Genomic DNA, 72089 nt, shown 5'->3' on the forward strand with positions numbered 1-72089 from the left:
CAATATATAGGGATTGCCTAATGTATGCCAGCCCTGAAATGCACACACATTCACATGAACAAATTTCATTAGTTCTTTTGAGGTGAATTATTATTCTTTATACACAGAGAGCTTATGTAACTACCCACCCACACTCATAGTAAATAATTGATTTGAAGTATGACAGTTTCTTGAGCTCCTTCTTTGACCACCGTATCGTTTGGTTCTCCCTGTCAGTCTAAGACAAGAGAGAGGAGGAGTGCTTATTCGGTTATAATTCTAGGAAAACATATCATTTCCCTTCAAGGATCCTCTCCTTTATGTGTCTACTGCCATGTCATCGGGAGGGAAAGAATGCGTTACTAGTATAAAAAGACCCTCACTTTAATGTCAAAGTCTGACATCGATAACCAATTCTACACACTCCTCCTTCAAAATTACCACAAAGATAGCAAAATATGGGTTACATCCTGTTTCTTTTTCCCCCCAGTTTTTATTAAGAAACAACGGACACATCACCATATAAGGTTAAAGCATACAGCATGATGGTTCTCTTTACATATATTATGGAATGATCACCACAGTATGTCAGCTAACATCCATTTTCTCAGACAGATACAATAAAAAGAAGAGAGAAAAGGCGGGGGAATCCTTCTTGTGTTGAGAACTCTTAGGATTTATTCTCTTAACTTTCCTGTATATTATTACAGCGCTGTTAGCAATGTCATCAGGTTGTACATTTCGTCCCTACCACTTATTTATCTTATAATTGGAAGTTTGTACCTTTTGACCGCCTTCTTCTGGTTCCCCCCTTCCTCACCTCCACTCTGGCAACCACAAGTCTGATCTTTTTTTTTCTATGAGTTTGGAACACCCTGATTCTTGAACCAAATGATTTGTTCTGGACTTACAACTTGCAAGCTATGCAGTCCTAGGGAACTAAGAAACGACACTGATAGAAGCACGAAAACTCTTTGTAAATTGTGCAGCTTGATTCAAATCTAAAATAGTTATTATCATGATTATCACCAGACTGCTACTGTTTTGTCTTGGTTTTATTAGTTACGATGGTACTGATTGGTCTTTTACAGGATCAGTACTAAAATGTAAATTATTTTAGCTTAAATGGATTTTTAAATGTTGTCACAGAAAATCAGGGCTGGAAGGGATGATAGGAATTATAGAGTTCAGAGGCTTATTTTGTAGATGCTGAAACGAAAGCCCAGCAACATGAAGTGTCTTTCCAAAGGCCACCCAGCTGCTTAATGATTGCTGGACCAGGGTTCATTCCCTCATCTAAATTATCTTTGATTTCTTGCTGAGAAGGGAGTCCATTGTTACACTTGTCAAAGTTATTCTCCATCAAACAAACTAACAAAAATCAAACAGAACACAATAGACATGTCTCTATTCTTGGGCCTCACCTTTTGGAATTGGAAATTTAGCCATAAAATAAATCTAGTTCCAGCCTAATTGCCTTTGTTTTAACTTGACATTGTCTTCAGAGACTTGTGACTTGTTAAAGCATCTTGTGAAGCTCAAATCACACAGATTGAGTAATTTGCTTTCTACAAAATGATTGGTTTCTAATTTCCAGTAGAAATAAGGTTCGTTCTTTTATTTGAGGGCATTTGGAAGCCAAGTATTTGAAATTATATTATGTGATATTACACCTTTGTACAAAAATAAGATATGGAAAATTACCTAAATGCCAAAAATGATTAAAAAATAAGATGTTAGTTTAACGCAGGCTTATTTCAGTAACATGTCTGCACTTCTAGGTGAAGCTGAGACAAAGGTGTAGGAACCTCATTTTGAGCCCTAATTGCTTACTTTTGCCTCACCTCATCTTTCCTATCATTTTTGAGAATCAAGGTGACACCAATGTTTCCTGCAATATTGAATTGTGTCAACGGAAGGGCCTCTTTCCCCAGAAAACTTTAATTAGGAAAACTCTTCAGGGAAACAAAAAAATAGTTCTGCACAAATTAGTTTAAAATACTCAAACTGAGAATGAAACGACTAGTATACACTAGTACCTTGTGTACTATTGAGCATTTTCCTCAGGCTTTGGTAATGTCTTGAAGTGATTTTTTCCTGTCATACACAGAACAAAACAATACAGATTGGAGAGAGAAAAAGAAGCTTCTTGACAGTTTATGACTTAAGTGTGAATGCCCTTCTAATACTCAACAGAGAGACAAGAATTGAAACGCTAATGGCTCTTTGAAAAGAATCGGGGCATTTTTTTAAAGAAAAAAAAACCTAAAAGAACCATCACTAGTTATGTTTTGGCCTCTTCAATGGGCAAATGTTCTTTAAATTTCTCAAAACCACTCTTTTCTGTGCTTCTGGAAGGACAGACTTCTACATATAAATCTAACAAAGGCCTTGTGGCTCTTCATCGCCCTTGGTAAATTGTTTCAGAATATTTCTGTCTTATTCATTTCCACACTCTTTCTTATAATCCTCTCATCAGAATGTGTGGTTTCATTATTTGTTATATTAGTTTTAGTTAATTTGGGATCTTTAAAGTATTATATTTGAGAACACTTGGGAGTCTGGATTGCTGAGAAATTATGACCTAGAATATTAAAGTTAAGAACCATACCACCCACTTTGAAACAAAACAAACAAAACACAGTCAAAGCCTTGAGACATTGTACCACTCATTGATATGGTGCTTTTCAAGCATTAGGAAGTCAAGAAAATTTTCTAATGAGAAAGTTACTGGTCTCCCATAACAGTAAGAGGAAAGTACCAATAAAAATCAATAAAATAGCTATGGATTGCATTTGTGGTGGGTTTTAAATTGTTTATTTCTGTTTATTTTATTAGGATTTCTGAGGAAGGGGATTTTTTTTTTTTCTTGAAATTCCCAGAGTTCCAAATCTTCTTGTAGAAGATTCAGGCACTTTGTAAATCAGTGGAGGTAGATGATTAATTAGGGAAAGGATGTTGCTAATGGACACTTTTTGGGGAATCTTGGAAGTCCCAAGTCTTCCCCAGATGAAATAAACAGTTACCACAATAGAAAAAGGGCAAATGATTTGAGCAAAGAGTTAGCAAAAGATGTTATTCAAATGGCCAATAAACATAGGTGAAGGTGCTCAATTTCATTAGGCCCTAGGGACATGAAAATTAAAACCACAATTTGAAGCCACTATATACCCACAATTATATTTTATAAATGAAAAATAATAATACAAAATCTTGGTGAGGATGTAGAGTAGGTGAAATTCTCATAAACTCTTAAGGGGAGTATATAATAGGCATAACAAATTTGGAAACTGGGATCTTTGGTATACAAAACCTGGTTTTGAGCAAGTTACTTAATTAACCTGATGAGTCCCTGCTTCTTACATATAAATGGGGATAATAATAGTACATCATAGAGTTGCAGTAAGAATTAAACAAGATGTGGGCAAAATCAGGGGGGAAGGCAGTTTTTGTGGATCCAGGTATAGGTAGGAGATGGATGTAGTAATGGGAATTATAAATAGAAATATACTTAACAAGATTTTATCCTATGGCAACTTATGCAAATGTTATATTTTCTGGGAAATGTTAAAATTTCTGAGAAAAGTTAGTCTTGTATATTATTCAAAGTGTTTTAATAGTTTTTTTTGGAAGGAAATAACCAGTAACTGATTGCAAGTCACGCTGAAAATGCCAAAGGTTTTATAGTGAAACGTTTTTCAAGAATTTTAATTTTTATGTGTAAGGATGCTAAAGGATCTTTCCACTTAGAAAACCCAGAAAATATCCCATAAAAAGGTGATAATTCAATAGACTGTAGTCTTCACATTGAATACAAAGTTCGGTTCCGAGAAAAATAATATTTTCTACAGATGTTTTAGTGAGAAATACAAAGTAACTCATTAGGTTTATATAAAGAATTCTCCTTCAGGTTATTTTATTTATTATATTTGCTAACAAAAATAAAATAATACACACATACACACACACTTAACATATCTCTATACCATCATGTGCTGATCCAGCTTCCTCTCCAGAGATAATAACTTTAAAAGATTTTGTGTATATTCATCTGGTCATTTATCTGTGTGCTTGCCCCAGATATGTATATGGTGTATGTAATTGCACCTATAGAAATATGGAGTTTTTTGTATACGTGTTTTCTTTAAAAACAAGAACTTATATCTTAAATAGTATTCTTCAACTAATTTGTTAAGTTGGTGATATGTCTTGGAAATCTTCCTATGTGAATCTACATATAACCACTTATTCTTTTTAACCGATATTTTGGTATTTCAGAGTATAGAAATAGCACATTTTGTTTTAAACGTTCTTCTTTTGGATGTCACTTAGACTGTGCCCATGTTTTCTTGTTAACAATGCTGTAGCAGCCTCATGCAACAAATCTTATGTAACTCTCCTTAGGCATGCGTGCAAGGGTTTCCCTGGATACACATCGAGGCATGCAATAGCTTGGTCATAGGGGGTACCCATTGTTAATCTAATTAGCTAATGCCAGAATGCTCTTCAAAAATGAATGAACGAATGCTCTTCACTTCCATCAGTGATACAAATGAAAGTTTCAGTTTCCCTGTAGCTTTACCAATATTTAATATCATTCTCTTAAATTTTGTCAGTGATGGTAAGCAGTAATATTTCAGTGTTGCTGTTAATACTACTGAGGCTGAGCATTTTGGCATATATTGCTCTTCTGACTTCCTGACTACCATTGCCTACATTATTGCTTCTGACTTTTGTGTCCCTTTTAGTAGGCTCTTCATGGTAGCCTAAGTCTATAGGAGCTTTTGAGTTAGCAGTTCAAGCCTGAGAATAAGTCTCCGTACCAGGAGAATAAGCTTCCCTTTCTTGTTGTCCTAGATTTCCTTTCATGAAGCAAGGGAGCAGGGCTGTTTGGTCTCAAACTTTGGTGTGCACAGGAATCACTTGGGGATCTTGTTAAAATGCAAATCCTAATCAGCAGATATTGCATGCATTTCTAACTAGCTCACTGGTGGTCCTAAAGCTGCTGGTCCATGTAACGGGGAATTACACAACTACTCCATAGATAGCGTTTAATTTATTTACATAGAATGACCAAGTTATCTGGAGATGTTGCACATCAGGTGGTACCTAGGGCATTCCCCAAAGTGCAGGCTCAGTGTACTTTCTTTTATTTACAAACTCAAGACAACCCCCCTGATACCTCGCTCTGCATTAGACACTCATTCACTGTTTATCTCAGCTATGATAATATTATAATTATGGTAACAAAGAGTAGGAAATGAATCATTTAATCTTTGTGACTATCTTTGGCTCAACTGGCCCAGATAGAACACTGACTACTTCTGTGGTCAAAGTACTGAATTTATTCTGTAGCCCCTTTTCTTCCTTATTTTTCTGAATAAAGAATTTCCATGAAGTGTGTACTTCTGTGCACAGGATTGCCTCCTTACTCTTGACAAAACCTCTTGCCAAAGTTAAAAGTAATCTGTCTTCTATCCATCCATCCAACCATCCATCCATCCATCCACCCATATTTTACTATTCTTTATTATATTCTTTATTCTATCATTTTAATGCATTGAATAGATTTTATTCTTTTTCATCAGATCATTTTAATTTAATTTGATCTTTGCATTTAATATCTTTTAATATTCCAAGGAAGTAGGTGGTGGTCAATTTTTCAGGTAATGCAAATGGGATCACTTTCCTGCCAGCTGATGGCAAAAATAGCATGTAGAAGTGGATGTGTTTGGATCAAGTGCCCAGGTTCTTCTCATCATGTTATGTTAGGCAATGTATTCATCTCTCTCGCTCTCCCCTGTCTCTCTGAGAGACACACACACACCATATAATTTATGACTATTTTAAACAATAAAGTCTTATCTACTACCTCCTTGATTACTAACACTGACCCAGTGATTTAATGTACTCCTCTTACTGTTTTTTAATCAACTTATTGAAGCATAATTTAAATAAGCTAAATGCCCTCATTTTGAGTGTATGGTTTGATGAGTTTTTGCATATATTTATACCCATGTAACCAATTAAGATATAGAATATTTTTATCTTTCCAAATGTTTCCTCATGTCCCCTTGAGGCTAATCCCTCACTCTTGACCCAGGTAGCCAGTGATCTGTTTTCTGCCACTCTATTGCCTATTCTATTTCATTTAAAGGGAATTACAATGATATGTTGCATTTTTTCCATGTTTCTTTGTCTAAGAGTAAGGTTTTTGATATTCATCCATGTTAGTAGATCATTCTCTTCTTTATTATAGAGTAATATTCCATTGTATGAATATACCACAACTTATTTATCTGTGGATCTCTTGTTCCACAAATAAAGCTGCTATAAACATTCTTTTGACAGTCTTTTTGTGAATATATTATTTTATTACTCTTGAGTAGCAGTAGAACTACTGGGATATAGAGCAAGTATATTTTACCATTCACTTCAATAAATTCCCATACCTCTTATAATCTGAATTCTCCAATATTGCATAGGACTGTATATTGTCTTACATTCTCTAACTTCACATTTATTTTAAGTCCTGACTCCCTGCTAGGTCATAAACTCTCAGATGATAGGAGTCAGAAACTATCATTTATTTATATTTTAACTTAAAAAAAAAAAACCTTAACACTGGCCCATGGGCATTTCATAACTGCTTGTTGGATTATTATTATGTATTCTATTAATAATACTCCACTAAACACAATGATCCTATATTTTGGTCCTCTTTGAGATGAATTTGTAAAGTTAAGTTTTATTGGGTGTGTTTCAGGTAGACATAAATAGTAATAGACTCCCTCTTTTCCTTCTGGGTAGATGTGTGACCTACTGGGACCACCTGCTTTATCCCGAGACTCTTGCTGGAACCATCAGGAATAAGTTCTATTGTGCCATTGGGGTTGCTAAGCTAAGAGAAGCAAGGATAGGTCTGCTATTTCTGTCTTTGCCACTTAGAGAGATTTGACCTGAAACTAAAGCCATCACAAACAATCCTGTATTGTGTACCTACAAGTTGCTAAAACAGTGAATTTTACAAGGTCTTATCACACACACCTAAGATGGGTAATTTTATGAGGTTGCAGATGTGTTAACTAATCTTATTGTGGTGATTACTTAGCCATATATACATATATCAAATTGTCACATTGTATACCTTTAAACTTATACATTGTTATATATCAATTACATCTAAAAATGGGGAAAAATAAAGTCAAGTCATCACAGAGGAAGGAAAGAAATTTGTGTTGACATGTTGAAGCATGGCTCAAAACATGTCATTAGCATCCAGCAGTACCTACCTCTAAACTTTTCATGGTGTATGCCGGTTTGAAATGAATTTTATAACTTGTTAGTGCAATAAACCTGTTTAATACATTTCACCTTCGTAATAGCAGCTACAAACCAGGCATCCACTATATTAACAGTGAGACAGAATCGAAAGATACTTTCCTTTGAACATATTGCTTTGGCCTCAACATTAAGGATAATATCTCACCAATTTTCTTTAGACTCCCCTAGAAGTTTAAAAATATATAAATGATAAGGACACTAGACTTCCATCTTTGTATACCTAAAAATCATCCTTAAAACTGCATTTCAAGTGAATACTCAATGTTGGAAACTATCAGAAAGTGAGTATTCTCATAAATACCTGAAGTTAAGATGGGTGGGGAAAAATGTTTAAGCATTGTTGCTACAGGAACATATAATTACAGTTATCTTACTTGAGAGCACCATTAGTGTTGAACAGTGTTATTACTCTAGTATGCTTTTTGGTTTGAATTTGCCAAATAATTGCCTCAATTATCTGCTTCACGTTGGTCATGGAATCTTGGCCAAGACAATTATTCCTGTTTCCTGCTGGATCACAGCTTAGTGATCTCATAGACAAAACTTCATCTCAATGTCAAAGTGTTGGTAGGACTCACATAATTACCTTTCATCATTATTGTGGTTGAGACATAATTCTTCCGTCAGTCTATGCTGAGCAATCCTGTTGAAAATGAATGGTTTTGAAGTGGCATAATTGTATTGTATCGGTAGAGAGAGGCATTCTCATTTGGGGCAGTTATAATTACATGTTGCCATAGTGACAATGGATGGACAGAGATTTTTCCAGGTGCTTTTTGCTTTCCTGGAAAATTCCCATTGGAGCTTGTGGTTATCAATGCCAAGCATCATCCCCAGGCTGAAGGAAAACCTGTAAGATTATCAGTTATCATGTTCTGACAGAAGGAGAGCACAGCCCCTTTTATTTGCAGTAGTAATCTCAGGAACATATCAGCAAATCTGAGTAAAGGTAACAAAATTAGAAGTAGCTCATCCAATGGGAGATGACATTTTACCCCCTCACTCCTAGTACCTGGGAGAGAAAGATGGAAATTTTAGGCCCCAAATGCCCTCAGTTGATTTTCAGATTTAAAAGCATGGAAACATATACTTTTCCATATATCTCATTTACATTTCAACACAATTCTGTGAGAAATACTCACACATGCAACAACATGCATGGATCTCAGAACCATTATGTTGAGTGAAGGGTGTCAGAGTCAAAGGCGACAAATGGATTAATTCCATCTATATAAAGTTTAACGGAGAAAACAATAATTTATGGTGAGGAAAGTCCCATGTATATACCCTTCCACATTACACCTTAACTTACAGAAAAGGATACTGTGAAAGATTTGCTGTCCTAGAATCAATTTTCAGCTCTGCCACCTGCTAGCTCTAAGACCTTAGGTAAGTTTCAGTTCCTTTGAGTCTAAAATAGTCTCCTTCCAGTTCTAACTTCCTGAATATCATCTTGAAAACTCCTCACTATCCATCCATTCTAGAAGGTAAGATTGACTGAAAGGGAGCTAAGGGAACTTTGTGGGTGGTGAACATGTTCCATATTTTAATTGGTGTGGTAGTTACACAGGTATATATGTTTGTAAAAACTCATCATGTTGTGCATCAAAATCTGTACATCTTACCAACTACAAATGTGCAAAAAATATAAAAAGAAAAAACTTTATGAGTTATGAGCCATATTTTGCTCAGGAGACACCTGGGACTCAAGAAGTGAAGTGACAGTTTGCCCAAGTTCATTGTGGGAGTTTGGAAATCTATAGTGTCCAGTGAGAACTGCAATTTTATCTTTTGAAAAGTGGGAAGATTTTCATCATAATATTAATTATGAGCCTAATGCCTTTGTACTTAGTACATTAGAAGAAAGCAAAACAAAAATGAAAAAATATGTTTCCTACTTTCTGCTCTGTTTATGTGCACACTTACATTTTAAAGAGTTAACGGGCAAAGAGTTACTGCTTTTTCACTGGCAAAAGCAGAAAGAAAGCCTGCCCAGCAGGGGAAGTCGCAATGATGTCACTCAATCAGCAGTGTTCTGAGACATCTGCTATGCAGAGAATCCTGATAGGTGTTTTCCTTTGGAGAAGTGAAAAATTTGACATAACAGCTTTCACAGTCTGTGAAGTAGTTCCTGGATAAGCACTCCCTACACAAATCACCGAGCATCTTGTTAAAAACACATATCCTGATTCAGTGGGTCTGAAGTGAAAGCCCATCCATTTGCAATTTTAATAAATTCCCAGGTGATGATGATATTGCTGTTCTTTGGACCATACTTTGAGTGGCAAAGAAGAGGTTACCAAAGCTGAAGTGGGATCTGCAGTTCACTTAAGGACTCAAACTCAAATAGCAAGCTGAAACCAGAACCCATGATTGTAAGTCTCTATATACTGCCCCTGCACCCCACTAATATATGAAACAAAATGACAGGTGATATAAATATAAATATAAACATTTGGGACTAGGGAGAAAATTCGTTGTTAGCCATGTATTCAAACTGGTTGTTTAGCATTATTGAATGTAAGCAACTTGTCCCATTTTTATTGCTGTGTTTCTACATACAAAGCTTTAGGTCAGTATCTTCCTAAATTCCATCCTAGAAATTACTCTTCTAAACAAGGATACATTTGTAATCTTGGAAATTATAGAGTGAAATGGTGACCCACAGAAGTGTTTGATGACCACAACCCACATGCACATAGAAGTTAGTTTTTGATGTGGTACCCATTCTCCAAGATGGCCTTCAGTAAACCTTGCCCCCTGGTATTCCTGCTATTGTGTAATTTCCTTCCACGTTAAGTGGCACTGCCCTGTAGAACCAGTGGGATGATGGCATGTGACTTCCAAAGACAGATCATAAAAGACATTCTATCTTTTGTTTTGTTTATTCTTGGATTGTTCATTCTGACAGAAGCCCACACCATGTTGTGAGGATCTTCAGGCTTACCACTTGCAAATAATGGAGTCCTTCTGTCACCAGCCATGTAAGGCAGTGGGTGATCTTGGAAGTGGATGCTCCCAACGCCAGGATTTTGAAGCACTAGATAACTAAAACTGTTCTTGAAAAGAGGGAGAAACTCTGTATTAGGTAGATATAAGACTTTTGATTTAGAAAGGTAAATTTTGTGGTAGGCCCCACAAAATGTTATCTATTTGAACTAACACTAAGAGTTCTTCATGATCACCAGATCCCAATCCCAAATAAATAGATCTTTAGTGGAGGAAACAAGACAAAAATGTAAATAAAAAATTGGAGCATTTATATTACATTAATGAGTAAAACCAATAAGTTATGTGATCTATTATTAGGTTATAGTCTATGCTCATGCATGCCTTAGTGAAGCCTTAGGTTGGGACACTGGCAAAGGAAATAAGGAAGGATAGAAATGGATCATTTTGAATAACCGATAGGACTTCATGAAATAATTTGATTTGGTATATAAAGGAGAAGGGAGACACCCTTCTCCCTTCTCCCTTAAAAATATGTGCCTATTAGATTGAAGAATAATGATACACCATTGAATGAACTGGATTGGTTGGGACAATGAGTCAGGATTTTAGAGATGGGGAAGAGGACAAAAGCCTCTATCTTGAGATATACTGAATTTCACTTAAGAAAACCTGGGAGAAAGTGCTTTCTTTCTTTCTTTCTTTCTTTCTTTTTTTTTTTTTTTTACTGTTCCCTTTCACTACATAACAGTGATTTTTTCCCCCTCATTCCCAAACCCCATCCCTGAAAAATAGAGATAGCCAATGCAGTTATTTATTTATTTATTTTCTTAGAGTCAGGGATAGTCTAAAATCCAGCTTTCTCCCAAACCAAGCTATGGTTCTTTCCTGCTGGAGCATACTGTGGTCACTGCACAGCTTTCTTCTTTGTGTTGGCTGTTGGCCCAGTCCCTTGATGGCTAGAATTTGTCATTGTTTTGAAATGGGAAAGTGTTTGACTAGATATTTCTGATAGGGTTCTAACGAGTGCCTGTCCTTTGGTGGATACCTGGTTGGGTTTAACTTTGAACAACTAGAAATTCAAAGCTATAAATTCACCTAGGACTTGTAAAAGTTTTAGGAAATCTACCAATACAGCCAAAGTCACAAGGAGATTGATTTATAAAACTGAATGCCAAGTGTTAATTGACAAATGGGCATTCATAGCTTTAATAACTGGAACATTTAGGTTTCCTTTACTATGTTCCACCTCTGGAAGTGAGTTTTGCAATTAGAAAGTTCCTTGATGAGTATAAAGTTGGAAGAGACTCTTTCTAGCTCTATAGGATATATCATATACCTAATGCTGGCATTTTCAGAATATTTCTGCTCTGCTACAGAACATCTATTTGTAGCAACTAAAATATTTATGCTTTTAATATCCATTGTGTTCTCTTGTAGAGAGCTACTCTGAACAGTGAGTTATGCAGCAAATGTTTATTAAGGATCTACCATGTGCCAGACACTCTTTTAGGGGTTGAAGATACAGTGGTAAATAAGAGGCAAGTTTTTACCCTCAAGGAACTTATATTTTAGTGGACACCTGGATCTTGTTAGTTTCTAGGTCTCCTTCTGTGTTCACATTACTTCTCTTAATGATTTTCATAGTCATAGCTTGTTTTTAATTATCTTTTTTAGGTGTATTCCTGATGACATTTTAGGAAGATAAATTAGTGTGATAGATAACATATTTGCAAATAATACTTTTGAGCTAAGTTGCTTTGTTGAAGAATGACATTTTTGGCATTTATTCCTCTATTTCTCTATTTTATCCTCTATTGATGATAGCTTCTTATTTTTCTTTTTAGTGTATAGATTGTTATTCAGTTTTAACAAGAAAGGGACCTAAATTAAAAAAATATATATATATGGCTAAACAAACAGCTGAATTACAATTACTCTATAGTATTAGGAATAAATATATAGTAGATCCTTAACAAATCAGAGGAATTTTAATTTGACAGTAAACGTCAAACAATTCACTTCACAGACATTTGAGGCTAACAGACTAATTATATGTTGCCCGAGGCAGGAAGTATTTCCTTCAGCTGACTTATTGATTTGTTGCCTTTTAACAGAAAACTATGCTGATCTAATTACAAAGAAGAGTTAAAAAGCTAATAACTTTAAACCCGAGGTTGTCCATAATGAAGCACAATAATTAATGGTCTAACAGAAGCAACCAACCATGAATCTTTAGCCAAAGACTTGAAATACCATTTTGATAATGAAGGAGCTTGAAGTACTCTGATCAATTTTTCTTTCTATATAAAAGTAATGTTAACATATCTAAATGGTACTGTAATTGGACACATGGTGTAGTGATCACTTATGACTGAGTCTCCAAATGTAGTTTGCTTGTAGTCTTCTGGATTATTACTTTTTTTTCATTAATTTTGTGAATTTATTTATTTTTTTATTATTATGCTATGTTAATCAGGGAAATTCAAATCAAAACCTCAATGAGATACCACCTCACACCAGTCAGAATGGCTAAAATTAACAAGTCAGGAAACGACAGATGTTGGCAGGGATGCGGAGAAAGGGGAACCTTCCTACACTGTTGGTGGGAATGCAAGCCGGTGCAGCCACTCTGGATTATTACTTTTTTAAAAAAACAAACTTCCTGTTATGCTAATGTACTCATCAGTGAGGTCCTATGCTACAACCTTCTCCAAAAACCAACTTGTTTAAGTCAATTTGAGGGGCACCTGGGTGGCTCGGTTGGTTGAGCATCTGCCTTCAGCTCAGGTCATGATCCCAGGACCCTGGGCTCCCAGCTCAGCAGGGAGTCTGCTTCTCCCTCTCCCTCTGCTGCTTCCCTGCTCATGCTTTCTCTCTCTCTCTCTCTGTCTCAAATGAATAAATAAAAAATCTTTAAAATTTTTCAATTTGAGGTTGTGAAAGGAACGTAATCAATGGATTGACATCAGGGATCCTGGCTAGTCAAGGTAGATCACCAGGTATCCATATACATACCTCTCCTCAACCCTGTCAATGTAGAATTATAAAAGGAATACGGGGGCTTATAATTGGGACGATGTAAATTGGTGTTAAGACCTTTGAGAGGGAAGGTGATATAGCGTGGGTACCATTTTGAGACATGAAACCAGAGCAAGTGGGTGAAGCCTATTGGCGTTACCATTATTTACAATATTTTCTAAATCTAGTTTTAGCCTCAAATGGCTGCCATACTCCAAATCAGATTTCTTTACCCTGGGAAGAAAGAGCTGTGATTGTAGGTTGAGCTGGGGAAGCTGTGGAGTGGTATTGGAGCCCAGGGTTGGGAGAGCTTATCAACAGCACCAGTGATTCTATTAACCGTACCGAGGCTGGAGTTGCACCATTAGCTCTTGGTGACCATGGGTGTGGCTTGTAGCAGAGGACCAGCAATTTGAGAAAGCTGTAAAGGGCAGCTTGATTATCCCCTGGAAATTGTGAGTAGGACTAAGTAGAGCTTGAGACCTAAACATCTTCTTTGGAGGAAGAGAGTGGTATTTTGATTATCTTGTTTCTACTAAGAAAAAAATAAATATCGCCTACAATTCCACCACCTCTTCCCCAGAGAGAATGATAGCTAACCCCAAAGTGTACATGTTCTCAAAAGCATTTCTTTCTTGTTCCCTTGCTTATTTACTTTCCCCCTTCTATCCACCCTGTTAGGTTTTTAAAATGAAAGTTATATCATTAACTTCCTTCTAGATCCTTACTTATTCTTCCATAATATAAATTTTAGTGGCTGCTTAACATTTAGCTGTAAGATTTCACTATACTTAGTAATTAAGGTCATTGCCAAAAATACTTTTATTGTAATCTAAATCATTGCTTTATTTTCTGTGGATGAAAATGATGCCCCAAATACCCTCAACTCCTGAGTTCAGTGGCCTTTTCCTTCTTGTTTTCTACTGTCTGTTGTGTAGGCTGGGGGTGACCTTGAGGTCTTCCTTCCTTTTCTCTTAGCTTCTTCCAGGCCTATACTCCACTTAGTTTAGAGAGCTGGCCTCAGGGCTTTAACCAGAGGACTGATACTAGAGGCAATTTCTGTCTTTGTGGCAACTGGAAGGGGAATTGGGGTAAGAGTGATGGGAATGGCCTGGTCCTCTTCAGTTTCTTGCTCTTCCAGGAGTGATTCACGGACCAGCCACATTGGCATCCTGTGGAAGCTGGTCAGAAATATGGACTCTCAAGCCCCATCCCAGACCTGCTAAATCAGAATCTGCATTTAGGATGATACTCTAGTGATTCATAAGCAGGCAAAAGTCTGAGAAGCACTGCTTTAGTTGATGGCCAATATTTATCCTTTGATTACCTCTACACCAGTGGTTCTCAAATTTGTCTTCATATGGCGTCACCAGGGATGCTTCCAAAAATGCTAATGTTTCATCCCATTCCTAGAGATTGTGATCTTTAAAAAAAAATTTTTTAGATCTATTTATTTATTTGAAAGAGAGCAGGAGCACACAGAGGGAGAGGGAGAGGGAGAGGGAGAAACAGACTCCCCACTGAGCAGGAAGCCCGATGTGCGGCTCGATCCCAGGACTCTGGGATCATGACCTGAACTGAAGGCAGATGCTTAACCTACTGAGCCACCCAGGCTCCCTGAGATTGTGATTTAATTTGTCCGGGATGTGTCTTGGGCACTGGCAGCTTTGAAAGATGTTCAGATTTGAATATGCAGCCAAGTTTAGGAACCACTACCCTATACTTTGCTTACTGGTACTACCCTGTTTGAAAAGTTTTTTTAGGGCCCCATCCTATCCTATTTTGGGTTGTAGTTTTCCCTGTCAATTCTATTCCATATGCTTCCCATTTTGCAGAAATTCATAATGATTCTGTCCCATTAACAGTATGAGTTCCCTTTATTGTCTAATACTGTTATATATTTAAATTTTGTGCTTTAACTCTTTCCAAAGGAAAATATAATCCAGGTTGTGTAGCTGTATGTTGGTTATAGATTGGTATATCTTTTACTGCATTTTTCTCTTTCACTGTCCTTTTGTTTTCCTGGCATGACCAGATTCCTAAAAATCCAACGTGGCTACACCAGTTTTCAACCCTTGTTCTCAGTTCTTAGTCTGTCTTTTTGATTCCTCATTGGCATTCCTTGAGGACTCCTCTTGTAGCAGGGTTTCCTCAGCAATGGCACTACTGACATTTTGGGCCAGAGAATTCTTTGATGTAGATGGCTGTCAGATGTTTAGCAGCATACCTGACCCTTACCCACTAGATGCTAGGAGCAGTCCTCAACCTCCCCCCAACCCCAGCCAGTTTGTGGCAAACATATTTCAAGGATTTCCAGATGTTCCATAGCAGGCAAAATTCCCTCCAGGTTGATGACTACTGAGCTATATAGGATTGTCAAACATTCACAATGGCAGCAAGTACATTAAAAAAAATATATTATTTCACAAGTGAGACAGTCTTTACTATGTTCATGAGTACTTTTTTTTTTTTAATCAATTGCATTTCATATGCTGATGTCCTGGGATTGTCCTGAGTTCGTGAAAGTTTATTCTTCACTGTTAAGATGGTTTACCTCATACAAAATGAAATAACAAGTTAGTGAAACTTTTCATAAGAAGAAATTCACACAGAGAGAGAGAGGGAGAGATCATAGCCCAGAGGACCCAATATTAGAATAAGAAAAAAATGATTACTCCATAAATGGTCACTGTTTGGACTGAATTGTGGCTAAAATTACCTGATCTTAGAAAACAAGAATTTACCCAACAGGCTGATCCCTCACTTCCATTCCCAAGGTTAAATATGTTAAGGTTCCATCTTTATTATAGTCCCTTCGAGAGGAAGAAAGGTACATTAACTGTGTCTGCATGAGTAGACTATATTTCTTTTATTTCCTATAAGGGAACCTCTCTTAGCCACTGCTTTTTAAAATACTCACAGCTCTAATAAACCAGAGAGCCCACTGGTACACAATATGAAAACAGATGATAGAAGGGTAAACAGAAGCATGCATCCTGAGCTTCCTACTTCCTCTCTTACTGATAAAATTAGCTGAAGGTAAGATAGATTGTAGGTCTATCAGCCACAGGTCACATACAATGGTACTCATGGAACTGAAAATTCAGTGTTTCCAAAGGGAAATTTCATCTCAGGTACACAATTGTATTTCCTTCATGCTATATTTGACACGATTTGTTCACACTTTTGAAATTTTAGTCAAAGCAAATAGTCTTCCACTCGGGTGAAGAAGGTTACAGATTGGCAGTGAGTACCTGAAGCAGAGATTTGCAACTAGAAACTGAATTGTCACCCAGATGCAGGAGGCTTTTGCTCAGTGTAAATTAAAGAAATGTTTTCTGTCATGCTTTGCATTTCCAAAGCCAACATTTGAACACCAGCTTTTTTCTTGAGCACTGTGGGGAAGAGGAGCTTTCATCTTTCCACCCCTGACCTGGCTCACTGCCTGGGGCCTGGCCCTTCCTGTGCCTCACATGGTTACCCTGGGTTCTGTGGGCTTTTCAGCGGGGTGCTGCTGAGTGCTTGCCAGAAGGGTAGCTGACTGATTTGTCCTCACTGTGATGGAGACACTAAAAATTTGCTTTGAACAAATACACGTAGGGCAAATTGAAAGGGGAAAGTTTGTGTCAGAACTTACTTTATTTTAGGAAGTAGTTTTTGTTACTCTGGGGTTCAAAGGCCATGGATCCTTTATTTTAGTTCAGTTCACCTCCTTCAGCTCTTCTCTCCCATTCACTAAACTGTCGTGAACAATTTTGGACACTCTAACAGTAAATGGACTTGCCCTTGTCATTTGGCTTGAAGTTCTGCATATGACAAATGTGTCTTCTCCTGTGCATTACATTCTCTTTAACAACCTGAAAACTTCACTTAGGCCATCTTTGCTTTGGCCCTGAAATAGCCAAAAATAGCCAAACAATTGTCAATGGTATAGTTGGATGCTGAAGTCTCCAGAAAATGCCTCTGGCCTTCATTTCCTTTTTTGTTTCTTAGGTTGCATTACCCGATGCTTCATGCAGTGGCATGGGCTTTTGGAATAAATGGATGCCTACTAGCTGTCCTTAAAGAAAGGACAGATTTAGAATAATAATAGCCCGATACGTTCTATCTGCTAGAACAAATGCTTTTCTACATATTACATTTTTATCTTCACAACAACCCTTTATTCTAAGGCCATGTTAGTGCCAACCTTTGTCTACCACCTTTTCAGATCCACTTCTGGAAACCATGACAAGTGATGTGGATCTTAAGGCAGTCTTAAAAGGGACAGAATGAGCTTTAAGCTGATATCACCAGCCAACATTATGCAAACACTCCCTAGATGTCTCTCCCTCTCTGTGAATTTCCTTCCGCAGCAGATACCGACAACCACCCTGGCTTCACCGACACACTCCTCTGCTCTCCCAGAGCCCCTCATGACTCTGCCATTCCCCCTTTTCTTGGCGCCATTTTCCTTCCTTCACCTGCATGCCACCCCCCTGGGGGAGCACAATTTGCCTTAGGTTAGCATCTTCACCAGCATTCTGGTGAAAAATTCTGCCCTTTGTTTCATGTCTATGAAGAAATAGAAGCAAGGAAACTAATTTGCTCAAGATCCCTCAGGTCACAACAGCAGATCTGGATTTGAACCGGGGTCTTTCTGACTCTGATGACTGTGTTCTTTCCTTCTAATTAGCTTTCTTTGCATTTCCATCATCTATAGATGATCCTGTTTATGTCAAGTCTTAATGTTGGATTTTATAAATTTCTAATCAACATTATTTGAGCAGAGTGATTACTTGGAACCAGAGATGACAAGTCCAAGTGTGCCCAGAGGAGTTTAAATGGGTTGGAAAAACTTGTTAACTGGGTTGTTTATTTAAAAAGGAAACAAAAGTCCCTCAGGTTATGAAGTTGGAGGCAACATAATTAAACAGGTATTCCTAGGTGCATTCTTTAAAAAGACTTTCTAGACTAACAGATTTCTTCTCCATCCACCCACAGTACCCACACAACCATTACTACTCTGACTGATCTTCCTGTAGGGAAATCAGTATAATTGCTCAACAACTCCACATCTACAGATGTCACCAGCCCCAGGCCTTAGCTTTTGTTTTGTCCCTACTGAGTGAGCAACAGTGAATCGATGAGACTTTGTAATTGTTGTTGTTATTGTTTTTCATATAATGGAAACTACATGGCAGACTCCTGCAGTTCCACAGCACAGGCATCCACGTGGTCTGATGGGGATTTGGTGTCCTTTCTTGTTTCTTTAGCTTGGTCCTTCCAAAAACACAGCTCAGGCTCCACATCCCTACTAGACAATGGTTGTCCACCCCGGCTGCATGTTGTTATTCCCCCAGGAGACTTTCATGAAGTATGGATGGCTAACCCCACTGCTGATCAATAAATCAGAATCCCAGGGGGTGGGGAAGAATCCATTGTGCTACCCCTAGGCTACATGACTGTTATGTTAAACTAAACTACTCAATTCCCACTGGTATACGAATACAGGAGATAGCTCAAAAGCCTGCTATAGAGGTTGTACTTTGCAGTTTCAGTAAGAAATTTAGCAATTGCTTGTGATGTTCTGGCTGAAAATGGAGGGTTTATCAATCAGATTGGCCATGATGATATTCAGTGACAGACTACTCCCAAACTCAGTGGTTTTCATCAAGGAACATTTATTTCTTATTCATGGGGCTGTAGATAAGCATGCTTTGGCTGGTCCAAGCTGGACTCTGATGGGTAGTTTTGCATCAGGATTTAGGTTAAGCTGTATTTTACTCCAGGTGAGGGTATGGTTCAGATCTTCCATCTTCCTTGGACCACTGACTGCATGGGGCCATGTGCTTCTCATGGCAGAACCTAAAAGACTTCTGCTTGGGTTGTGTCCACTAATGTGCCTTTGGACATAGTCATTCATACAGCCCAGCCCAACACTAGTGGGCTGGAAACCAAACTCCTCTGCCCCACAGTATGGGGGGAAGAGGATAAATTTATTGACAGAAGTCCACACTTGCACAAGAAAAAATATACATTTGTTGACAGTTTCTTAAAAGATAAGTAACGAAAGAAGGTCTGGACTTTCAACTTTCTGTAGACATAAAATTATTCCAATATTTTAAAAATTTCATTTAAAAGGTAACAAAAGGCTGGGCTAACAGAGGAGGTGGGGATGTAGTTCTAGTCACCGAAGTGTTGAAGCAGAGTATAGATCATCCTTTGGTAGGAAACGTGTGCGAAGGACTCTAGCATTAGCTGATTATTGAGTGTACTGGTTTGGTTAGATTTGTAGTTGATTTACCACAGGGAGAGAAAGAAAGAATAGGACATGAAGATTCCACATTCAAATGATCATGATAAGCCACAACAAGAAGAAATGTCAAAGTGATAAAAAAAAGTCACACATATGGTTTACAATTCCATTGTTTATATATTTTAAATAAAAATCTGTACATAAGAAACTCGTGTATGGTTTATATTTTATTGACTGATTAAATAGAACATTAATTAGAATTCCTAAATTATCTTGGGAATCACCTGTGAGGATTAGTCTGGAAGACTGATTAATGCTATATTTATTTTGAAGTGCCAAGTACAGCTAAGTGCTTTACATGGATAATTTCAGCTTTGTGAGGTAGGTACTAATGACAACTCCATTTTACAGATGAAAAACTGAGGCCTAATGACATAAAGTAATCTGCCCAAAGTCCCACAATTTATGACTGGTGTTGTTGAAAGTTCAAGGCAGGGCATCTGGTCCTATAAAGTGTGGTGTAGTCATAATACTTTATTGGCTACCCATTCGGACTGACATGCCATGACAAGTCCTAGCACTTTCCCCAGTAGCCTGCTCTGCTGTGTGACAAACAACCACCATGACACTTGGCTGCTTTGGCACAGTTCTGGAATTATCTTGAGATGCTGCTGCATCTACTTTGCAAAGGTCTTCTCTCTGAGAGTGCTTCACACCTTTCTGGAAATCATGTGTTTCCAAAGCCGCCATGAATCAGGATTCCTTCCCCAAAGACAAGGGACCACCCTCATCACAGCCTCAATTCATTGGAGACTCATTCTCTGTTGTTCGAGCTGCCGCCCACGTTGCTATTGATTATTTCTAACTTGCGAGAGGGAGCTGACAGCCAAATGGAAGGCTGGGATTTCCCAATCAATAGTCATTAGAACCACATTTATTATACATGGAATACCCTTCGGGGCTGGGGTACACCCTTAACAGTAAAAGGAAAAAAAAACCCAAGAGCTTATTTTTGGAACACAAACAGCTCTCTTCAGGGAACAGCTAGAATCAGCCAAAGAAATGCATTCACAGGGGTCTTTTTCTCTCAGACATCATTCCTACCTCACATGTAAGTACTTCTCAGGGAATTTAAGTTCCAGGATGTCTTGTAAGAGGGATGTGGCCATGGACAGGCTCTCTGAATGTGTGTGTGTGTGTGTGTGTGTGTGTGTGTGTGTGTGTGTGTTTTGAACTGAAGGAAGACATTCAAATCACCACTTTGATTCATCAAACTTGAATGTGAAAAGAGAGCAGGGAAAAATAAAAGACCTGACTTGGTAATAAATCTGAAAAAAAGTACAGACTATTCTTTTAGTGAAAGTGAATGGATAGGGGGACAGAAAGGTAGAAGAACAAGTCAGAATGGGAATAAGAATCAACACATGGTGCTTAGTAATTTGTTGTGATAAGCAAGATGTCCCTAAGCAAGTATAGTCCAGCAGGGTATCCTGAAACAGTAAGAAAAGGAGAACAGAACACATTTTATGGAACCAAATGATTGTGATTCATGAGGCAGTGCTGGTATATTCTCATGTCTACTTTATTCCCTTTTTCTATTATCAACAATTGCTCAATCTTCCAGAGTTACCTTTTAGACTGTAGTAGGGAGCAGGCTATTCCAAGTTTGTTTGGTTAATACATTTCCTGAGATAAAATAGATAAAATGCCTTTACACAGAGAGAAAAGGCCCCTGGTTTTCTGATCTTTTAGGTCTTGCTGAATTAGCCTTGTACTTCTTATCCCCCTCCAACTTATTGGCTTCACATCCTGGGTTTTTAAAACCATTTCATATTCAGTCTAATTTACTTTTCACCCCCTTTTTTGTGGCTTTTGGGAAGTGGGACCTTGGGAAAGACCTCTACCTTACAGTTCTCCAATTATTCCCTTCTTGTTCTCAAGAAAGAATCTGGAGCCAGTCATACCAGTCTTGCTTGAAATAGGGTCGAGAAATCCAGTCATTTGTCCCCATTATGGTCTGCAAACATTGCTTTCATTGAGCATGGGCCATACCTCCAAATGGGATTGGCTTCTAGGTTAATCAGACTAATTCTAGAAAGAGCAGAAGGAGGAAATGCTGAGAGTAAACACAGACCTTGGGAGAAAGGGTGCCTCAAACTAATAGCCCAAGACCTGAGCCTGCCAGTTATAAACTGTGAACTTTTTGGTTCTTCCAACACTTGAAGCATCATCTGCAGATGGAGAGAGATTCTGTCTGTACTTAGGCCGTCAATTAGAGTAGGCAAAATACGGTGATACAGCTAAAATGCTTTGACCCCTTGAGAGGCAGATAATATTTATAAATGAGGTATCTTTATTATCGTGTATTTTTGCACAAAGCTGCTTCTTTATATCACATTTTTACATTCCATTTTACCAGGCCATTAAAAAAAAAACACACATATACAAAGGTAAAAGGGCAGAGAGGTAACTAGATACACAGGTACATAGACAAATGAGTGAAGTAAAATTCCTTAAGTGGTAGTTTTCACGTATAAATCATGATAAGTTGATGCCTTTAACTCAGAACAGAATTTAGCTTCAGAAAAATGGGTAGTAAGATGGAATTAGGAGATCGTATCAGGATGAACTAAAATTAGGGATTTGTGATTTAAGAAGTTACACATTAAGTTAGGGATTGGTGGGTGATAGATGGCCCTGACATTTAAGGCAAAAGAAAGAAAGAAACCTCTATTTAGTACAGGCAGTAGGGAGAGAGAGAGAGGCTGGGGACATAGTGACAACAATAAATCTGGGAATAAAACTAAACAAGTAGATAGTAGCTCCTTGAGGCAGAGCCTATGTCTCATAGTTCCTTGTCTTTCAGAATTTCTTGTCTCACAGTGGTTGCCTGATAAATGTTCATTGTTTGAATAAAATACAGAGAAGGCAAACCTTAAGTACATTAATCAAGATAGAAACTAGATGGTATAACTACTAGTAATAGCTAAAGATATAAACAGAAAAAGGAGAGCTGAGTTTTGATGAGAAACTGGATACAATAAGAGATGAAAAAATGGTTGAAAAAAGTCATTCAGTCACGTTTGGGAGAGAGGAAAAGGAATTTGGATCATGGTCTGTGTTGGCCAGTGGGTAAAAAGAGGCTTTTTCAACATAGGCTCAAATAAAATGAGTGCATTTGTAAATATTTATGTCACAAAGGAGAGCTGTATGAGTGAAATTCAGGAAGAGAAGCTGGTTGCTCCAACCAGGATCTCCGGGCTTAGGAAGATATTTCTGAAAACTAGGCAGGCCTAGCCTAAAAGTGAAAGTGGCCGCTTCGGTAAAACAGAGATTCACCATCACTGGAGGTATTCACATAGAGGCTGGAGCACTATTATGGATGGTGGTTATTGGGGAGATTCAGGAAGCACATGCTCACTGGGACACCTAACCTATGATTTCCCTCTTGTCCCTGAGATTTTGTGTTTCACTGCTCAATAGTGAGGACCTGTTACTGCATAGATGCTTCTAGGTCCCCACCACTTACTCAGCAGCAAGTGTCCTGGCCCCTTCCTCAAGTGTAGCAGAATAGCAGACCCTACAACTGGTTTAACAGCTGGCTCTCCAGGGGGAAGAAAGTGACTTCATTTGTAGAGTTTGCTGATTTCTTGGGTATACGTACTGCCACCGTGCTGATTTCAAGCTTTCATTGTGACGGCATTGAACCTGGAGTTGGAAAGATGGGCTCACAATTGCCTCTCATGAAACTGTGGGCACTTCTCTAGCATTACTCTGAATCCCTGCTCCAGGATCAAGCATATTGTCTGGGGAAGTGTGAATCCATTTGCAAGTTGTTAGTGCTTTCCAGGTCGCCCAAGAAGGCTGCCCAGGAGGGAGGAGAAGGTTCCACGGGCTGGTCTGGACAAACAGTCATGCATACACTCCCTGCTTTCTCACCACCAGCGGGACACTTCAGAGCAAAATGGGTGGTGTTACCTCTTTTCATTGCCACACTCCCTGTTTAGATTCATTTGTGGTGACTTTCCCTTGCTTTGCATTTAAAAAGATATGAGTGAGTCTCTGTATGACATCCTTGGTGCAGTTTCCTGCTCCTCCTCTCCCTAATGGATCTCTGCTTTCCCTAGTTCTTGGGATCGGTCGGATAAACTGTAATGTAATATTGAGTTTATTGTCTTTGTCTTTCCGTTATCTTCTTCATGCCTTCCATGTGGTGTCCTGTTCTGCCTCCTCTCCTGCAGAGTCATAGCACCTCATGCCTATTGAGCCCTCACCATGAATCAAAACACCTTTTCCTATTAACTCTTCAAACCCTCCTGACAACTGATGGATTAGATGACTAGTAATATCCGTAGTTTGCAGAGAAGAAACCAAAACAGAGACACAGCATAAGTAACTTTCTGTAAGTCATGCAGCCAGTATGTGTCAGAGCAGGGATTGGAATTGAGATCATGGGGAGTTTTCTTGTCTCTCTGGAAAGCAGTGTGGAAATCAAGAAGATTGTAGGGAATACACTGCCCTGCTAGATAAAGCGGAAAAAGTGATTTGCTAGAAAGATGGATCAGGTTCAGAGAGAATGTTGGCTCTGCTGTGAGGAAGCCTGTAGGTCAAATGTCTCATATAACCTCATAGAACCCCATGGAAAAGGAAAGAGTTGTTCTACTCACTTCATTTTATCACCTCAACTCTCACCTCGGTATGAGATGAAACCTGCTGGATTCACTTTTTTTTTTTTAAATAGGAAAATAGATGGGCATTGAGATTCAGGATTTTAATGGTTTGATCTTTCCAAATTCAATACACATGTAACTGGCCAGTGTATTTTATCCATAAGACATCAATGTCATTAGGAGTGCCTTTAATCATAGTGGTGGTGGAAAACACATATTTTTGAAAACTCAACCAATATCAGCGTTTTTGTGCCAAATTCACTGGACAGTTCAGGCCAGATTGAGACTCAAGACTGAGTCCATGATTAATGGCTGCTAACTAAAACCCTATCTACTTATATAGTAACACAAAGAAAAGTAAGACCTCACTTAGGGGGAGCTCAGATCCCCAGCAGTGGGACTTAACTGAAACTTTTTGGAGAATAAGATTAAACCAGCATATGAATTCAGATTAACTGCATATAAAACAAAACACAGCATAATCATGACTTCAACATAAGGTTTAATTTGATTTCTCATGAAATGAGTCTGGGGTGCTCAGTTTCAGGCTGGCGGTGGAGGTCCAGGGACAGCAGCATCTCAGTCTCCTCCATCCAACTTTCTGCTCCACCCTGTTTAGCACATGGTCATTTCAAGGTCCCACATAGCTGTGGGTGCTCCAGCCATCATATACAAAGACTAGGAAAACGAAGTAATGGGGAAAGGGCCAAAGGGCACATACTAGCCACCTATCTTCTTTCTGAAAACCATTCTAGAAAGATTCATCTAGCACTTCTGCTTCTGTCTTGCTGGACAGAAGCACTTCCGCTTCTGTTTCACCAGTAGTCACATGACCTTACCCAACTACAAGGCAGGCCAGGAAATGTGGTATTTTAGTACCTGAAATCAGACCAGGATGCTGGAAGAAGAAGAGAGTGGGTAGTAGGTAGGGAGTGGACAGTCTCTGCCACAGGAGAAAGGACTGGGCTGCCATAATTAATGTGACCAGGATATGCACTCTGCTGGGTAAAGAACTCTGAGGCTAAGGTGCACAAACGAACTGCTTCTTCTTTTACTGAGTTTTAACCACCTTGGCACTTACTTATGATTAAGGTATACTAATTTACCAGAGGCTAGGGTGAAACTAATGCGGGTTCTTTTTCTTTTGAATGAGAGAAAACAGACTCACAAGATGCAAGAAAAGACGAAAGCAGACTTTAATGCTACCTTACAACCCTCCCAAGGCCCAGGTAAGAAGAAAGGGGGGAGCTCAGGCCAAAGGGACACACAGAGCCTGATGAATTAAATTACTGAGAAAGGGAGCGGGTCTTATTCCCATGGCTTCTGCAAGTTCCCCAGAAAACTGGGTCTCACCCCAATCTATCAGGCAGGAAGAGGAGTATCACCTGGGAGTGGCACTGGGGACAATGGCAAGGGCATGACAAGCTGGGTACCATTGTACTTGGCTGCCCCAGAGGAAAAGGGACTGGCTGGTGTGCTTGGATCTTAGCCAGTGCCGCCTGACAGGAAGCCTACCAAAGTTCTTCAAAGCTAAAAATCTGACATACTCTTAAATGTTAACCACTCATTTGTGTCTAAATTCAAATGGCACTATTATATTAAGCTGCACCAGGGTTTCATATTGAAGGACTATGAGCTTTAATCAACTCGGGACATGCTCTGGTCACCAAAGGAGAATGTTTCATGAAAAATAAGCTTTTGTTTGGAGGGGGCAGAGCACCCAAAGAGGTGGTCCCAGACACCTGTACCATTATGCAAAGATGTCTTCTTGCAGGAGTAGATTAGAGTAGAAAAATAAGACAAGAGTTGCCAGCATTAAGCCCATCCAAAAAGCTAATGTGAACACTGATAACTTGATACCAAAAGATGAGTGACAAAAAGACAAAAACCTATAAAAATGGCAAATGTCTATGTTTGAAAAATTTGATAATCAGCTATTAGAAAAACTGGGCAAATGACATAAAAATGAATCTAAGTTTGGGGTTATTTAACATTGGGATAAATTGTCAATAGACTTTGAATTATCATAATAATGACTAAAATCGATGTTCAGGGAAGCCATTTCTATTGGTCAATGAAAGGTTAAATTACATTCAATACACGCTATTAAAGAAGGCAGAGTATTTTATATAGAAAAATTGTATCCAAAGTTGCTAGAACATATTTTAAATTATTGCTTAAAGGAATGATAAAGTCAGACATGACTCATGCACTAAGAGCTCAGATAAAATTGTACTGCAGCATTAGTTATTTTTGAGGAGCTTAAAGAAACTTACAATGGTGTTAAGTCACATTACACACTTGGCAAACTTTTGATGGATTATGCTATCAGCATTATACTTATTTGTTTGATAGAAACTATTGACCAATTTTGTTACACAATTTCATTAAAACACAGAACACCATAATGGTAGAAGCAGAAATCACATTCTTTGAATGACAGCTGGGTATGTCCTGAATTTTCTGACCGACTTGCTTTTGAATAGATTTATCTATTCACAAAACTTTAGAGACAGAAATTGGAATGTCTGAAACCAACGTCCTTATTTCTCCTGCATACCTTTTTTTTCCCTACCCGAGATTGGGACCTGAGAATCACATACAACTCATTCCTCCTCTTACACCCAAATGACCAGTCTCCTAGTATCATAAATATGTCATCTGAGCAGCTTCTGAACCTTCCCCTAGTGTCTTCCTTCAGTCTTTCATGTTTCCTTGCCTGCCTATGGCTGGAATCCCTAACTCATGTTCAGGCCTTCCTCTCTTCACACTCCATTGCCTTCTTCATTTTACCTCTAACATTATTTTCTTTTAAGACTCAAATCCAGGGTGCCTGGGTGGCTCAGTCAGTTAAGCGTCTGCCTTGGACTCTGGTTATGATATGATCCCAGGGTTCTGGGATTGAGCCCCACATTGAGCTCCCTGCTCAGTGGGGAGTCTGCTTCTCTTTCTCTCCCTCTGCTCCTCCCTGCACCAATATTCTCTCTAGTGTTCTCTCTCCCTCAAATAAATAAAACCTTAAAAAAAAAAAACAACTCAAATCTAATCACTTTACTTTCCCACTTAAAAACTTCCAGGACTCCTAAATGTTTATAATAATGAAAAGACAGAATCTCTTAATATGATCTAGAAAGCCCTTCACCACATTGCTCCTTTCCTGCCTATCTGAGTTTGTCTCCTGTCAGCTTTGCCCACGCGCACACTCTACTCCGTCCTCCTTCGCTCTTTCCTGACTGTGGACTTGCTTCTCTGCCTGCCTGGGATGCCAGCCTCACATTCTTCTTTTCTGCTTGATATAGTCCCATGAATCTTTTACTCTACTCAATTTTGATCCTGTTCAAGCATGTTTTTATTTGTATAGATATCCCCAAACCTCCAGGTAAAATTAGTTGTTCTAAATATCTTACTTTCCTAGCATTATCCATCTACCTATTTATCAATCATCTGTCTATCATCTATCTATCTATCATCTGTCTATCTATCTATCATCTATCTATTCATCCATCCATCATCCATCTACCTAACTTGTATTCTACCTCATAGCGTATACTACCTTTTAGATTCTATTTATAAATCTCTCCCTAGACCTGAAACTTTCCTTCATCTCCGTATCTTCAGCACACTGGTATAAGAACTTGTACTTGGTAGATTTTGAGTAAAATATCTTTTGAATGAATTGATTGTTTTTTTCAGTGCTTTTGAATAGGGCAAGAAAATGCTTTCCCTTTCTGAAAGCTTTTTCCTGTCTTATGAGGGCTCAATTTTATTTTAAATTCTATGTTTCAATTAAGAGTAAAAAGCATCCATGTTTCTTCATTCTCGACTTCCGATTTTCATCAAGTGAGCTGACACTGCTGCTCTATTATTAGCTATGCTCCATAATTGGTCAGGAATTATACATTTTATTAACACAAGTTGCTGCACCTTTCTCAGCAGCATGAATTATTAAGTGTTGAGTATTCATGACTCATATGGCCAAGAAAATTTATTTGGCATGCTTAGCAAAGTCAGCTTATGATCTTGAAGTAGGTTAGAATAGAGTTTGAATGAGTGAGGGGTATTAAAATATGTAACATATCAGAGTTCATTTCCTAAAAAGAATCATGAGGCCCAAAATCTCATCAAGTTGTTCTAAATATAGTACCTAAATAATGTTACCTCTAGGTTTTTAAGTAGCAGGGCAAAATTAGAAACTGCAAATATTGGACAGTAAAAAAGTTTCTTTTTAGGTACTCATCCTGTACAAGCTAATTAGATTTACTCCAGGAAATTTCTGGCATGGTTAATGGCATATGAAAGAGAACAAAGAGAAATAGGGCACATTTGCTAGATCTGGAATGATAACAAATACAAGTTTGTTAGATTAGGAAATTTCCACGGTATTGCTTTTTTAAGATTTTTCTATGAATTTTTAAATGTCTAGGGAGCAGGGTTATATAGTTTACATGTAGAAACTTTGTCTTTTTAAAAAAATCCTCTCTGATATTCTTAATCAAGTACATTTTTGTGTATTTTCTACTCATACCTTGTTATGTTTATCCTAGGATTATTGGGTAGTTGGTTAGATGGATGGATAGGTGAACAGATATGCTTTAAATGGGATCTTTTCTTTTGTATTTTCAAATTCCCTGTGACAAGTGTAGCATATTCACCAAGTTTATTCACAGTAAGTCCACTTTTATGTAATGTAGATTTTTTAAAAGTACTTATATGACTCATCTGATCATCCTCAAAAGTCTAAACTTGTTTGCTTGTCATGGAAAAATAACTTTTAATCCTTTAAATTTACAAATTTGGTACATTCTGCTAGAAATAATAATCTTTTAAATGATGCTCTTAATTTCCAGATCTCTATCCTGGCTTCTTTCTAAAGTGACATCTGGGCCTATTGCCATGGGGGAAAGAAAGGTTATAGGGCTCTGTGAAGAGAATGGTCAGGATCCTCAAATATGTTCTCCTATGGTTTCATAGTTCTCAACGGTGATGGTGATGTCTCTGTTATATCTGCTTGTTGTTCATCCTGCGGGCATTCCTTACTCAAGTCAGCCACTGGAACTTACCATCTGTCTCTCTCAGCTTGGTGAAGAAATTTGATAACTCTCCCCTAGTGACTGGGCTGACATTTGGCTTGCACTGGCTTCCAAGTCTGTGCAGTATTTACCTCCACTTTTTAGGCCATGTCATTCCCTTCACCGTGGTGACTGCCAAAGCAAGGATAATGCCTTTCAAGATGGCTGCCTCTGATATTCTTCCAGGGCCTGAAGGAAGTTCTGAATCCTCCTGATGAAACCTAGGAATCAGAAAAGCTAAACATTTGAGATTTTGCCCGTCAAATTTAGTTCAATGGTTGTGAAGATGAGAGATACTATTCTTGAAATTGGTTTCCTGATTTCAGTGAGAATAATAGGATTCTGAGGAGAGAGACAGAGTCAAGTTGCCTGCAAAATACCAGACAGGAATAGTTCCAGAAAGTAGCAAAGCTGGACCAATAATCAAAGTGAATTGACCCTCAGAGAATTTTGAAAGTGAGTAATAGATCATGGAGTCCTCAAGAACAAAATAGGAGGTGAGTCCATTCTACTCTTTCTTGGTCTGAATAACTCAAGGCAAAAATCTGAACAGAGAAGGTGATTTGTATCAGTATACTTAATTAAGTGCCAACTGTGTCCCTTTAAAGAAAGACCATGTTATAACATCTCAGGTTTGGAATATGATTCTCCAGCTATCCCGAAGAACACCTGAGATGATTCACTAATGGTGATTCTGACTTGGGGGGCAAGGGAGATATTTCCACTTTGGGAAAAATATTGCCTATTCATTTTGAATTAATACCAGTTCTCTGGGAATGTCAATGCTTCTGTGGTCCATTGGTCATTGGGAGGCTCATGAATGTCAGATGATAAGTGGAATATTTTTTCCCAAGTCTATCTCATGGTAGGTTCACCAATCCTGCAAATATTGTCCAAGTTTCTGAATATACATTTGGCAGAATTGTCACATTGACTCTTTGATTTATGAAGTAAGGGTTTTTATAGTATGAAGGAACAAGTGAAATCCCCTGGAGTGTTCGTTCCCAATAAAAATCGTAACCCAAAGTGATACTGTATCCATAAGAGAGTCATAAAAGTTAATACAATTATTTATTTATTTACTTACTTACTTATTTATTATTTTTTAAAAGATTTTATTTATTTATTTGACAGAGAGAAAGAGAGAGAGCAAGCAGGGGGAGTGGTAGGCAGAGGGAGAGGTAGAAGCGGGCTCCCTGCTGAGCCCAATGCGGGACTTGATCCCAGGACCCTGGGATCATGACCTGAGCTGAAGGCAGCTGCTTAACAGACTGAGCCACCCAGGAGCCCCCCCCCCTTTTTTTAAGATTTTACTATAATACAATTTTTTAAAGATTTCAAAGATTAAGAGGCATGAAAGATACTTTCTATCACATCCTCATTTAAAGTCCATGCTTGGTCTCAGTTGAAAATAGATTTTTAAGAAAGACAGACTATTGAAAGGTTAATAGTGATTTTAATAATAACAATTGCTCCAGATGTTGTTCTTTTCCTTTTTTTAATCCTGGAGGAAATTAACACATATCCTGGCATATGTGCTTTAGCCTAGTTGTTCTATTGACTTGTATTCCAGTTAGCTGTGTCAAGCCTGCTGTTAAAGCAAACAAATAAAAACAAAACAAAACAAAAACAAAAACAACAAAAAAATCTATTGAGTTCTTATTTTTAGTTGCTGTATTTTTAATTTCTAGAGTTCCCATTTAATTCTTTTTAAAATAAATTTCATTTAGCTCATGAAATCCTCCAGAATGTATTAACCAGAGATAATCTTAAACTATATGGCTAATTACTAATAACTGGGTCACCTGTGGGTCTATTCTATTGTCTATATTTTTTTCTCTTGGTCTTATTTCTTGATACGCCTCATAATTTTTTTACTGAAGTCTATATTTTGTGTATGAAAAAATGTGGACACTCTGGATGATGAAGCAGATCAACTTAATCCAATATAGGAGTGAACTGACTCAGGCTAGGTCTTAGGAAGGCTCAGTCTTTCTGAGTTCCTCTTATTTTTAGGGTGTAGCCCTCTAGGGTTTTCAACTGAAAGCCTAGTATTGACTCTTTGGGAAGCAAGTCACAAATTCCAACTTTAATCTGGTCAGCATCATAAGACTGCCAGAAACTGCTCTCTGAATGTCTTGGGCTTTCAGCGTGGAATTTTAGCCTCTGAGCCTGGACAGCTTGAGAATTCAGTAAATGTCTTTGGGGGAAACAATTAAGTAAGTAAAACAATTAAGTTTTACTTGTCTCTGGGATCTTGGCTTTTGTAATGTTGACTGCCTTGCCAGCTGTACATTCTACGTTTTTCCCCCCAATCCTGTGAGATTGCTAAAGCCTTGCTGATTTTCTGCTTCTTTGCAGCATTTATCTGCTTATACTCCTGATCTTTTGTTTCTGTGCCATTAATCAGCCTGTGTCCCAAAGGGAAAAGCAACATGTAGAGTATCAGCTCATCTCTTGGGGTTTCCTCCTCTCTGGCCTCACGTTTAAGGCCTGGCTGCCTCCGAAGCTCTACAATAACTTCATAAAACTGTATCCTGTATTGTGGTCTGGTATCTCTAATCCGTGCTAGCGTCATTTTGCTTTCCCACACTACTTCATCCTAGGGAGTTGCAGAAGTTCTCATTTAGTCTAAAGTGAGGTTATGAGCTTTTAAAAACAACCTAAAAAAAACCAAAACAAAAACAAGAACAAAACCTGTATGATTTTCAAGTGACGTCCAACTTGAAATATACTTTTTTTTGTTGTTTTCCATATTATATGGGGCCAATTTTAACTATGTATATATTTATTAAGAAATTAATTTTCACAGACTTTCAAATCAGCATGCATAGTTGAATGGACTTATCCCTTATAATTCTATTACTTTCCTTTTTATCTGCAGTTATTTTCCACTTTCTTATTGTTAATATTTACATTTGGACCTTCTTTTGTAGCTTAATAGTTATTTAGTTATTTATTTTCCAAATATCAGCCCTTGGATTCATTTATTATCTTTATTTTTTCTAATTTATATTTTCTAATTTTTAGCTTTGTTAAGTCAATTCTTCTGCTTTAGTTTTACCTACTTGTTTTCCATAATTGTTTTAATTGAATATTAATTTATTTTTATTATTTCTTATTAATTAATATGAGTACTTAAGGCTATGGATTTTCCTCCAAACATGGATATAGCTATGTTCCATACGTACTGATGTGTAGTAGTTTTAATTTTCACTATTTTCTCCAAAATTTGAAATTGTGGTTATTTGGCCCTCAGTAATCTGTCCAGTGAGTTTACATTAAGGATAATATTGAATGATTTATGAATAATGTCTTGTTTTACTGGAGCTTTGAACAGGGAATAGTTTCCATAATTTTGTGAAACAAAAATTAGTCCAATTTTTGAGTAGACAAGGGATCCAGAATGACACTGCTAAGAAGATTCTGGGTTTTATTTTAGGTGTCCTTAGAAAATTTGGTTCAGGCCAACATTTAAATTTTTCTTTTTAGATTTTATTTATTTATTTGAGAGAGAGAGAGACAGAGATAGTGAGAGAGAGCACAAGTGGGGAGGAGAGGGAGAAGCAGGCTCCCCGCTGAGCAGGGAGCCCAATGTGGGGCTTGATCCCAGGACCCTGGGATCATGACCTGAGCTGAAGGGCAGACGCTTAACCGACTGAGCCACCCAGGTGCCCCCAGGCCAACATTTAAAAAAATAATTGTGTAATTTTGGTTTTATTTTCTCTTTTGTCATAGCTGTGCTGAGAACTGGCCACGGCTATCCAGGCATTGGCCCATTGTAGCTAGTCAAGTGAGCTTCAGTTCTTCTGGAAATCTCAATAACTTTTGTCTTCAAAAATTAGTGATAAATACGGATTTGAGTTGTAAGTCATCTTTGTTTCTCACTATTGTTTAGGCCTTGTCCCTCAGTGACTTATAGATCCCTGGAGTAAATGTTAATTAACATATTTTGCAGAAAGGAACACAGATTTCTTTGAAAGGAAGGAGTGGAGGTCACAGAGAGACTCTGAGCCCCTGAGATGTTGCTTGATTTCCCATTAAGTGATTTGCCACTATAGTTCTTCACTTTCCTTCTTCCTACCAGAATTTTCCATGTGTTTTTAGCTTTTAGTATTACCCAAGGTGATTCTGGTTGATAACATGTTAACTAACATTATTTTTCTTCTATGTTGTCTGCTATGGAGGCCATGGTGTTGGAATAAAAAACAGTTGCCTGAAAGTAAAACAAAAGAAAAAATAGGTCAAATGACTTATTTTTATCCAGAGGGCAAATGAAAATATTTGCTGCCTTAATGTAATCCGTCTATAATTGACATTGGGGTGAAGGGCATTTGGGGCAAGTCCAAGGTCATTTCATTTTGGACACTTTTCCACTGGGGCAATTGTTGATTACTCACTTTCTGAAGCTTGTTTGGTCAGAGCCATGGTCAATGCTATCACAAGGAATGAGCCTGAGAACAGAGTCCTTGGAAAAACAAATCTCTCTTTTTTAAAGCTATTTGCACATTTAGATAGTCTATCAGTCATTACACTAATTCCTGAGGAAATCAAATAAGACAACCACTCAATTTACTCTTTAATTTACTCATCAAAGCACTCAGGAAGAGGCTAAAGGGGATCACTGGGTCTGCAGGGAACAGGAAATCACAGGGTAAAAGAAGCAAAGTGATTCTACTCATCAGGAATGTGTCATTGGCTATTTCAAGATTTTTGTAACAAAAATGAGTTCTGTTGCAAGTTTAGGATAGATGTAAGATCTTGTTGACACAGAAGTAACTTCTGGAGGCCCTAGAACAGTCACCAGTTAGACTGCTTTCCTTCCGTTTAATTTCTTGGGCCAATCCTTATGAAATTATATACTATGTGTTAAAAAGTTAAGAAGCATACAGGATTATGACAAACATAGAGGAGGTTGAAATAGCTTATTGGTAAACAGTAGAGATTGCCTTTCTACTTCTATCTAACATCAAAAAATAAAAGAGACTTTAAGAAGAACTGCCAAATTCTGGTAAAGACTCATCATTTATACCTTGGTTTTTCCATTTTCTTGTTCGGTCCTTGTCACTCTGGAATTTGACAGATTCCAAATGCAAGAGGGGTAGGGACAGAGGTAAAATGGTTTAAGGGGAATGTACACAGTTGAAGAGTTCTGATCCAGACTCTTGGAAAGAAAATCTTTTCCTTTGCATGCAATGCAATTTGCTTATTCCCTGTCTATCTCTTTCTCCCCCCCTGCTCCATTGCCTCTTGTTTACTGGACAGTTTCTTTTCTGCATGTGAAATTCCTAGAAGTAGAGGGTAAGCTTCTAGAGGGCATGCACTGATGGACTTCATTCTTTCCCATTCTCCTCTCCTCCCTCCACACCACATTATATACCTAGTGTGAAGTATGAGCATTACTTTTTCAGACAATGCTCAGATAACATATGACCTTTACGTCCAAATGCATATTTTGCCTTTCACTGTGATTTTTGGCAGTGCTACAAGTATTAGAGTAATGATGGCCATACTGAAATACTTTTGAATGCTCCACTTTGTGAACTTTCTTGAGCTCGGATAGCAGAGTTTTGCACAATCCTTTTAAGTAGCAAAAATCTTCATTGACTCAATATATATTTATAGGGAAACTACTCTGAACTTGCACTTATATGGAATACAGATATCATCTCCACTGCCTACAGCCACCCTAAAGAACCCGGGTCATAATTTCCAGTATACTCAGCACTTGTTATTACACTGAAGTGGATCTGTTCTCTCCCACATGCCTGTCCTTACAGCTTGTTTAACACAAAGTTCTCTTAACCTATCTGTTAAACCGATGTATTATGTAACACATATCAAGCACACGATAATGTACAGATGCTAAGAAATCCCAGGCAACCTCAGTATGGTGACAATGATTGCCTTCCATTACTTTAACTTATTCCTGGCTCCCTATCTTAGGAGGTGTGCAGATTCTTCCTGATTTTATTAAACTCTGCCCATTTTGGTCTTTAAGACTTTTGTGAGGCATTTCCCCCCTGGGAGACTTTGCCTAATCCCTGCCCAACATCACATGTTTATTTTTAAAAAGAAACAACAACAACAATGACAAAAATCACACAGATTCATCTCAGCCAAACCATCACTGTGTTGACTTTCTGCAATAGTCACCATAGCTTCAGTCTGTCTCCCATTCTCTCTCTCTCTCTCTTTGTCTGTCTGTCTGTCTCTTTCCCTCTCTTCTCTCTTTCTCTTATTGAAATGTCTGAGAAGAGAAAAAGGATTTTTGGTTGGGGAAGAGCCAGGTAGGGATCCAGAGGTGACTGCTTTCCAAAGTCAGGCCCAAAGAATCCCTCTTTTGTTCTCCTGGGTTACACAAAATAATTAATGAGAGAACTGTCTCCCAGCAAAGGATATTTTTTTCTAAAATGGATTTGATTTTGGAAACCAATTAAATGTCATTAAAGGCCAAATCTAAAGAATAGTTTAGGTGACTGGGCTGAGTAATTCCATCTTGTAGTTGGTTTGTTTTGTGTCTAAAATGCATTTACTCAATAATATATATATTTTTGACCCAGGCTAGATATAGAGTAGTAAACAAATAAAACCTGACATCTTTACTTATGGAATTTATAATTAACAGAATATACACTAAACATGCAACTCAAAGTTTGTTACTACCCTCAATGGCTTTTACTTTCCCTATGAGGAATATCATGTTTTCCATGTCTTTTGCTAAACAATTATTTACTGAACTAGTGGTCCTGATGCCTTCTAATTGACTTTGATTTATCCACTTCCACTACTTTTGAAAGATAATTCAGATAAAACAAGACTCTATTTAAGTAGAACTATTGCTTTGGGGTTTAGCTATAGCTTTGTAAAGTAATGGTGTTTTATTGTCCTTAATGACGATAACTGGTAGGAAAGCAGGAAGAGGGGCAGGAACGATTAAATCTCTGCTTGTGGACATTTGCAAATTGGCGTGATTTACCTGGGCGCATAGTTGCTCTTTCACTTATAATTTTTAGGGAGAGATGAAGGAGGGGGAAGAGAGAATATTAGGGGCAATGGGAATTACATTGGCTGTTTGGTTATTTTAATACTTTGCTGTTTGGTGGAGTATTTTTTTAAAGGTTTTATTTATTTATTTGACAGAGAGAGAGCATGCGAGTGCACAAGCAGGGGGAGTAGTAGGCAGAGGGAGAAGCAGGCTCCCCGCTGAGCAAGGTGCCCAAGGCAGGACTTGATCCCAGGACCCTGGGATCATGACCTGAGCTGAACCACTTATGCGTCCCAAAGTAGAGTATTATTTGATTGATTAGCAGAAGTATTTTCAGACCTGTGCTAGTTTGGATTCTCTAGGAAGCTGACACTGAGTTAACAGCACAAGAGGTTTATTTAGGGGGGAGAGGGTTGTGAAAGATATTTGTGCAAAACAAAGGGGGGGCAGGGTGGTACAGGGAGAGCCTCAGGCCATGATACAGATCTGAAAAAGATTCAGCGAAGTGTCAGCGCCGTGGGGAGAGCTCCACAGCAGAGATCACTGTTAAGGAGAGTCCTCTTTTGAGGAAATAGCCAAGCCCTAACCAGACACTATGATCAGTCATTGGCTGGAAGGTCTGCAAGAAGTTCAAAACCTTGGCACAAGATCCTGTAGGCGCCACAGCTAGAGGCTGTCAGCTAACCTCCCTGGCTGCACTGAATGGAAAAGTCTTTCTTGAAGGAGCACTGAGCAGTATGCTCCATGGCTGCCACAGTCCCCCAGCATGTCCTTCAGCTTGTGATTCCACTTCCCCTGGAGCCACCAAACCTCGTAGCACCCCTCACCTTAAGTAGAGATATCACAGAGAAATCCAGGGAGAAAGAAATAGGCAAGTTGTAGCTTTTGAGTTCCAAAATAAACTTTTGATGTGCACGGCTATGACACTTACTTGAGTAAAAAGTTACTGGATTTTTCAAAAGCCTGAGTCATATCCAATGAAAGATAGAATAGGACAATTCTGTGACTAGAGAAAGTTGTCAACCCTTTCAAAATGGAGAGGGAGGAGAGTGTGACTGGAAGAAGCAGAAGAAGCTAAAGGTCCTGGGTTGAGCGCTGAGAGAAAAGAGGAGAGAATAAGACAAACCAGACAGAAGAGAAATGTGAGAGCCTGGTCGAGGGACAGCACTCTGCACATGCCTATTCAGAGTGCTCTGTCCTTGGGCCCTTGGCTGAGGGGCTGAATGTGGGCCTGCAATCCAGCTTGTACACTGCTCCACAAGCTACCAAGGAAAAAGTTTTCTTCTAGCTGATTTGCCCAGAAGAGGTGCATCTTGCAATTTGTCCAAAGATTGGACACTTTCTCGAATTCACAAAGTTCCTTGTACACCAGCAGGGAGGCTGCCAACGCACTGCTTTCTGGATGGAGTCTGAGAAAATCGCAAGGCCTCAGAAACCTCTCTATCTGAGCCAGGTATAATAGATGAGGAGAGAATGGGTGTCAGGTGGGGAGTTCATGATCATGGATCTGAAGCTCTCTTACTAGGTCTGGTACCACAGTGCTGGGAGGTCTGGAATTTTTCCCCTCGATGTCCAGAACAGTACCGAGGTGGTACTGAGGCCAAAAAACCTGGAGAGGCCATAAAGTAGAATAAGGAGCTTTTCCGGAGAAATACGGAACCAAGAGTCAAAAGCATATGAGAATTAGCAGATGACAAGTGAATAACATCCTTCCCCTCTGAGTATTCAAAAACCCTGGGGACTCAGAGACAGCTCTGGGGAGAAATGGGAAGGATCTTATATTGACAGAGAATGTCTTCTATGAGTGGGATTCCCTAATTCACTGAGGTTAAATTCCAACCATCCTGAGAAATAGGGGCCCAAAGTAATTGAGTGGTAGAAACATTAAGGTCACACATTTGTTTTCCACAGCTTAGTTTGTGACCTGAAACATAGAACCTCCTGCACGATAATCCATAACTGAGGTTCCAAGTTGAATCAAATTGTCTCAGATCTCAGAAAGAAAGTAGGAAAGCAGGACAGATTCAGGCTTTCTGACACCAGCCCCAGTGTTCTTTAACTCACAGCATCCCACTTCCTCTCCGCAACCTGTTAGGAAACTCAGCCAATGCTGTGCAGTGTTTCGCACACAGCAGGTGCTAGATAAATGCATGCTACAGAGTGTTAATTGATTCATTTGTTGCATCCCTCAAGGTCGAATTAGCTGCACACACACAAGGCTGAAAGGCTTAGGTCCTGTGCTTTAATTAGCAAACCGTGATGAACCTAAGTGCTTCAGAGAAAGGGAGAGAGGCAGTTGAACCAGGATTTTAAATGATCAGAACCTCTGATCTCTTTGCGCTCGTGATGCCAGACTCTGGCTGGTGAATGTTCCAAGAACATTTTAACAGCCGAAGCACTGTGCACAGACTCAGCACCCTGAAAGGACAGAGCTGAGTCTACATCTCTTTCTTGTGAGGTTACTGCCTACTGTTGAGCCCAGACAGCAGAACTCTTAGTGTCTTAGGGGTCTTTTCACATACAACCTTCCTCAGGCTGTCTACTGCACAGCCACGGAGTCCGGGAGCCAGACTGATTTATTTTTGTTTCAAGTGCAAAGTATTTAATGTACTTAGACTGATTCACAAAGTAAATTCTACTTTAGCGCGCGCTCTCTCTCTCACACACACACACACACAGCAAAATGTGTATTTGCTTGCAGATTTCTTAATTTATGGACCCATTTTAAGAGCTTAAAATGTGCCTAAAGTGAAGCTGTACAAAAACACGAACAACTCAAATGTTCATCAAAAGGGGGATAGACACAGAAACATGCAGAGAATGCTATGCAGTAGCATAAAAGAGCAAACTATACCTATGACAGCATGGATGAATCGCAAACCATTTTGCTGAGCTAGGTGCAAAAAAAAGTACATTTGTACAAAGTTCTAGAATAGGCAAAACAAGTGCTTGGTGAAAAATAACAGAAAAGGGGTTGCCTTCTAGGAGAGGACTGCCTGGAAAAGGGTACTAGGGAACTTTCTGGAATGACAGAATTGTACATTTAGGATCTGTGAATTATACTGCATCTAAATGAGACCTCACTGAAAAGAAATTAATTGAATGAAAAAGTGCAGCTATAATAAAGGATTGGAGAAATGGCAGCAGGAGAACATGTCAAGGGATGACTAAGGGCAGTTGGCATTATTTGCATTGTCTCAAGAACACGTCTACTTTCTTTGGCAACATTGGACTCCACTGAAAGAAGTACTGGGTAGTTTCCTTAGTGGACAGATACTAGGAAATGTAACTCTTTGCATAATTTGTCACTGGCCATATGGATGACATCTTTTTTTAAATGATTTTATTTATTTATTAGAGAGACAGTGTGCAGTGGGGAGGGACAAAGGAAGAGGGAAAGTGCTAAGCAGACTCCTGCCTGAGCACAGAGCCCGATGCAGGGCTCCATCTCATGACCCTTAGATCACGACCTGAGCCAAAACCAAGAGTCGGCTGCTTAATGGACTGTGCCATCCAGGCACCCCTGGATGACATTTTAAGTCATTTTTAAAATAGAGAGTTTATTGTGTACTTAACCAAGAATATCAGATTAGAATAGGTATATGTCATAAAAATCAATTAAATCATTGATTTAATTAATATTTATATTAATAAAATAAGTAAATAAATAAATAAATAAATCATTCACCATTCTTTTTCTCAAGACACTTGGAGCTGAAGAGGTCAGCTAAAGTTATAGTATTTATTAGAGGTGAATCAACTAACATCATCACTTTATGATCTTGCATATAATAATACCTAATCTGAGTTATTAAAAGGATCAAATCAAGTGTCATATATGACAGTGCCTTGTAAACATAAGTAATACAGGAACATACACTTTATGGCTATTATTACTACTTAATGAATATGGAAACCTCAATCAGAATTTTTACCTGTGAATTAGAAGGTGAGGGATACCATAGCTCTACCATAGCACACTGTGTTTCTACAGTGACTTTGACTGATTTCATGTAAAAATTACGAATTGTTTACATTTGAGCATATATTTCCCTATCCTTACCCCACATTCCAGCACATTTTCCATTCACCCCAATCTTCAGCAATCATCCACAGAAAACACCAATATATTTTCATTTAAACCGTATTTTAACAAGCACCGGGTACTTCATGCAGGGTGGATGTGGGGTTGCAGCATAAAAGGAATGGATGCGTTGGCTCCTTTAAATCATTGCTTAGGCTTGATTCAACATAAACTACTTAGGATTTTCATTTTTGCCGAATCAGCTCATGTGCTTCCCCCCCTCCAATTATTTTCTGATGGCTGCATTTGCTGAACAAAATTTACTTTAGCTTTATTAAAGTAAGAAGTATCAGGTAAATAAATTTGGCACCATCTGCTTGGAACTTAGTCTTGATGTATTTATGCCTTTTCCTAGATGATAAGAACTTGGAAATGCTAAGTGCACACAGAAAGCAATATTTCAGTAATTTAATGCACAGGTGTCTACAGCTGGGGAGACAGACAAGGGAATTTAAAGGCTGCGTGTAACTGCCTCAGGCTTTAGGAAATTAAAGAAACTCTAGTGAGAGAAGTTCTTCCAGACTTCTGGCTTTTCGTCTGTAATCTATCTGAAGTATCGCAGAGTATATTTAATGACCGTTATTTGTTGAATACTTCTAGCAATTAATCAAAGAGAACAGAATCAAAGAGAACGGAATTTTGTAATGTCCATGTAGGCTTAGCAGCTGTCTTTGTAAGAGAAAAGAGTGTCCACATTCAAATGCTTGCTGAAAGATATGGCTGATAACTTGGGATTACAATGAGAAGCAGTTTGGCGTAGTGTTTTCAAGTGTGGACTCTGGAATTTAACAGAACTCTCCTTAGATATTTATTCTGTCATTTCCTTGATATGTGACCCACAATTAATGAAACTTTCTTAAGCTTCAGTTTCTATATCTGTAAAATGGGTATGTGTGTGGTAACTGTGTCAGTTATTGATTGCTGTGAACAACCAACCACAAAACTTAGTTGCTTAAAGCAATAATTTGTTACGTGATAGTGCAGGATATCTAGGTGGTTCTTCTGCTTCACGTGGTATCAGCTTAGGCCGTAGGCCCATCTGCAAGCTAGACTGGGAATTCAGGGCTGTGCTGTTGACTGGGGGTCCTTGGTTCATCCATGGCATGGCATCTGAGTAATAAGACAGAACAGTTCAAGAATAAGCGTTCCAAGGAGAAAGTGGAATCTTTCAAGCCAGTTAAGGACTAGGCCCAGAATTGGCACAGCACCATTTCCACTGTGTTCTATTGATTGATTGTAATCTATTGATTGTAAAGATTAAATGAAATAAAATTTGAGCATTTTACGCAGAAATTAATTCATACTAAGCCTTTATTCAGTCATTATTAATGTTGATATTATACCAGTGTACTATTTTTTTAAGGATTTTATTTATTTATTTGACAGAGAGAGCACGGACATGCACACAAGCAGGGAAAATGACAGAGGGAGAGGGAGAAGCAGACTCCCCACTGAGCAAGAAGCCCAACATGGGGCTCGATCCCAGGACCCCAGAATCATGACCTGAGCCCAAGGCAGACACTTAACCAACTGAGCCAACCAGGTGCCCCACCAGTGTACTGTTATAATGGGTTATCAGAGATGGCATTAGGACATCTATGATTCAGGCTGAGAGGCTGAAATATATACAGGTATCATAAAAAAGGTCTGTAAAGGTTATCTGGTCAACCTCCTGCATTTAGGGAAACTGAGACCCAAAGACAAGCATAATTTACTCAAGGACACGCAGTTCATGGTAAAGTTGAGTTTGAAAACCAATCTCCTACCTAGTCCATTGTTCTTTACAGCAGGCACATTTCTTCCCTGCTCTGGAGCCTCAGTTCTTCCACTGGTAAGTTGAGAACAATAATACATTCCTTAGAGGGTGTTAAAAGGATTCAGTGATTTAATGAATGTTAAGTGCTTATTGCAATGTCTGACAATGAGCACATTCTCAATAACTGCTTGATCCTACTTCTATAACTATTTTTCTTTCTATTATTATCATTATCATTATTATTACTATTTTCATCATTCCCATTATTTCATGCTGTCTTTGGAGGAGCTTGGGTGCATATTATTTGTATTGATATTGTTCTAGATTTGGGGTTCAAGTTGAGCCTTCGGCTATGTCTCCCTTAAAGTAGGAGTTTGGCATTAACTGAGATTGGAATCAATCTTGCTACACTCAGCAACCTTCCCAAATCTGTATCCTTTCTTTCCTACTTTGAAGAGATCACAGGCTATACAGTGCACTCAAGATCTGGCATTTCATAGGATGGTTATTATTTTCTGCAACTATGAGGCAAAGCAGTCCTGTGGTTTAAACATTATCTACATACCAACAATCCCTATGTTACAGATTTTGTCTATAATTAAATATGTTACTGTCTATTCCATATCATTCTTTGGATGCTAAGACTTATCTCAAAATTAGAATGGCCAAAATTGAACTTCTGATCTTTGCATTAAAATTCCTCTAGCCTTCCCCATTTCGGTTGATGACAACACTATCTTTCCATTTGCTCAGGCTGTAACGTGCAAGGCCAAACACCTGAATGTTACCCTTATTCCTCTCTTTCTCTTGCACTCTGTCCAATTTGTTAAAAGACCTGTTGCCTCTGTCTCCAAAATATACTCAGAATCTCAATGATTCTCATCCTCCACATGGATACCACCCAGGCCATCATCATCGTCTCTCTCTAGGGTTTCTGCCCTCACTTGCCAACTGGTCTCCCATTTTCCACCCTTGCTGCCCCAAAACTTATTCTCAACACAGCAGCCAAAGAGATTCACTTAAAAATGTGAATTAGACCTTCTGACACCTCTACTCAAAAGTCTGGAATAGTCCTCCCTAGCAAAAGCTTAAGCTCTTTCGGTGTCACAAAGCCCTACATGATCTGCCTTCCCTCCACTTGGAATCTTCACCTCATTGCTCTCTCCTTGCCAGCCACACCAGCCTCTTTCTGTTCAGCAAACACTCCAGGGATACTCCACCCTTGATGCCTTTGTGTATCTGCTCCCTCTGTTTGGGACAGTCTTGCACCACATAGCTACTTAAATAACTCGCTCCCTTTTTTTCTTCAAGTATTGGTTTATATCTCATTTTCCCAATGCTGTCTTTACCATCTTATTTAATGGTGTAGCCTATTCCTACCCTTTACCACCACATTGTTCATTTCCTTTTCTTATTCTACTTTTTTTTTTTTTGCCTGACACGTATCACCTGCTATTCAGTATAATTTACTGATTTATTATGTTTATTTTTTTCCATTTCTCCTAACTTGAATGTAGACTCAATGATGTCCAGCTTATTTAGCCAATATATTCCAAGTACCTAGAAGAGTGATTAGAAGGTGGTGATTGCTTAATAAATATTTGCTGCAGAATGAACAATTTCTGGAGCCAAACTGAAAGGGTAGCCATCAAGTCAAGAAAACTTCCTCCAGGGCTCTAGGCTCTCTGGATGATCTCATTCACTCATATGGCTTTCATACAAGCCCTACATAACAACTCCCCAAACTACTTTTTTTCCAACTTCCATCTCTCTTTTGGACCTAACTTTAATACACTATACAAGCCCCTAAGGAATAGTTTTATGTAGATGTCCTAAAGACACATGAAAATCAACATGTTGAAGTTTTAATTCTTCATCCCTCTATTTCCTCTTTCTTCTGTGTGCATTTTTTTCAGAAGATGGTGCCACTCATCCAATTCAGAAGCCATTGAGATCTAATATTATTAATGAGATTAAGGCCTCATAGTAATTAGAATTAAACACAGAAGCAAGGTGGCACTATTTTTCAGTGTCTACTTTGGCCAAAAAACATGTAGAGATTTGAATTTAACCCCATGACTATAGACAGGTACAAATGAGCTAAATTTGTATGCTAAGGTTTAATTTTAATAATAGACCACTGAATCTTATTTAGGTAAAGAAAAAAAATGATGATATTGGATGAGGCATATTGGACAGTGAAAAGGGGGTGAAATAACAAGATTGGAGGATGGCAGAATTGAATAATTTTTAGAACCAAGATTTCAAAAGGAGAGTAAACTATAAAAATATAGAAAAATGCGGAATTTTGATTTTGAAAGTGGTCCAGCTCTTGGTAATAAGATGTAGGTTATAAGCATATGAATGAATTTAAAAGGAGGCAAGAAAGACAAGAAAATTGGAGGTGCAAAAGTAACATATAGAGGGCCAAGCCACTGAAAGTAGCAAATAGAAGGCCAAGGCATTTAATATACTGTGTGGTTATTGATGTCATCAGGAAGGAGGGCATGCATATTGGTGGAGAATAGAATGGTAAGTTGGATGCCATTTTTCAATGGATATGAAAGAGTGACTGAGATTTAGTGGATGGCTTCAGACTTCCATAAACCAAAAAATTATCCTGAACACTTTAAATCTAGTAACTTTCCAAGACCTATTGATTTCTGTCCAAAATAGCTCTAGAGTCCATTCATTTCTCTCCATCTCTTTACTACCGCCTTAATTCATAGTCATGTAATTTCTAACCCAGGTTATTGCAACAGCTTCTTAATTGGCCTTCTAAGTCTCTAGGAGTCCTACACAGACTTTTTAAAATGTGAAACATATCAATACAATAGTAAGTGAATAAATGACATTTGTCTCAGGATCAGATGGTGATAGTATAATACAGCAAACATTATTGGATGCCTAGCCAACATCCATTGACAATTTCTTTCCTCTTAACAGGAAAATCCTTTTTTATTTTGTTCGGTTTCCACCCTTCCTCTCTGCAGGCAAATGCCTAAAGGAAAACTAAAAGCATTCTCTGGTCCAAAGAATACCTGATTAGGTTAAGGGCAGTGTTTCTCAAAGTCTCTTGACATTTTGGGTGGTACCATTCATTTTTTGTGCAGTGCTGTTTATGTATCGCTGGACATTTAGCAGTCTAAATATTTCCTGCTAAATATTAGAAGTCATCCAGTCGTTGTGACAACCAAAAATGCACCGTGGTATTATTGTCTAATTTGTGAACCACTAGCCTAGGGGTCCAGAGAAGGCATGCAATTCAATTCTAAATATTAAGAAATAAAATTATCTTGAGGAACACCTAGGAAAAGTGTCTTCACATCATCGGGAAGGCTACAGGAAGACATACTCTTTACATCTGGATTATGTCACAGCTATGTCGTTCATCTTGAACTGCTACCTTGCTACCATCTTGAAAATGAAACTATTCTAGGCTTGGTGGACTGGCGGAACAACAGAACGCTGGGCCCTTGACTTTCTAAATCAAATGACTCTGAGGCCCATACTATCTTGGGATTTCTTTTTATGTGAAAGACCCAAATTTTTCCCACTTAAATCAGCTTGGGGTGGGGTTTCTTTTACTTGCTGCTGAAAGTACCCTAAATAATCTATATACTTTCTCCTTAAACCTACCGGGAAGAAAGAAATGTTCAATCAGCTGGTTCATTGTTTTTGAGACTTAAAACCAAACCTGTATTAAAATGATGGGATCCAGGGCAGGCGCCTCATAATATGCCACTTTGGCGTAGTAATTATTTTGAATTAAAGTTATGTGAGTACTAGCCAGCGCAAGAAGGACATTCTGACCTTCCTCTGTTCCCCTGAAAGCAAGAAGTAAATTCCCCATGTGAGGGATATCCTCCTTGCACCTGGACAGCAGAAGTCATCCTTATTTTCAGAGATAGGGAATTCAGGGCCAAGTAGGTTATATAAACCAACCTTGTTATTTCATTAATTTGTTACCTCAGCCCAGACCTCTTTGTCTGATCAACTATTCACAGATTGATTTGTTTCTTTGTCTAAAAGGTATAAAAGCTGCCTGCTTTTGTCACTTCTTTGACTCTTACGTATCTATGGGTTCCTAGATGTACAAATCAAAACTTGTTTTGCTTTTTTTGTTTTCTCCTGTTAATCTGTCTTATGTCAATTCAATTATTAGGCCAGCCAAAGAACCTAGGAGGGAAGAAAGCAAAAGTTTTCCTCCCCAATACAAGGCATCTTTCTTTCTTTCTCCTCCTAATCCGTTCAAAGAATTGATTTGAAAGCAGAGAAAAATCATTTGGAAAAAATAGCATGCAGCTTTGTTGGCTCAACCAAATATATATCGATTTCTTTGCTAGAGGAAAGGAGAAATAAGCCTCTATCTCCTACAGCTAACTGGTAGGATCAGTCCTTTGCTATTTCTAGATTAACTCATTATTTCCATTATTCCTCCCTTCCTTTTTTTCCTTTTAATGGGAGGTGACTGCTTTTTTGGGAAGCTGGACCAAAGAGCCAACCTCAACACTTTAGGGGACATAATGGAATAAGTCAAAAGGACCTTTTGGTTATCACAGGAAGGGAAATTTCTATCCAGAGAAAGAGCTCTCTGCATCAATAAGCAGAAGAAAGGAAGCACTAACTATTCTTTATGACCGATTTCACAGTTTAGGTTTGTCTTTGAATCACTAGCCACAGATAGGGGTAATCTGTACAGCAGAAACCAGAGAGAGGGAAGGACAGCAATGGCAGAAAGGGAAGGACTTTTGCAAGGTTGGGTCTTTTGAGTAATTCAAGGTGTAACTTACTTGAAATCACTGATTATAAAGCTAACTCATTTTTTCAGAACTTATGCAGAAATAGGAAATGCATCCTTTGATGTATTCCTTCTGGATAAGCCTTCATCTAGTAGATCACAGTGGATGGCAGTTTCAATTCTCCAGGTCTTGATTCTGTCCTCTGAAGAGGATAGGAAATTGGGCTGTAAACTTCTTCCTGGAACATGTAGATGAGAGAAAAATCTACATTCCTTTGAAGACTGTTTGGATATTCGTCATGCGTACCTGAAATATCACTCTGTTTTAACAGCACTTGGACAACTGAGATTGCCCAACAGTGAAAGGAGGAAGTGGAGGGAAAGCACAATGTGGGCTGAAATGGTGGGAATGAGGGCTTCAGGGGGATGCTGGAGCATCTGAAATCATTCTGCAAGAGTCTTGCCCACCATCCCTCTCCCTCCAGCCTCACGCACAAAGAGTGAACCCACTCTCCATTTAAGTGCTGACATCTCCCCGTCTCTAGCAGGTTCATGTATACAAGGAACAGACCACCCGGTATTCCAATGCAGCGGCCCTCTTAGCTCTTCTCAGCTGCCTTCAGTGTTTGTCACAGTAGGAATGAGAAGTTCTTTAATGTTGCTTCTTGCAAAAATGATTGATTATCTCCTTCCCTTCCTCTAAGGGTTAATATCGTCTATTGTCTCTGGTAAAACAAACAAACAAACAAACAAACAAACAAACAAACCTGTAGTAGACATTTGTCCTTTTCTTTTCTTCCACTGTAGAAACATAAAATCGGAGACGCTAGTCGCCATCTTAGGAAGGGCTCAGCCACGTGACGCGCATTTGACAATCAGGTGAACTTGCAGCCGACTTTGAATCCAGAGATAGTTACAAAGGAGGATGGTGGGGGAGAACCCTTTCTGTCAGTCCATCAGTATCCTTTCCCTGGTGCACTGCCAGCCGCAGCATGCCAGGGGGCTTGTTCCAGCAGGGGAGCATGCTACGTCAGCTGGGGTGCCCCGTATGTGAGTGTGGTCATGGCCATGCCCACAGCACTGGTTCTGTAGTGTGTTCCAGCCAATGAGCCTGGCTGCCTGACTTACCCTATTCCTGCCTGTTTTCTCACTCAGGCTGCTGTTTTCAGGCACTTATTTAACATAATTGTTGACGTCTTTTAATACGTACCTTATGGTCCATCAGACTTGATTTCCTGACTGTCCTTGGAATTCATGCTCAAAGTCAACTCATTCTTAGCTTTCTATCATGTGAAGAATTTTTAAATCAATGGCTCTCGACTGGGGACACTTTTATCCCCTGAGGGATACTTGGCAATGTCTCGAGGTATTTTTGGTTGTCACAGTGGAGGGGGTGCTTCTGGCATCTATTAGGGGAGCAAGACAGCCCACCACAATGAAGAAAAATACACTCCTAAATTTCGGTTGTGCGGAGGTTGAGATACCCTGCTTTAAAGGCAGACATCCCTGGGCTTCTGTCCCCGGCCCATTTATTTCCCAGCTGTGTGACATTGTGCAAGACAGTTAAGCTCTGTGAACCTCAGTTTCCACATTTATAAAATAGGACTGGTGGTTGTTGTTGGAGTCGAATGAAAATAGAAAGTCCAGGCCATGTGCTATGAGTGTTGGCTCTCTTCTCCCTGCCTGCCTTTCCTCGTTGAGCTCCTCCTGTATGTTGTGGAGAGGAGTTTGAAAGTTATTTTAAACTCTCTCTTTCTTGTCCCCAGGATTCTCCCTCCTGTTTTAATCTTACCATTCTTTGTAGCTCAGTTTCACTCTCTCAAATATCCACAGGAAAGATCTTTTTCTATGAGTTTCCTATGAACCAGCCAGCAGTACCACATAGTACATGGCTTTGCTTTTTAATTTCACTATTGATTTTATGTTTGCACATCTCTGACTTAAAGCCAAATTTCCATGAGACTGGGGCTCGTACCTTGTGATACCATAGAGTCTAACACAATGCAATGGCACATGGTGAATGTTGATAAATGTTTGCTGAAAAATCCATTGAATAAAATGGTTTCTTGGCAGCCCTAAGTGCTGGTGCAGCTGTTCAACTATGCAGTTTTTCTGGCAAAGGGCATTTCCTTTGGAGGCATTTTCCTGTATATCACCACTTCCCTCCCACTTTATACTCCCTTTTGCCAAATGCTTTCCTTTCTCAGGTACCATCCCATCACACTCTGTTTTGGTAATTAGCCTAAGAGGCAAGACAAATTGATGAAATAGGATGGAATTGTGATTCCTTGCTTCCCTCTTTGCAAAGCCAGGGCACTGTCCCGCCAGGGGTAATATGCTCAATTTTAACAATGACCCGTTTTATCCAAAGTGCCAATTCTAATTGAGATGGTTTTAAGCCAGAAGAAAGAGAGTAAGTGGTAATGTGGTCAATTTATATTGTGGATGGCTACGGGGAACTCTCTTAGGTGGGCTCCACGTGACTTATAACCACAGTGGCGTTTACCTGATTCTTCCTACTACCTCCTGCACTCCTCAGTTCCAATCTGTCACCCAAGGTGTTCTGATTTGTCTCTTAAATACATAAGTTTTAAGTTTATATTTGTATCTCTATATCTGTCTACCTATCTGTCCATCCATCTGTCCATTCATCCATTCTTCCTTAAAAGACTTCTATGTAATAAGATTCATAGTTTTGGGGGGGATGTGGACAATGAAGTTATATTTCTTAGCAGGCCTTCCTAAACTGATCCTGGATTATCCATCCAACCTCATTTATAGCAATCCCCATCTCAGACTTTCCCCTCCAGAAATATTGTACTTTTTATATTATGCCTCCCACATATGCAACACGCACAGACACACACACACACACCCTGCTGCTGCGCAATCAGTGCTTTACTCATGCTATCTCCTCTCTCTTGAGTATGTATCTAATTCCTCTGTGCTCAGCTCTTCCCAGCTCATGTATATGATACACGCTCTCTAACCTTCCCCACCACAGACTAAACTAAGCGCCCTACTTTACAGCTTCTGGTACTAAAGCCAGTGATTTCTTCCATGATGTTGAAATGAATTATTTTAGAATCTATCTTCTTCTCTAGACTGTGATGCCACTGAAGACAGTGACCATGTTTTATTCAGCTCTAAATTCTCCAGTGAGTAGCAAGAGATTCAGTTTGTCCAACGGGACTAAATGTGCAATGAAAACCAGGGTCCTGTTCGTTGCATGTTTGTTTGGCAATGGGCTCTTTGGCCTAACTGCAGGAGGGCAAATAGTACCTGTATCAATGCCCGCTGGGGGTATGGTGCAGAGGAAATCTAATGCCATGATTGATTAGTGATGTCTGCATTGGGCAGAATTGCAGGTGGCACATTTGTCAATGCACTTTCCAAATCAAATTCTTTGACCCTAGACTTTTTGAAAGATTTATACCCCTTGGTTATATCTCCAAGAACTCTTTCTCTTCTTTTATAACTGGTTTCTCAGCCATCACTGTTGTGATAGAGGTATAGAAGTTACACTAATGGATGCTTTCTTTTTGCCGTCAAAAGCATCATGTTTTTTTCCTTCTGGCCTGAAATCCTGTTAAGTATCAAGGAGCAGATGTTCAATGCTCATTTTCAGAAGCTCATGGGGAAAACTCCGGAAAGTTACCTTTGTGTTTTGAAACTAAGCATTCTGATAAACAGGACGGTCCTGGACTCAAGGTGCTTAAATCTCCACAACAGGCTAGCCAAGAAACACTAGTAGGTCCACAACGGATCTGCACCTGTCATTTTTGTTCTCACCCTGCAAAGTCTTCAAGGGGCTGGCCTCTAGCTCTATTTTCTTCCCACTACTCCAGGCTGGTTGAGTAGACTAATTTATCAGATAGCAGACAGATAACTAGAGCACCCAGCTTTTCCCTACTTACTATGACAAGGGAGATCATTGCAAATGTTCCATGAAAACTGATATAAACTGGGATGCTATGTTCCAAAGTCCTAACTCCAAGGACAGAAATAAAGGGACATAATTACTCAGGCTACTGCCGCTGTGCTCAAGTATAATATTCAAATGACTGTAAGGAATGGGGCTTCAATTTAAAAGGATCAAATATTGACCAACAAATCTGTTTTTCACATCTGAGGAAATGCTATATTCAGATGACTCTTCAGCAAATGAAAAGATTCACCCACCAATTATGTGCATGAGCTCTGCTAGGTGGGGGATGCAAAGAGGAATGATGCTATCTCTGAACTCATGGTACTAATATTTTAATTGGGGGGTCAGGGCATGTTTATAATTAATTGTAAGGTAGACTAGGGTATATTGTACTCACAGTGCAAGTAAGATGCACAGCAAATGGAAATAGTGGAAGGGTTCAGCCTTCAGAAGGAGGTGTCTTCAATATTATCTTCAATGGTCTTTGGAGAAGGGATGAGAGAAATGGAATTTTGGATGGAATAAATATCAGAGCAGGGGTATATAGGATTTTAGGTCAGTTCTCAGACTACTTCCCATGTACCAAATACTGTGCTAGATCCTAGGGATAGAGACATGAGTAAAATAGTATCTGGAATTTTTAATCTAATGGTGGGAAAGTCCATAGCATGTTAATGGAAAATATTTAGACTAGTTTGGCTTAAATTATGGTATAAAAGAATAATAGTGGAAAGATAGAGATTGACCAAATAAGAAAAAGCCTTGACCAAAAAACCAAGTAGTTGGGTACTGTAGAAGTAATTGAAGGTTTGGGGGAGTGGAATTGATTTTTTGTTTGTTTCTTTTAATTGCATGGTATCCCAAAGTTTACTTGAAATCTTTGGATGAAAATTACTTAATCATTTTTTTAAAGATTTTATTTATTTATTTGAGAGAGAGAATGAGAGAGAGAGAGCACATGAGAGGGGGGAAGGCCAGAGGGAGAAGCAGACTCTCTGCTGAGCAGGGAGCCCGATGTGGGACTCGATCCTGGGACTCCAGGATCATGACCTGAACTGAAGGTGGATGCTTAAACAACTGAGCCACCCAGGCGCCCCCTACTTAATCATTTAAAAGTGTACTGAAGTGTCATTGATTTGGGTCTCATTAATCTTTTCATAATTCCAACATGGAATGGACTAAAATTTACTTTTGCATTATCTATGAGGAAAGGATTTGATTTTCTAAATGAACAAGAAACATGATGGAGATTCTTGAAGTAATATTTTATTTCAAACTAGTTTTAAGCATATAAAACAGTTGTTTGCATGCCCATTATATATAGGACTACATTAATGCCAAGTTAGCTGTAGATTATTATAATTAATATATTCTAGCATCTAGGTTCTCAATTATTTAAGACAGGTTCTTAATTATTTAAGGCATTATAATTCCAGCAGAAAATTAATCTGATTGAAAGGGTTTTTATTTTATTTGAGATAGGACCATCTTGAGAATTTAGGTCCAGTTTGGAGCTAGGATTCTAAAGAAAATTTCCCATTCTTTCATGGGAAAGCTTTTCCTAGGGGGACAGATGAATTTTACCTCAATATTTTTCTATATCCTGACCACCTATAACATTTCTCAACTATTTTTGACAGTCATCGTCAACACTTTGGGTTTGGGGCTCAATACAATCAATATCACATCCTGGAAATAAAACCCTTTCCTTAATCAAAAAGGGATCAAAGCATCCTATCCTTCCACACTAAAATCCCAAAGATCAAGCATACAGGTGTCACATATATAATTAGTATTTTCCGATGATCCAGTGAAATCATTTATGCTCATAATAAAATGTAACCATCTTGAGGACGGGAAGTATGTCTCACTCATCTTTATAACCTCACAGTCAGAATACTCTTTGGAATGAGATAGATGCTAAAAAGCAATTGTTTGACTTGAATTCATGAGATGACCAGAATGTCTAATGAGCTCACTGAGCACCATCCATCAACCAAGACATAAATAATCAAAAGCAATTCTCTAGTGAACTCCTAACTTGGATTCCCAGAAGAACAATGGTATTGTTTTCATTATTTTACATGTGCAAACTACTACAGTGGATACGATCTTGGAAAATATTTACGTGAGGTTTCTTGCTCTTAATTTGAATGTGAATTTGAGTTTCTTTCCAAAGGTAAGAAATTCAGTGTCTCATTTTACCTCTTAGGTTGACACATTAGTGGTTGAAAGATGCTAAGAGATGCCAGTCTGTGTAGAATTATGGCTCTCAATGGATTGCCGTTATAAGAAGTGACAATAATTTGTAATATTTGGTGATAACTGCTAATCTGCTAATAACTAGTAGCAGTGAGCACACTAGACAAAATGCACCCTCCAAGGTTTGGATTATGGCAGTTACACCTGATCATGGCCACTCTCCAAAGAAATGTGCAGATTTCCTTCGTGGTAAATTACTGGAAAAGTGAATATTATAGGAAATTCAATAATTAATCAACAGACATCAACACACATATACACTTGCTATTAGAGGCTCACAGAGGAATTCATAAATAGCCTTGAGGTAAGCAGCCTAATAAAAGGAACAAAGAAGCGTGGTGCCTCTGTCAACTTACCCATTTGTTCTGCATTCTTTTCATTTTTATCCCACAAGATAGAATTTTTATTCTGGCTCGTAGTTGGAAGGCCCTCTGATAAATGGTTCTGATGACATTCTCCATTTCCCTTATAGTTTTATTTTCTGGTTTTTATCATTTTAAATAGAGTAGAAATTGTTGATTGTCTCCATATTTGCTGTGAAGGACATATGTAATTTTGATGCATGGATCTGCTCTATGGGAGGATATGAATTATTAAGTGCTGTGTCTGCCATCAAGCCATAGGGGACTGCAGTGCAGACTGAGGCTCTCAGGACTGGCTTCCTGGGGCTGCATGAGTGTGTTTCAAGGATGCAGGAGAAGAAGATTGGGGTCACTATATATGAACACCCCAAGTATATTCCCTGATGCTCACCATCATGCCCATTATTCAATGAAGATCCTATTAATAAACGTTTAAGTTATAGAAAATATAAAAACAGAATTGAACAAAGTAGGTAGGCAAATGGGAAAACAAGACTTATATCTCTAATTAACTGCCAGATGTCTGATGTCTCCTTCAAACAGAATAGACTACATATCCAGGCTTCAGAATTAAAGCTTTGTTTCTTTCTTTCCATTATTCCTGTTCATCTACCTCAATCATTTTAAAGATTATCCTTGTTGATTCCTCATATTCTTTTTTACGTATAACCTTTTAGAGTACCTAATCAGAACATGTAGTGGCCCCTTGGTAGATAAAAGTGAGGCATATTGGAATCATTAAAAATAATTCCTGACCTTGGTTTTAACAAGTATAAGATGGTCAGAAATTACTGAAGGTGCATGATATTTTGTGTGTCATACAAGATATATCGTTTTGGACTCCAGACATCAGATTCTTCCTCCTTCCTCAACTTACCCTCAACTTCTACCACCACACAGGTGACTCTACCAGTGGAAAAAAAAGTCTCTGTGATCTATATAAACTGGGTGCAAATGTATTCCTCTGAGATGAATGTTATATTGATCTTACTCCGAATGAGTCCCTTGGCTTCACAGGGGTAACGTTTCTCTCTTGATACTATACTCTGGCATTTTGACAATGATGATAGGAAGTCCCTCATCTGGGAAGATGGTAAATGCTACAGTTCTTAAGATGCTATCACCCTTTACCACCTGGGGGTGACAGAGAAGTCACCTGGGGGTGACTTCATTATTAACTACTTTTCACAGTAGGGGGAGCTGCTAAAGTGATTGGTAAACTTGGTGCATTCATTGGGCCACATTTTACCCAGTGGGCCAAGCAGCTCAGGAGAGAGGAGAGCCTCATTTAGCTCTACAAACCTAATTTTAACACTCTAGAAATGCCTTCTATAACACACCCACAAGCCATGGGCAGGGGGCCTGTTTATTGTGTCTTTAAGTTGTTAAGAAACTGGTATTGTTCTAGTATTTATCACCCCATTGGCAGAATCAGGGAAGGGAGGAGGTGTGACTGGCAAAAGTAATAAACTAAAACCCTGATGGTAAATTGGAGAAGGGTTTGTTCCATTTGGAGTGTAATGAATCCTTACTTCCTTGAAGTGTGATGGCAACAATGCTTTGTCTACTCTCGTCACGCCGGCAGGCATTCTAAGTTCTATAAAGTTTCCTACAATTCAGGAAACCAGACTAATTTCTGTCTTCACAAAGTTACCCCGTAACTACTGCACTACTGCGTTGGTTCTATTTCTGGTAACATAGACACTCAAAGATGGAAACATGAATAGAATAAGGCTCATGTTCTGGATACATTTGCAATCTATTAGGGGAAAGGAGACAAAAACATATAAAATAAATAGAATACAAGACAGGATTCATTAGTTGTCAGAAGAGTAGTAAAGAAAAAAAAATAATGGAATAGTTCAAAGCGATGGGTGGCTTTTTGTGGACTGGGGTGGGGGGAGAGGACTAATTCACAGAGGAGGGGCAGCAATTAATAGAATCCGAATCTGCCCTTCACACTGTGAGTGGGCGTGTAAATTGATACAGCCACTTATGAGAGTAATTTGGCAAAATCTATTAAATTATATATGGGCACAATTTTCTACCCACAATAGCTCTTCTTAGATGCTACCCTGAAAAATACTCAGACGCACCCGAGAAGGCAAGTCTGAGAATATTAATTGCAGCAGTGGATTTAACAGTGCAAACTAGAACAACCTAAGGGGATGAGCTGACATGTAGCCCCACTACAGAATCTTATGCGGGTATGAGAAATAATCAGGTCACTCTGGAAACATGGAAAAACACCCATAACAAAATGTTAAATCAACAAAGTCATGTGCAATATGATATCAGTTATGTTTAAAAAAAACCCACATAAAACAATATGTATATACATGAAAATACATACAAAAAATAGAAGACACCAAATTGTTGGCAGTGGATCCTTTTAGGTAGAGATCTAGGATTGGGCCTCTGTTTGAATGGGGTATCAGCCTTAGCTATCTATGTATTTATATCACTCATATAATTAAATGTTTATAAAATGATGTTTTAATGAAGAATTCAAATAGGCAGAAGGAGAAGCTGAGATGAGCTTTTCAGGTGCAGGAAGCAGCGAGACACCTGAGAAAATATGCAAATTTGTACCTAACCCCCAAACTGGTCCTTAACTCCTTATTGCCCACCCTTCCTTCTGGTCAGGTTTTGCTGTTTAAAATGCAAACGTGATTGCCTAACTCTCTGCTTAAAAGGATTAAATTCGAACTCCTTAATACGCCATCCAAGGGCTTTCAGAATCCCACCTCTTCATATTTTTCTCCAATCTTTTTCCTGCACCTTCAATTTCAGTCTTGTGTCCGCACCACACTATCTACAGCTCCGCCCCTTTGCCCACACTGCTGGAAAGGTCCTCTCTGCCCTGGCCACCTAGAAATCCTCAAGGCTGTCCACTCCTGTGTAATTTTCCTGAGAGCACCACCTCTCTCTGTGTGAATTTCCATCTCCTTCCTTTTTGCCTGCATCATAGGCTGTACACACTTCCACCACCTGCGTCAGTCCCTTGGACTTATTTTTCTATGCCTAAACTTTAATAAACTTTGATAGTTTAAATTCTTTATGGGGGGGACCACATATGGCAGAAATGGCCCCACCATGTCTCACTGTTCCTTCTCTGGTTGTTAGCTGCATTCTTGATGATTCAGGTAAATAAGGAGATAAGGATTTGCAAGGAATTAATTTTGCCATTGGCTGAATGGACCTATTGATAACTGTAAAGGGCTAAAGTATGTGTCTTTTTTATAGGTAGGCAAAGCCTGAAGTCGGCAAACTCACTTTGTAAGCCTTTTTTAGGTGCCTGATGCCTCCAGAATTTCTCTTGCCTAAGGAGTATTCTTTTCAATTGGCTGATTTATTCACTTGGGCTTGCTTTAGGAACCAGTCAGTTATTAATCTGGCTTTTAAATGCCTCAAGATTTTGATAAGATGGAAGAAATCTGGATCCCTGATTGACTTCAAAGAACAAATTTCTCCTCACTCTCCACTTCTGACAAGCCAAAAGTTCAGCCATCCAGGATTACATTTCCCTTCTTTGCACATGTACCTGGGGGTGGGACAGTGGCTGAGGCTGTATATAAAGAAGTTCACATTTAATTAAGACTAAACAATCGTTAAACGAATCATTCAGTTCTTTAGTAAGTGTTGATAATCAATGAGAAGGGAAATGCTTTGTTCTGTCGGTGAACTCCTTCCGAACTGCCCTGTCCCAGAGGTGATCCATCAAGGCTATCTTAACGAACTTCTCTTCTAGGAAACATTTTCCAATCCTACCTCTGACCAAGTGTGATGTTTCCTCCCCCTCATCTCCATCCCCATTCCCTCCACTGAATTGGCAAAGCCTTTTGACAGTGTTGGAGTTAAGAGGTCGACTCCGGAGGCAGACTGACCTGCCTCCAGGTTCAAATCTCAGGGTCTGCTGCTGCCGTACTGTGTGACCTAGGAAAACTCTTCATCTCTCTGAATCTCATTTTTGTCCCCTGCAAATTTGGTATAATAACTACCTCACAGGGTTTATTTTGAAGACTAAATAAAAAAAAATATATGTTAAAGGCATACAGATGAGCATATAGCAATTTACTGATGGTTGGTTTTGATGATTACTTATGTATTTATTGTTATTAATATTTATTAGGGCTCTCTTTTATAGTATTTACCAAAATCTATAATATTCTTGTTCATTTGTTTTCTGCCCCAGGAAAACATAAGAAGCTTCATTCTTGTGTGCAATTTTTATCATCGTATCCCAAGTGTCCAACACAGAGTAGGGCTAATATTGGTAGAATATGTTTTTGCTACTGCTGTGATTCTATTGTTCTGCCTTATCTTATTGCTATTCTGGACCATGAGGCCAACATTATTCATATATGCATGCTGAGAACCTAGCAGTGTTTGGAAGAGTGCAGAAACTCAACATCTATTATTAAATGAATGAACAAAGAAACTAAATCTGCATTTGTCCCAATTATCCTTCTAAATAGAAACTTTCTTGATGACAGAGACTGTGGCTTATTTTTGTATCCATGGAACCTAATAGGTGTCCAGTAAACATTTGCTGAATTTATTCTGTTAAAATTGAGAAGAGGGATTTGTGACTTAATTACAGAATTGCGATGAGCTGAGTTCATTTCTGCTAGTCCTTCTATTTTCTGTCTGACTTGGTTTATTTCTAGTCTCTATTGTGGAACCTGGCACGAGAATCTATCAACAGGAAGACAAGAGGGATTAACTCAATAAATACTGAATTATTGTTCCCAGTCAGACGCAGGAACAGCCCTTCCTAATTCCTACTCAGCCCCCACAAGTGTATCATGACAGGTGGAAGAAGTAAATCATATTCGGTCTCTGCTTCCTCACCCACTGTGAGTTTGTTTATGCCAGTGAAAATGAGTATCAAGGACAGAATGGAAGGGGAAGATCACTCACATAAGCATAATAGACAGCCTGAGAAAGTGTCCGGAAGGAGGGATTGGCTTTGATTGGGAATGATAGTGCTGGAATGGGCTGATTATGTAAACACATGAGTCATGGGCCCTTTTAAACAACACCTAGTTTAGCTGCCCTCTTTCTTCCCAAAAGACCACTTTCTGATTGACCATGCAGGGTGGAAAAGAAAGAATAAGTCTGACATTGAAGGGAGTTGACTACTCCTTTCAGTGTCTAGGACAATTCCTCAGCTTACTTTATCCCTGAAATGGCTCTGCTTCCACCACTGATGATGAGGACCTGGCCAAGGCTCTCTTGCCAGGACGGCCCCCAGGAGTAACCAACTACAACCACCAGAGTGATCAAGCAGTCTTTGCAAAAATGAACTGCTTGGATTCTTCAGCCAGTGTTTCACTTGCAATAACTGGTTGACTCTCACCCTCACTCCTATGCCCTTGGCCAGGGACCCTAGTACAGGGCAATTTGAACAACAAAAAAACTTGACCTGTGTTCCCAACTTTGCTAGGCTCTAGGATCACTACAAAAGTCGCTTATCAGCTATATGACTTTTAAAAAGTCTCTAAACCTCTCTGGGTCTTAATTGTAAATATCACATACCTTCCTGCTGGTGCCTGGCTTGGCTTGGACTTCTGATGTCTCCTGTGGCTCTCAGATTGTGCTATCATAAAACTGCTCCAGATAGGCCCAGCCTCGAGTTATTTTGGGGGGTTAAATGGGGATGTATTGGTGGTATTCTTACAGTTGATTCCAGTCTCTTTTCAATTCCCTCCCCACCAACCTTGGTTATATGTAGGTGCAAACAAACATCATGTCAGAGCCACATGCAGGTTGATAAAAACCAGGACGTATAGGACCATCAAACAAGCCATTTTACCAGCGTCCCTCTCAGGTGGATAACAGAGAACCTGAAAGGTGCTTGAATGACAAGTACAGAAACATTTGTAGCAGCGCAATCTTAACCATGCTAGAAACAAGCCTAAGGTCCATGGATGTAAGAATGGACAGAGAAATTGTGGTATATTCATACATTGTGGTAATGAAAAGGAATGGGCTCCTGATATATGCAACAGTATGGATCAGTCTAATAGACATTAGGCCGTGTGAAAGAAACCAGACACAAAAGAGTATATATTTACTGTGTGATAACATTTATGTGACTGTAAAGAACAGAGAAAACTCATTGATAATGATTGAAGTTAGACTAATGACAACCTGGGTTGGAGGTGGGGAATTGCAGACATTGACTTGGATGATGACTTCGGCCTCGGGTTATGGAAATGCTCTGTAGTTTGGTCTGGTGGTGAGCACTTGAGTATTTACATGTGTAAAAAATCATCAAGCTATATACTTAAGATTAGTGCACTAAATGTATGTTGTATCTCAATAAAAGTATGTGTATGTATTTATATGTACTCATAATTATTCAGTGATATGGACTATATATATATATACACACACACATATATGGACTATATATATAAATATATTCAGTGATATGGACTATATGTGTGTGTGTGTATATAGACAGATATATATATATCTGCACACACACACACATACACCGTTATACATATACATATTTATATGTTTTCTTTTTCCCATAAAGGAAAATATGAAGGGGAATAAAAAGGTTGCTTCAGTGAGCAAATAGCTGCAAAAAATGAGCTGCTTTGTTGTGTTAGTAGTGTTCCCACCAAGAAGAAATGGCATTTGGATTTAGATGCCTAGAGGCTAGCCTATATTTATGATTATTAGGAAATTATTTCTGAGGAAGGCCAACCCCTACTAAATTATTGATCAGTCTCTGACTGGTGACCCTGAAGGGAGAATATGAGTCAAATGAAATTTAATTTGACAGGATCAAACTGTATTGACATCTCAGTAATGGTCTCTGTGCCTCCTTAGTTAGGACAGGAAAGATTACAGTAAATAATCCATCACTGAAGCTCATTCAGAACCATCTTAAAATGTGGAATCCTTGTGCTAAAAAGCACAATGAAGTTCACTAATTAAAAGGCAGTGGATGCCTCTCTATCTTTTTTAAACCATATGATTTATCTTTTGACTTGTAAATTAAGGCGAAAGGTAAAATTATCATTCTCAGCAATAATTATTCTCAAACTTTTTAAATGTATGTAGATTTAGAACTTTCCTATACTCTTCTACTTTCTAAAGAAGCACAGATGGAAAGAAAATGAAAATATTTTTTCTCAGGAGGAGCACTAAAGAAATGCTGAGAAAAAAATGTGGTTTTCCTAATAAAGAGACTTTTTGCCATTGTTCAGATGAGTGTTAAACTCATTGCATGTCCAGAAAGAAAAGAAACACAATTGCATAAGGTTATGTTGCAAGGAAAGAAAACTGGTTTTAAGATAGTTCTACACTATTCTTTGATAAGGGGGGGAAAAAAAAACTTGAGAGAGGATTAAATCTCACCCTTGTTTTATAAATGGAAAAGCTGAACCCAGATAGGTAGTTACCTGCCCAAAGTCATGTTATTTCAGTGTTGCTGGAAGCATCCATGTAGGATCAGTGGTGTCAGTATTACCAGGGAACTTGCTGGGAATGCAAATTCCCTATCCCCATCCCAGACTTGCTGAATCAGAAACTCTAGGGATGGGCCCCAGCAATCTGTGCTCAAACAAATCCTCCAGGTGATTCTGGCACAGCTAAAATTAGAGAAACGTTACCAATATTAGAGGGGAAAATAAAAGTTTAACAGCCAGAACCAACTTCTCCTAGCTGGAAGTCATATTTTCCATAATTTCTAGTGATAAAGCCAGGAATAGAGCTGAGTGGGACACCGAAACTTATTCCTGACCACTGCTCAGGCAAGTCAGAAAACTCCCATTATTAGTCTTACATCAAAGTGCCCTTTGAGGGAAGCGGGGCTCTACAGACTAATGACAATACAATTGTAGGCAAAAAGTAAAATGAGTCAATTTAGCAAAATCTTTTTAGATTTGGGAAATGCACCTTTATGTTTTTAAACTGGGCTTCTCAGTATCTATGAGTACTTCTTATACAATATAGGTAGGCTTCTCTGGTGATTAAAACGCTTATGGCCCAGCACAATTCATGCTTCAATGGCTTTGCTTTAGAATGGGATCTTTGGAAGCCTGCAGGCCAAACCCCTTGTTTTTCCCTTGGGTCTCTCTCAGAGTTCATGGACAGCCAAGCAGGTGGCCAGAATGAGTAGAAGACATGCAGCAAAGCTGTTGATAACCAAGAGCCACAGGCCCCATCCAAAGGAGGCAGCTCCTTCTTACCTCTGGCTACTTGGTGCTGCATTGGACCACAGACTCAGCAGTTGCCAAATCTTCCAGTTTTTCATAAAAACCAGAAATCTGAAATTTTTTTGGGGGGGAGGATAACTGGCTTTTCCATATTAGCAATAAATTACTATTTTTTTATTTAAAAATTTTTTTAATTCCTATTTTTAAACACCATGCCAGCTAAATACAAGCTGTGTGTGGGCCACCAGTTCTTGACCTCTGTCATATAATGCACAGCATACTGTGAATGATTAATGACCAGACTTGCCCAAGGAACACCATCTACCTGGGATTAAGGCAGGTAGTTGTTACCTTTGGGAGTGTGGCCTCAGTTTACTATAACTTGCCATAGAGATGCTATGGTGTGATGATAGATGGGTTTTAAGGTGGGTCAGAGAGTATTTTCCTCTGTGACCCTTTCTCTATGGAGCCAACTCCACTTTTTCAGAGTTCCTTCTTTTCCAAACTTTTCATATCTGTCTTAGGCCAGTCTGATTATTACTCTCTCTGACACCATTTCTAATGTCATTGTCACAAACACTTATGGGAGCTGGGAGCTGATAGGCACATTCGAGGTACTCTGGTGCCTTACTTCTAGATAAGCACACAGGTGAGGGGTGATCCAGTGAGTTGACTGGGGTCACCAACTAGCTGTGGGGCAGAAGTAGGTGTGGAAACTTGGATTCCTGAGTCTAAGTCCTGGTTCTTTATAGCTGACAATGTAATGCCATCTGCGTTGAAGAGACTATTGAAACTTCGGAGTGAAGGAGGGCTAGGGCCCTGATTCTGAATACCTCTAGACCATGTGTCCATTTCTGATGCACAAAGTAAACAAACAAACAAACAATAATCACAATCCAGTAATCCTTACTCCACTGAGATAACAAAATAGTTAAGAAGATAATGCTAGCCAAAAAGGAAATGCATTATTTAAATTACCATCAATTTCCAGCTTCTTTATTGTCTTCTATGCTGCAATTTTGTTTGCCAAAACATGGGTAAAATGCCGCATATTGATGGATCCTGAAACATAGTACCACCACATTGCAATCCTTTTTACGTGGGACTATTTTGGTTCATGTTTATTTCCTGATGGGCTCATTTATGGAGTTAGAGTAGTTGGTCTTATATAGTGCATTTTCTGATAGTTACTTTATTATTTTTATTTAAAAAATGGACTTTGAATCATGAAATCTTAAAATAAGAAACCGAAGGGGATGTAAGTTACCATCTACTTCAAGGTTTTCCAAACTTTTGACTGGGGACCTATTCTTCAAGTGAAATGTTATGAGGCTGCCAAATGTATAAACAGAGTTGAAGCAACAGTGAGGGTTCGGGAGTCTCTCTGGTGATGTCTTCTTGTAACACTCTTTCTCAGGCAGTTTATGCTGTATACACCCCCACAATCTCAGCAGCTTACACCAACAAGCATTTGTTCTTATGAAATTCTGATAATGTAGGCTGGCTAATCTGCGCAGGTGTCCAGACTGTCATCTGGTCTGTTCTCCAGGTTGTTGATTGGGCTCAGGTTCATTCTTCCATGTGCCTTACGTGGGTCCCGGGTTAAAGGGCAGGCAATACCAGTGAGAAGCTAATTTTTATGAAAGATTTTGAAGTTTAAGAGGACAAGCTCTACCCCCAGGCACATTTCAAGCCTCTAATCACATCATGTCTGCTCATATCTCATTAGTCAAAACAATTCACATGGCCAAACCCAGGCTCAAGGTGCAGGGAACACCGCACTCACCATGAGACCACTGCAAAAGTGTGGATATGTAATTATGTTCCAGGAGAATGGAGAATCTTGACTAGGAACTTAGTCAGCCATGTAATCCTACCCCATGGTGATCTGTGAGCCAACCCTATATAATTAAAAAAACAACATCTAGCAGTTCAAAACCCATGCATTGAGTCCAATCATCTCATTTTACAACTGTGTAAAACTGAGATTTAGTGATTTCCTCAAGGCTACACAGTGAGACACAGCTCTAGAACCCAGATGAACGGATTCAAAGTTCAGGACTTTCTCCACCACACTGTCATAGTTCTACCTTCAGAGAATGTCTCAAGTCACTTGACTTGAGTAGCAAATTTGTAAACACAATTTTGAATATATTGAGCTATCTTGCTTTTGCTGGTGGGTTTAGAAGTCTGTTAAATACAGAGACAGGAAGGTGGCCCAAGGATAGTGCAGGTAACAGGGCCATGTTCCTCCAAGATCTGGAATTTCGTGGCAGTTTAACTTACACACAGTGTTTGCTTCTTTACGCATCCTTTTTTTACTTTTGTCAAATAGGATAATAATGATGCCCTTAGAGGGTCATTGTGAGAATTAAGCATCTGATACTCAGTAATTGCAAGATCTTTTTCATTGATTTATCATTCAGTAGACAGGAGCTCTGCCTTCCTTTTCTTGTCCACTGTTAGGAAACCGATAGCCTGGCTTTTAGGAGCATACTCTTCTTACTGGAGACATAAATATTACAGGAAGAAGACAAACCCGTTCTCCATGTAGCAGAGACAAAAAGGTCAATCTTCTTTGCCCAGTCCTCCAGGATTTTCTATTATGAAATTTCGTAAGATTCAAAATTGAAATGACTGCTTTGAAGTCACAATTCAAGGTATAATCTGTGTTTAGTAATTACTGTAATAGACAGCAAAATTCAAAAGGCTTAAATAATTTATTCTGCAGTGGAAAGCTGAAGGCCATTTGGTCAGCAGGGTGCCTATTTGACATGTAGCTGATGTGCTTTCTCCATTTTTTCTTGATGGTCAGATGGCAAAATCAGAACCTCTGTGAGATGTTCGTCTTGTTTGGATGTTTATTACCTTGCCTTGCTCTTTTATCTTGAAACTAGTACTTGTCCTGCCATAGAAATGTATCTATTCATTAGTGTGTCAAAATCTCTATAAATGTTAGATTACTTTCGAGAAGCAAATGTCTAATTTGTGGAAAGAAAAAAAATGTATCTATTTTAAAAATTTCCCCATGGTTTCTTCCTGCAAAAATTTTGATAAATGTCATTGTATTAATCGGGTATATTAACACCAACTAGGTATAGTGAACTAAATTATCTGATGATTGAAATATTTTGTAAAAACCACTCTATTGACTGAAATAGAAATCATGATAGAAATTCCTATAAATGTATTTCCTCAAAATACATATATATGTCTCAGTATTTCGCAAACAGTCATTCATCCTGGCTGTTTTTAGCATCTGCTACCAGGAGTTATGTAGTTCAAATGTAGTTCCTCTTCTACCTGGAAATTTCCAGAGATCCTTTTTTCTTTCCTTGAGCTCAATAATAAAACTTCACAGAATGTTGGGTAGAAGATTAGGTAGAGAGTTGTTGGACTGAGTATAGATAATATTTATAACTATACAGACTCTTTCATAGTTTGTGTTGTATTGAAAGTAGAGATCTGTTAAGAAATTTGAGGAAAGGAGAAGGTTGAATCAATTTTCAGTATTGACACTTTCTGCTTCATCATATTCATGTACCCTCTGCTTTTCCATTCATTTGTTTGCTGCCTTTCATGGCCCCATGGGACACATTTACTGTAATATCCTCTTGATGTTCTATGATTATGAATAAGAAAGGGGCTTCCACCTTCCAAGCTTATTTTTTTTAATTAAAATTTCATCAAAGTATAACCTAAATATAGAAAATTGCACACTTCATAAGTGTATAGCTTAATGAATTTTCACAAAGTGGACACAGACAAGCAACCATCATGCAGATAAGGAAACAGAAAACCAAGAAGAGTCCAAAGTCATCTTCATGCCCCTTCTGGTTACCAACTCCCAAAAGGTAACCACCATCCTGACTCCTAATTCCATACATCAGTTTTGCTTCTGAACTTTTTTCTTTTGAAAATATTTTTATTTTATTTATTACCAGTAAAAAGTTCAAATTTCTCTCAGTGAAAAAAGATAATTATTTTATTGAAAACAGTGTAATTTATTATGTTTCATTATTTTGAAAATCTTAGTTTAATATTTCTGGCAACAAAATCATGGTGATAAGTATTTCTAAAGATCAATTTTCAAATTCCTTCATAGCCTGAGTTTCTTTTTTTTCTTTTGCTTATTTTATTTATTTTTCATCATGATAAGTGTACTCTTTAATTCCCATCCCCTATTTCCCCTGTCCCTCCACCCACCCACAAATAAAATCATACAGTAAGTTCTCTTTTTTTCTGGTTCATTTTGTTCAAAATTTCATTTGTGAGATTTATTCATTTTATTACTCATAACACCAATTTACCGGTTCTCAATGCCATATAGTATTTCATGCTTGACTAAAACACAATTTAAGTACCCATTCTCTTCTTGATAAGCATTTGGAATTTTTCCAGTTTTTTTCTTCTTTTAAATTTCTTGTGGCTATCAGAGCTAGTGCTACTAGGAATATTTTGGTGCATACTTTTAGTGAACATGTGTATGAATTTCTCTGTTGGTCATATTTAAGAGTGCAAATGTTATGTCATGAGTTATAAATATGTCCAACTTTAGTAGATTATCCTGTACAGTTTTCTAAAGTGGTTGTACCAATATACAAGTAAATAAAAGAGAATTCTAGTCATTCCACACACCTCTTCATATGCTTACAGACTATATGTGCTCCTTGTAAGATGACTGCTTAAGTCTTTTACTTATCTTTCTATTTCGTTGTCTGACTTTTTCTTACTAATTAATAGGAATTCTTAACATATTCTGAATATAAATCTTCTGTTAGGTATTTGCATTGTGAATATCTTTTTCCAAACTGAGGGCTGATTTTTGATTCTCTTAATGGTGTCTTTAATGAAGATAAGTTCCTTGTTTTAATGTTTCATTTATCATTTGTTCCTTAAGGCTATGGATTTTCATATCATGCTTAAAAACTCTTTGTTTCCCTCATCACTGTAAATGTTTTTGTTCTTTTCCCCGCCCCGGAAGCTTTATTGTTTTGCTTTTAACATCTAGATCTCTAATCTGTTTGGAATTGATTTTTGCATAGAATGTGAAGTAGGCTTCAAATTTTATTTTTTACATCTGCATATCCAATTGACCCAACAATTGTCCCATTGTTCTATTTGTGATTCTTGTACCTTATATTACAATTTCTCAGGTAAGGTAATTTAAAAATAAACCTTGATAACAAGTTATGTAAGTCCTTTAGCTTTTTTTTCCTTGTTTAAGATTGTCTTGGCTACATTTTTTCTTTTTTGTGTTTCCATCCATTTATCAATTTAGAATCAAATTTCAAGAACTCAAAAAAAAAAAAGCTGCTAGGATTTTGGTTGGAATTTTCCAAAGTTTTTAGATCAGTTTGGAGAGACATGGTGTCTTTAAAATACTGTTTTTCAATTCATATATGAAGTATATTTTTCCAGTAATTTAAGATTTCTTAGAATTTTCTCAACACTATTTTGTAATATTTGGTGTGGATTTTGTACATGTCTTTTGTTAGGTTTATTTCTAGGTATTTGATTGTTTTGAGTTATTTTAAATGTTGACATTTAGACTATTTAAATGACAGCTTTTAACATTTTCATTTTCTATTTCTTTTTTCAGGAATATAAATATAATTGATTTTGCATATTGACATTCTATCTAGTCACATTGCTAAATTTATTTGCAATTCAAATAGATTGTAGTTTCTTTTGGGTTTTCCTATGCAAATAATAGTTTTAATGTGTTCTTTCTTGTTCTTCCTTTTTTTCCTCTGGCCTAACAATACTGGCGAGGAGTTTCTGTTCAATAAATATAGTAATAATCTCTTTTTTTTTAAGGTGATAAGTGAAAATGTTTTCTAGAACTATAGGGGTCACTTAAAATGTTAATAAGAAATCTTTAGAGGGTTCACCGAAGTCAGACAGGTGTGTTTGTAAAAAGTGCTTTTTACTCACAGCCAAGAGATTTGGATTATAATTCCCCCTCTGCCATGGCAAGGATATATGATTTTTAGAGATGTTATTTATCTGCCACTGACCTCATTTAACACATGTGTTAGATGTGAAGGCATGTATAGAATGGTGATCACTAAAACTTTTGTAATGAACCATTAAATAATAAGGTGAATCTGTGACATTTTTGTGAATCTATGATATCTCCTTTTTAGTTTTGGGCAAACGCTTCTAATATTTTTCTAAGTATGATATTTACTGTAGGATTTTTGCAGATACTCATTACAATTAAGTACCTACCTCTCTTGTTGATAACTATATGTTTGGCTCTATATGGTTATTGTTTGTAAATCTTTTTTATTTACTCCTATAATTCCTTTTTTCATTGTTTTTAATTCTTCAATTTCTATGTTTCCATATGAAATCATTTTATTTGGCTGTAGTGGATATCTGCAGACAACACATTGTCCCAGATGTTGCTTATCTGGATATTTTATTTTACTTTTATCTTAAAGAACAATTTCATTTCTTATAGAATTCAAGATTGGCAGTTGTTTCTACCAATCTTTTCAAGATGCTGGTCCATAGTGTTGAATCACTATATTGTACACCTGAAACTAATATTACACTGTATGTTAACTACCTGGAATTTAAATAATTTTTTATAAAAGATACCATTCTGTTCTTTTTAATTGTCATAATTTCACTGAAAGGTCATACTCTTACTAATGTTCCATTGAACTTTTAAAAACTTCTCCTTGTCTTTGGTTTTTGGTAGTCTTATAAGGATATTCTTGGGTATAGTTTTCTTTGTATTTATTTTGCTTAGAGTTTTAAACACTTTTTAAATATGTAGCATAATGTCTTTCACCAGTTTTGGAAAGTATTTGGACAATGTCTCTTCAGTACCATCGCATTATCTCTCTCCTCTGCCTGCAGGTCTCCAATTACATATATATTGGATCTTTGCACTGTTTATAATAGATATGTGCTCTTTGCTATATTTTATTTCCAATTATTTTTGATCTCCGTAATTCAATGTTGTACTTAGAATCAGCAAATGCTTGATGAGAAAGAACCATATCATAGAACTATGGCTCATAGCTCTGCAGTTTTCTTCTCTTTGGACTCTTGATGTCTCAAGGGCTGTTGCTGCACTGACTTTCTGAATACCTTCAAACTTTTTTTCTGGTTTTGATTTTTGCTTAACTTTTCTCATTGCTCTCAGCAAGAGGTTTGGATTGTTGCAAGCTACTTCACAATAGCCAGAATGTAAAGTTCTGTGTTCTTTTTAACTCAAAAATTCAATTCAGCATGCATTTATTGAGCTATAAAATTCTACAATTCAATTATTCCAAGTACAAGAAGTTTCTCTCACTAAGATTATTCTTTTTCTGGGTGCATAAGACTACATCATTCTCTTAGAAACTTGTCAGAGGTAGTGGCATCTCTCTTCTTTGAAATAAGCCTTGCTTTGACATTTTTTTTTTAATGCAGAAATATGGAAGTATAAGGAAGCCAAGAGACAGAGGCTAGTCAAATAACCTTTACTGTCCCTCTTTTTTCCTACTCATGACAATCATATCACAGACAAAGTGTGTGGAGAAATGATGACTAGATGATGATTTTAAAGTGAGGGGGTGTTCTGATCTTTATGATCTCTGTTATGGTGGAAATGAGAGGTGATATTGAATTGTAACTCTTTTACCTCACTGGCAGCACCAAAGGGCAATCCCCTTTAATTCTTTCTATGAAACATTGAATAGGTAGTAAGCTGCATTTCTGACAGAATTTTGTTTTTTAGATAATATTTTAAAACACTTTTCTCTTTGGCATTATGTATAATTAATTTCTGACATGTGACACACAAAACCTGGTATAACTGCTTAATAGTTACAGTTTATTAGTTCTTCCTTTTTCCCTAGAGAAAGGGGACAAGTAAGTGATAGATTGTCAACACCAGAGTCTTTTGTGGCTCATGGAGGGGAACTTTGACTAGCTTATCACAACCAATAATGAAACTCTAAGTCTGATGCAAATTTATAGAAACATTTATCTTATACATTTGATTCCTGGTTTAAACACTTTTTTTTTAATTTTCCATTTCCTGGTTTAAAGAATTAGGTCTAGAAATATATTTTCATGTCTATAAAGAAAAATATCTCTCATGCATGGCCAAAATGAAGAAAGCGATCTTTTCTCACAGGTTCAATTATTGCTTATTTGTATATATGGATTATGTGATTCAAAAGTTTTTTGAAAAAATTTTGGGCAATTATCAAGTAATTGACTTTAATTAAAGTGGAGAGATGTCTTTTGCCTATGTCCTATTGTAATAAGTCCAGACACATGGTATCAAGAACTAAAGCTTATGGTTTCCTAAGAGAGTGTTTGATCTAATTGATGTTTTTGTTACCAGGATGGCATATTGCTTTTAAAATGTATTTCTATTTTTTTAAAAGATTTTATTTATTTGAGAGAGAGAGAGAGAGATAGTGAGCATCAGCAGGGGGTTGGAGGGACAGAGGGAGAAACAGACTCCCCATTGAGCAGGGAGCTAGTTGTGGGGATTGATTCCAGGACCCTGAGATCAAGGCAGATGCTTAACTGACTTAGCCACCCAGGTGTCCCAAAATGTATTTCTATTTTTAAATAAATAATAGCAGTGTAACTTCAAATTTAACAGAAAAATATAAAATACTTATTTCATACCTCTGCTTTACTTTAAATGTGCCTTTACTCATGGAATATTTCAAGCATAGTGAAAAGTACAGAAAATAATATGACAGGAATCCATGAGTCCGCTTAAAAAAAAAAGAAGATAGTAGGAAGGGAAAAATGGGGGGGGGGGAATCGGAGGGGGAGATGAACCAGGGAAGACGAACCATGAGAGACTATGGACTCTGAGAAACAAACTGAGGGTTCTAGAGGGGAGGGGGGGTGGGGGATGGGTTAGCCTGGTGATGGGTATTAAAGAGGGCACGTTCTGCATGGAGCACTGGGTGTTATACGCAAACAATGAATCATGGAACACTACATCAAAAACTAATGATGTAATGTATGGTGAGTAACATAACATAATAAAATAAAAAAACATTTTGCTATGTTTGCTTTAAGCATATGCTAGAAAAAATATTACACAGTGGAAAATGGAGACCTGTACAATCACGTGTGTGAAGCACTCTTGTTAGTAGTGGAAAAGTGGGAGGAACACAATTGTTCATCTATCAGGGCATTCATAAACAATGGAAGAGTAGATCAACTTTCCTAAATGTGGGAAAGGAGAGGAGGAAAGTGTGGGGTTATGGGACTTCACCTCTATCTAACATATCTATTTATGCTTGATTGCTTTTTTAAAAGTAAGTTGTTAATACATATTTATTGTAGAATTTTCAGAATAAAAGTTAAAATAAAGAATCTCTTTTAATCAATGATACCATTCAGAGATAATAGTTATTAGTTTGATTCATCTCCTATTTTTTTCATTGATTTTGATGGGGGTTCTCTGTGCCTCCTGAATGAGTTTCCTCCCCCAGATTAGGGAAGTTCTCAGTTATGATTTGCTCAGATATACCTTCTGTCCCTCTCTCTTTCTTCTTCCTCTGGACCCCAATAATTCTAATATTGTTTTGCTTTATGGTATTGCTGATTTCTCAAAGTCTCCCTTCATGGTCAATTAATTATCTTTCTCTTTTTTCCTCAGCTTCCTTCCTTTCCATCATTTTGTCTTCTATGTCACTGACTCTCTCTTCTGTTTCATTTACCCTAGCTGTTAGAACATCCATTTTATACTGCATCTCAGTTAAATCATTTTTAATTTTGGCCTGATTAGATTTTATTTCTACACTAAGAGATTCTCTACTGTCTTTTATGCTTTTCTCAAGCCCAGCTAGTAACTTTATAATCATTATTCTGAATTCTAGGTCTGACCTTTTACTTATATCCATATTGATTAGATCTATGGCAGAGTGTATTACTACTGGTTCTTTCTTTTATTTTGAATTTCTCCTTCTAGTCATTTTGTCCAGACAAGAATAGATGAAGGAGAGAACAAAATCAAAAATATCAACCATGACCCCAGCAAAGTAGACACCAGACAAATCTGAAGATGTCAGAAACCAAAAAAAGGGAGGGTGGGAGAAAATATAATCTCACAGGTGGACAAAACAGGGTGATCCAGTTGGTCCTGGGTGCATTTTGGTCTGTTTGTTAGAAGACACTAAATCCCAAAATTGTAAATAAAGAAAAACTTATGTATATACAAAAATAAAATTGAATACAGTGAAAGGAAGCCAAAAATGAAGAATGCATCTTTAAAATATAAATGTAAAAAATGAAAATTAAAAAAAGACTTAAAAACAAAGAGTTGATAAAATAAGAAGCTAATTGAAAAGGAAAAAAAGAAAAAAGAAAAGGAAAATTCTAACTGAAAGATTAAAGACTCATGAGAAAAAAACTCTAATTCTATATACTATTTTCCTGTAGCACAGGAGTTTTTCAGTTCTGAGTGATCTATAAATTTGGTGTTCACCTAAGGATCCTGCTCATCTTCTGGGGGAAGGGCCTGCTGCGCTGATTCTCAGG

The sequence above is a fragment of the Eumetopias jubatus genome, unplaced genomic scaffold (assembly GCF_037043125.1).
Source record: "Eumetopias jubatus isolate StellerSeaLion01/CBP00866 unplaced genomic scaffold, mEumJub1_p1.0 scaffold_1, whole genome shotgun sequence".
NCBI lineage: Eukaryota > Metazoa > Chordata > Mammalia > Carnivora > Otariidae > Eumetopias > Eumetopias jubatus.